General features: G+C 37.0%; 2 protein-coding genes across 2 annotated transcripts; one reads left to right on the top strand and one right to left on the bottom strand.

Annotated features, from left to right (window-relative positions):
* The first annotated feature begins 36,058 nt into the window (after positions 1-36,058).
* Positions 36,059-38,057, top strand: LOC141672663 (thaumatin-like protein 1). Its single transcript, XM_074479312.1, has 3 exons — positions 36,059-36,352; positions 36,459-37,128; positions 37,550-38,057. The coding sequence occupies exons 1-3, from the start codon at positions 36,307-36,309 to the stop codon at positions 37,869-37,871; spliced, it is 1,038 nt and encodes a 345-aa protein (XP_074335413.1). The 5' UTR covers positions 36,059-36,306; the 3' UTR covers positions 37,872-38,057.
* A 700-nt stretch (positions 38,058-38,757) lies between these two features.
* On the bottom strand, positions 38,758-40,083 carry LOC141670417 (CENP-B homolog protein 2-like). The gene has a single exon (XM_074476248.1). It carries the CDS (start codon positions 40,069-40,071, stop codon positions 38,758-38,760), a length of 1,314 nt encoding a protein of 437 aa, XP_074332349.1. The 5' UTR covers positions 40,072-40,083.
* Positions 40,084-72,089: the final 32,006 nt, after the last annotated feature.

Genomic DNA, 72,089 nt, shown 5'->3' with positions numbered 1-72,089 from the left:
CAGTATGTAGATTTTCAGCACTATCAGAACTTGGCTTATCAGAACTTGACGAATCAGAACTTGAAGAGCCAGATGCATGTTCTGATGTTTCTTGAGATGTGATAGGATCTTGAGTATGCTCCCCCTGCATAGGTGATCTTCCTTTGACGTAGTCACCACAGTTTCAATAACATCAGAGTTTAATCCATCAGAGTTTACAGTATCAGGACTTAGACTGTCAGGATTTTCAGTATCAGAATTTGAGTCTTCATTTTCAAATCTCAGCTGATCATGGTCAGTGAAATCTTCAAGACCAGTAATCTTCTTGTCATCAAAAGAGACATTGATAGATTCCATGACCACTTTTGTTCTCAAATTATATACTCTGAAGGCTTTTGTGGAAAGTGGATATCCAACAAAGATTCCTTCATCAGCTTTTAGATCAAACTTTGATAGCTGTTCAGGATGAGTCTTGAGAACAAAACACTTGCATCCAAATACATGAAAATATTTCAGATTTGGCTTCTTTTTCTTCACAATCTCATATGGTGTTTTTCCATGCTTGTTAATGAGTGTTACATTTTGAGTAAAACAAGCAGTCTGCACAGCTTCAGCCCAGAAATAGGTTGGAAGCTTTGCTTCTTCAAGCATTGTACGTGCAGCTTCAATGAGAGTTCTATTCTTCCTTTCAACAACTCCATTTTATTGTGGAGTTCCAGGAGCAGAAAATTCATGCTTTATTCCATGGTTTTTGCAGAACTCTTCCATTATCAAATTCTTGAACTCAGTGCCATTATCACTCCTTAAAATTTTCACAGAATCTTTGACCATTTTATCCAGCTGTTTGACATGATCAATCAAGATAGATGCAGTTTCACTTTTTATGTGCAAGAAATACACCCATGTGTATCTGGTGAACTCATCCACTATGACCAACGCATACTTCTTCTTTGCAATAGACATGACATTTACTGGACCAAATAGATGAACATGTAGTAGATGATAAGGCTCAAGAATTGATGATTCAGTCTTGCTCTTGAATGAAGATTTTCTTTGTTTGGCTTTCTGACAGGAATCACAAAGACCATCAGGAGCAAATACTGACTTTGGCAGTCCTTTCACAAGATTTTTCTTGACCAGTTCATTTATATTGTTGAAATTTAAATGAGAGAGTTTCTTATGCCAATTCCAGCTTTCTTCAATTGATGCTCTACTCATCAGACAGATTGCAGAACCATCAGTACTTGTTGAAAGCTTAGCTTCATAAATGTTACCATGCCTGTATCCTTTCAGAACAACTTTGCCTTTAGATTTACTCATAATTTCACAGTGTTCTTCAAAGAAATCAACATGATAACCTCTGTCACAGATTTGACTTATACTCAGTAGGTTGTGTTTAAGTCCTGAGACCAGAGCTACTTCTTTAATTATGACATTTCCAAGATTGATATTGCCATATCCCAATGTTTTTCCAATGTTGCCATCTCCATAAGAAACACTTGGGTCAGCTTTCTCCACAAAGTCTGATAGCAGGGCCTTATTTCCAGTCATATGTCCTGAACATCCACTGTCCAGAACTAGAATATTTTTCCTGTTGCCTGCAATCATAAAGACCACTAATTATTAGTTTTAAGGACCCAGACTTGCTTGGATCCTTTGGCCTTATTAAGTTTGTTAACATTTGCAGCGGATTTAGCATCAGAGTTTATGTTAACATTTTTCTTATCAGAACTTACACTATCAGACTTTGAATCAGAATTTATACTAGAAGGAACAATGGAAACTTTCTTCAAAGAAGGTTTTATTTGATAATAATTATAGTACAAACTATGATATTCCTTACAAGTATAAATGGAATGCCATAAACTACCACAATGAAAACAAGGATTTTGTAGTTTGTATCTAACAGACTGACTCTTAACTCCTGATTTTGAAGGTAAGGAGTTAATATTCTTATTCTTCCTGCAAAAAGAAGCCAGATGGTTAGAACTTCCACAGTTATGACATGTTTTCCTAGGAGCATCAGGAACAGGTTTATAATTATTGCTTTTATTCACACCTTCCTTTCCATTCCTATTTTTCCTAGGTGATTTTACCTTGTTTGCATTCTTAACATCTTTCAGTTTATGCTTAAGCTGCTTCTTTGTCATTAAGCATATGTTCACTTCAGCTGTCTTTTCCTGTTTTAGTTTGTCAGAAGTTAATTCCTTTGTAACTTCTGATTTCTCATTTTCAGACTTTACAGTTACAAACTTAACAGGTTTTAACTTTGGCTTTTCCTTATCAACAGGCTTAATTTCTTCAGTTCCTTTATCATTCTTATCTTCTCCATAACCTAAGCCCTCTTTCCAGTTTCTACTACTTTGCAAATTTTGAGTTGTTTTGCCAGAGTTAGTCCAAGTCCTGATAATCTCTCTTTCCTTTTCTAACTCAGTTTTTAGAGATTCATTCATTTTTAGCACTTCATCCCTAACATAAAAAACATCATCTCTATCCTTCTGAGTTTGATGGAACATGACTAACTCTTTTTCTAAGAAATCATTTCTTTTCTTAAATGCAAGATTTTCAGAAGTTAATCTTTCACATGTTAAAGTTTGATCTCTATAACTAACAAACATGGTTTTAAGATATCTTCTCAACTCATTAATATCATCAGTATGAAAAGCATAAGTAGTCTGAGGTACCTTTGTTTCAGCAGCTTCAGAACTGCTCTCAGCACTTTCTTTATCAGCATTTGTCATCAATGCATAGTTTTCCGCACTTTCAGAGTCTGAGGTGTCTGTCCAACTTTTCTGCTTTGTGACAAGAGCCTTGCCTTTGTCACCCTTTACCTTCTTGCAATCAGGAGATATGTGGCCTTTCTCACCACAGTTATAGCATTTAACATTGGTGTAATCTCCTCTGTCAGACTTTCCTCCTCTGCCTTCAGATCTTCTGAAATTCTTCTTATCAGAACTTATGCCTTTCCTGGAAAACTTCTTTCCCTTCCTGAACTTCCTGTATGCAATCTTTGTGATTCCTTTCACCATAAGAGCACACAGCTTCATCATCTCCTCATCAGCATCAGTCTCAGGCAAGCTTTCAGAATCTGAGTCATCATCACTTTCAGAACTTGATGACTCAGTTTCAGACTTTATGACAAGAGCTTTACCCTTGTCTTTCCTTGAGGAAGCTGCTTTGGGGAATTCTTCTTCAGCCTTAAGAGCAACTGTCCTTGAATTTCCTCCTTTCCTCTTGCTTCTTTGTTCCATCTCAAGCTCATGAGTCTTGAGCATACCATAGATTTCGTCAAGAGTTGTTTCATCAAGATTGTAGTTGTCTCTTATTGTCGTTGCCTTCAAATCCCGACATTCAGGAAGAGCTAACAGGAACTTAAGGTTTGAATCTTCAAGATCATACTCTTTATTAATCAATGACAAATCATTCAAAAGTTTGACAAATCTATCATATAAATCATTCAATGACTCATTAGTCTTTGAGTCAAAGTGTTCATACTCTTGAGTGAGTATTGTCTTCCTGTTCTTCTTAATTGTCTCCGTTCCCTGACACCTTGTTTCCAGAGCATCCCATATCTCCTTAGCAGTCTTGCAGTTGATTACCCTGTTTGACATTACATTATCAATGGCACTATGCAGTAAGTGTCGTACCTTGGCATCCTTAGCAATTGATGCTATATCTTCAGCAGTATAATCACTCTTCTCCTTTGGTACGGTCTTTGCTGCTTCACCTGCAACTGCAACAGCGAGCTTGGTTGGTTTGTGAGGGCCTTCCTTGATTCTATCAAGGTATTCTGGATCTGTTGCTTCCAGGAACATGGTCATCCTTACCTTCCATATGGGATATTCAGATGGTCTCAGTATGGGAACCCTGATAGTCTCATACCGACTTTGAATTTGTGGCTTTGGAGGTTCTTCAGTTTTGGTAGGCTTAGTTGGAGTTTCTGTGTCAGACATGATTGTGTATGGATCTTTAGTTGTATGTGTGTTAACAGATTGGCTCTGATACCACTTGTTAGGTCACACACACTGTAGAGGGGGTGAATACAGTGTATAATACAATCAAATCGAACTTTAATATATTAAGTAACAGAAAACAAACTTTATTGAAACAATAAACTCTGTTACAGTATGGAACTGTTACCTCTCAGTGATGAACAAATATCACGAGAGCTGCTAGGGTTACAATGAATAATCTTCTCGAATATATTAACACTTTTAGTGTAAACCCTATGTCTGTGTTTATATACTACACAGTTACAAGATAATTTCTAATTGATATGGAATATAATTCTGCTTCCTAAAATATATCAATCAGATATCTTTTCTTCCAAGTATTCCATTCTTCACGGAATTCCTTCTTCATGCATATCTCTTCTTATGTTTATCTCGATCTTCTTTCCTTTAATCAGCTACTGTCCTTCTCTGATCATCCTTCAGCACTTAAGTTCTGATATCTAACTTCTGATGATTATCTCCTGATAATATAAGTACTGATATCCTTAAGTCCTGACTTCCAGTATAAGTACTGATCAACAGTTAAGTACTGATTTGTCCTGTTAAGTAAGATCTGAAATCTAAACATAAATTATATTAGCCATGACATTATAAAATATATCTAACAAAGCTTATGGTGGAGGCTTCTTCTGGGGGAACTGAAACCCCAACTGCTCTCACTATTGTTGTGGCTCCTGCTTCTATTGCCACTGGTACCTTCCAGCCTCTTTGTGGATTCCGTCATGGGGCCACTGTGGTTGGATCCACAAAGCATGTGTGGGATTGGTCCTACCATGGTGTGACCCCCAAGGACTTCACTGATGTTGTGGTTGCCCTAGACTTGGAGAGGATGAAGCTCATGGGTGCTCAGTCCTTGGCCTCGGTATGACCCTTTCTTAAAATTTTACTCTCTTTTTACTTGTAGCATTCACTTGCCTTATATATTTATTTATTGTTTTGTTTCAGTCTAATGCTTATTTCCAAGCTGCTGTGAGGCAAGCTGAATCCAGGAAGAGGGCCTCGGACAAGGCTGATAATGCCCTTAAGAAGTAGCAGAGGAAGTACGCTTCTTTGGAGAGGAAGTTGAAGCGTAAGGAGAAGGAGCTTAGAGAATCTAATGCTGAGCTGGTTGTGCTGAGGGTTGAGAAGGATAGGGCGATCGATAATTATTTGGACTCGGAGGAGTTCACTCAGTCTATGAGGATGAAGGACGACTCGGTGTTCCCTGGGTTTTTTAGGACTGGATGGGACGCGGCCCTTGGAACCGTGAACGAGGCTTGTCCCGATATTAACCCAGCGGACTATATCTGCCCTGACGACGAGGCTTTAACAGAGGTTTCGCACCCGAGTGGTTGTCTCGGACCGTGTTCCTCAGGACCCGTTTCTTCCTCCTCCTGAGTCATCTTCTCGGCCTTCAGCAGATCATAGCTCTTCTTCTTCCGAGACCACTGAGACATCCAGTGAAAGTGGCGAAGATGATGATATGGATGCCGACGAGACCTCCGCTCCTTGGATCTTTTCTAGCCCTACGTGGCTTATTTATTTTACTTTGTCTTTGAAACTATCTTTGTTTATCGAACTTTGTATTGCACATTCGAATCTGGCTTATTTATCAAACCTTATGCTTTTATCTCATGCACTTAGTTTACTTGTTATGTCGTACGGATTTTATACATATTTTGGAAACTTTCTAAATTTCATAAACTTTTGGGACTCATCCCTTACACAAGTCTTAATAAACCTCAAACTTTAAAGAGTAGTCTTATAAAACTAAAACATGAAATCCTAAGCAAGCAAAGCTTCAAGGTGCTTTTCAACCTACTTGTCATCTTGACAAGTGAGAATCGTTCTCAATCATTTTACACATAGTAAATTTTCAGGTTTTGTGCATGCCAAGTTCTCGGGACTTCAAAACCATCCATAGTCTCAAGCTTGTAGGTTCCTCTTCCTTGAACACGTTTGACCTTGTATGGCCCTTCCCAATTTGGGGCAAGTTTTCCTTTATGCCCAACACCGGAAGCTTCCACCTTCCACAGTGTAATAACCCCAAAAATTTTGAACTTTTAGTAACCCTTATGAATAGTGTTTTGCTGATTATGCTGAATAAGAAAACTTTCCATGCCACACTATGTAGGGGTTCTTCTATTGTTATTCTGAGATCTTATTAGTACTTTATATGGGATATAAGTGTATGTAAAGATCGTCAGAATCCAAATTCGAACACTTTGATTTTTCCCGAAAATCCACCAAATACCGAAAGAATTGAGTATAAGGGAACAGGATAAAAAGGATTTAAATTCAAGGATTATAAGAAAGGATCATAAAAGGAATATAATGTATTGAGAAAGGTTAAGGGAACCCAAGTAATAAGATCCCGGGTATGATCCCTCAAACGATAAACGAAAACGAAGTTAAGCGAACCGTATAACAGATCAGCGGTCATTAGCCAAGTAATTAGGAGCTAATCAAAGAGGTTAGTGAGGATGATGTCATCAAACCAATAAGAAGAGAACAAGCATAGGAAGATGGCATAAGAATGATGACCTAAGCATGACCAAAAAGGAAGGAAGGTTGGTTGATTATAAACCACACAAAATTCACCATGGTTAAAAGGTAATAAATCAAAACAAAAGTGGATCAACCAAGCCAAATAAATCAAAAAACACAAAAACAAAGTTGACTCTCATTATTCAAGAGAAGCTCTCGGCTTTTCTTCTTTTTCAAAGAGGAAAATTTCAAAATCCAAGATCCAACCATTGTTAAATTGCAAGGTAATTATCCAAGGTTCCTTATGATTAGTTATGGCTATCCTAGGAGTTTAAGCTCCAAATTCCTTCACAATCTCTTTCAATAAATCATTTAAGAAGAGAGTGAATAGTGTTTTCAAGAAATTTAAATTGTTTGATCTTGTGTTTTTGGTTAGATTAAGCTTTGGTAAGGACTTTCAAGGGTGATTCCAAGCTCCTTAGTTACTCTTACTCACCAAGGAAGGTATAATCTCTTAACCTAGCATTGTTATTGAATATTAAGAGCTTATTATGAGTAGGATAGTTCATGAGAAGCATGGTGATTGAATATGTAGAGATTAGTTGGTTTTGTGATATTTTTGGAGTTGTAAATCTTGGTTATTAGTTAATGAACTTAAGAATAGTTTTAGTTCATGTTTGAGAATAATATAAATTGGAAAACTTGAGGTGTTGGGGCTGTTGTAGTGATGTATGGATGGAGTTTGGTTGTATGGTTGAATTGTGATTGATTTGTGGTTGATTTGGAGTAGGATAAAATTTGGTAATCGCGTAAACATAGCCGTCGTAATGCCCGATTTACTTTAGACTGTTTTTGTCCTTAACATCAGGACCCATGAACTCACTGTTAGTTTTGACCATTGCCATGATTAGATAGTTCATGTTACGAGCTTCGTTTTGATATGTGGTTCGCTTGAATCCGATGTACGGTTTAGGAGAAACGACTGTTTTAAGTAACGGCGTTTCCCGACCGAACCCTTACCCCTCGCCTTACTTTGAAACCTTGGTTAAGGACTTTAAATGACTAATTGGGGTATGAAACAATTATGTTAAGTGGATTAGGCAGTTGGTAGGGTACTCGCAAAAGAATCGCCTTAAAACCCTTAATGGTTAATTTATTAAAAATGGTGGAGCCGAGGGTACTCGAGTGACTTAAGTGAATCGTTAAGCACCAAAGCGAACGTTAGGGTCTAATTGGTTAAAGTATAGATTCATAAGCGACTTTGATTTAATTCCAACTTATATGTTGTTTATAGGTTACCAGACTCGTCCCAAGCCATTTATCACCCCCAATCACTCAGGCAAGTTTTCTACCCGTTATACTGTTGTTGTGATGTATACATATGTATATGCATTATCTTGTGATAGATGCATGATGGTTAATTAGCAAATCTTGCGATATATTGGAGCATGTGATATGGTATATATGCATGCCTGTTTCATAATCTTGATATATATCTGTTGATTCAAATGCTTATTAGTTGCATAATACCTATGCTAGAGATAAGCAGTAATTGCGTATACCCTTAGTATAGGGGACCCAAAGGTGAATATTTTCTAAAACCGGGAGTCGATATTCCCGAGTATAATATATATATATATATATATAGTTTTCAAAACTATGAATCGAATAAGGTTTATTCAATAACTTTATTTTTATTAATGAATATTATTTTGAATATTCATTCAAGGGCTTATGACTCCGTTTATTCATATTAATGAATATTATTTTGAATATTCATTCGAGGACATATGACTCCGTTTATTTTATTTAATGAATATTATTTTTGAATATTCATTCGAGGACTTATGACTCCGCTTATTTACTAAATAATATTCTTTATTTTATTAAAGAATAATGTTTCGATAATTAAACTTGTTTTCGATTATTCAAATAAAGATCATACTTTCGTATAAGTATATCTTTGGTTATTGTATTCATTTCAAGTATGAGTTTTAAAACTCCTACCTCGATTATTTTTATAAGGATCATCCTTATGGGAATATTAATTAAATAATAATATTCAGATATTTCTAACATATCGGGACTGATTTATTTTATTAAATCAGCATTACTCTAAACATTCTTTAAAATGTTTTCGAGTCTTCAAAATGATTTTAAAAGTTAGGACGGATCCCAAAACTCATTTTTATATTTAAGATCCTCCTTTCGAAGGGGATTTAAATACTCGCTCAAAACCTGAGGGATCCGGCTCTGTGGTGTGTTTTATATTCGCAACAAGGTTGCTATTTTGATAAAAGAGTTTTTGATTACTTACCCAACCCTCGGGAAGTAAAATTCTTGGAACAAGTTAATCCATTAACAGGCATCACCTGGGAAATATCGGTGAGTTTTCCTTTCCAACTAGATACGACTTCTTGGTGGAGCCGTATCAACAAGTTTCTACTTGGGGAAAGGGGGGACGAGCTTTACGTTTCAGAGTCATGGATTTCATCTGAACTAGGAGTGGCGTAAGTGGTCGAGTGGCGCCAGCCCGGCCTAATTATATTGGTCCAAATGGCCTGGAAGTTCCGCTAAGACGGTCCATTCCTTAGGAGTCCAGTGTTCGGTTGACAAGTAAATCCGACAGGTTCTCCTCTACATGTAGAAAATGGTGGGGTTGCACTACTACGACTGATCATCGTAAGTGGTCTTCCTGGCGCGGTAAACTCCCGTAATGAGTTCATCATCCAGTTGGATATTTCTGCAACACTACCCAGAGCACTTCGATAGAAAGGCTACGGCTGGGCGATTGTTGAGTGTTGGCAGGGTCGAGTTTTCAAAATGATGTTTCCATCAAATGAAGTATCTCGTAACTTTATTTCTTTTGAATGATATTTCAAAGATTGATTCTATACAAGTTATGCCTTGTAGCTCCATATATGTGATGAACTATTTATACCTTGAACGGTGGTAGTTCGAGTAGTATTCGGAAAGGATATAAGTATATTGGAGTATCTTGTAACTTCATCCTTTCAACTTATATCTAGTAAATGATTATCTTATGCATGACAAATATTTTCAGAAAAATGTTGAGACAAGGTTAGATATATGAGATCACCTTGCAACGATATTTTTATACAGTTATAAACTGGAACCATGTATATATTATATATGGCAGAGGATTTCAAAGATTTTGAAAAGTATATAAGTATATATACTGAATATTTTGCGACTTCGTCGCATTAAGAGGTCAAACTTGGTTCATTTCTTCTTGACCAAGACTTTCATGAGTACTATAAAAATGCTCATATATTGTTAATTATTATGTATATTATTTCGGTGGGCTTGTTGCTCACCCTTGCTTTCTTCTCTCATCACACAACATCAGATAGAAAAGATGAACAGGACCAAGCTTCCAATTCGCAAGCGGTTAGGAAACGTTCCGCAGTTTTCTGGAAGCATTGATGTTATCGTAGCTGAGGTAGGAACTACCAATAGGCTAGGCTTCAACTAATGATGAACCAGACTTATGTATATTATGAATTGTAATAATGGCAAAGAATATGTAAATTATTCAGAAACCCTTTTGAGGTGAAATGGTTTATAATTGTGGAATAAATGACTTGTTTTATTTTTGGTTTTCATCTCTAAGACTATAACTTGTGGTGTGTATGTATATTGTGGGGTCACAGTACGCAGTAGTTGGTTGATTGTTAAGGTTAAGTATTATTAAGGGAAATGGAACTCGTGACAACCCGGATCCCTGACCCCGGATCTGGGGGTGTTACACACAGAACCAAGTCACCTTGCTTGAAGAACCTTTTTTAACCCTTAGGTTGTAGTAGAATGAAGCATTTTTCTAATATTGCACTATCTTCGCATGTGCCTCATCTCATACTTCATCAATTAGATCCAGGGCTAATCTTTGCCCCTCCTCATTTTCCTCAACATTAAAAGCTTGGACCCTGGGAAACGAATATGATATCTCTACAGGAACAACCGCTTATGCCCCATATGCTAACATGAAGGGAGTTGTTCCAGTTGTGACTCTACAAGTAGTTCAATAGGCCCATAGTATTAGGAGTATTTCATCCACCTAGTTATTCCTCGACTTCTCGATCCTCTTCTTTAGTCCATCCAGGATTATTTGATTTGCCACTTCCGCTTGCCCATTCGCTTGCGGGTGAGCTGCGGAGGTAAATCGCAACTCAATCTCATTCTCCTCACAATACTTATTGAATTCCTCATTGTTGAACCGTGTTCCATTATCGGTAACTAGGATACGGGGAATTCCATATCGGCACATGATATTTTCCCACAGGAATTGTGCAACCAGCTTAGTTGTGATCTTGGCCAAAGGCTTGGCTTCAATCCACTTAGTAAAATAATCAATGGCTACAATCAGGAACTTCCTTTGTGTCGTGGTCATGGGGAAGGGTCCAAGTATATCCATTCCCCACATGGCAAAGGGGATGGGAGAGTTGATGGAGGTTAAAATCTCGGGGGTTGTCGAACAACAGGTGCATATTTCTGACAGCGATCACACTTCTTCACATACTCTTTGGCATCGTCCATCATCTCTGGAAATTAGAAGCCTAAACGGGTTATCTTATGAGTCAGTGCTCTGCCCCCCAAGTGTTGCCCACAGATTCCTTCGTGTACTTCTTCAAGAGCCAAGCGTGCCTCATCGGGCCTGAGACATCTTAAGTAAGGAACCGCATAAGATCTTTTGTACAAAATCCCATCGATTAAGGTGTATCTCAGTGCTCGAACAGCCAATTTTCGTGCTTCAGTCACATCATTTGGCAGCCAACCAGTTTGAATATGGGCCTTAATGGGATCTATCCATGACATCCCCAACCCTATAGGAGCTACAAGCTTAACATCAATGCTCTGTGTCTTCAAAACGTGGAAGTATATACTTCCTGAACTTTCCTCTATCTTTGATGAAGCAAACTTGGAAAATGCATCTACCTTAGCATTTTCCTCCCTTGGGATGTGCTCAACATGGCATTCATCGAACTGAGTCATCAGAGCCCTTACTAGGCAGACGTACTTAGCCATCGTATCATCCCTTGCCTCAAACTCTCCCTTGACCTGGGATATGACCAACTTCGAATCTCCACAAACTTTTAAGTTCTTGACTCTTAGTGTCCCTACTAGGCCGAGGCCAGCTATGAGAGCTTCATATTCTGCTTCATTATTTGTAGTTGGGAAGTCTAGCTTCATAGCATATTCAATCAAGAACCCATCGAGGCTTTGTAAAACTAGCCCTGCTCTGCTTGAATTTATCTTTGATGCTCCATCAAAATAGAGAACCCAATATTCCTTCTCTTTTATAGCCTTTTCTTTGCCTCATTTATCACCTTCTGTGTCTTGAGGTATAGTATCTTCCTGCCCCCCGACTTCTTGGTTGGGTATGGTACATTCCACCACGAAGCCAACCAATGTCTGGGCTTTTATTACCGTTCATGGCTTGTACTTGATGTCAAATTCTCCCAAATATATTGCCCACTTAATCAGCCTCCCACTAGCCTTGGGACTATGAATAATATTTCTCAAGGGATAATTTGTTAGTACCTCAATTTTATGAGCCTGAAAGTAGGGATACAACTTTCTTCAAGCCATTACCAAGGCTAAAGAAAACTTCTTGATAGTTGAATAATTCAACTCAGCCCCATGCAGAATTTTGCTAACATAGTATACGGGTTTCTGGACTTTAAATTCCTCCTTAACCAATACAGCGCTCAAGGCATTTTCTGAAACGGCCAAGTACAAGTATAAATTTTCTATCAAAGCTGTCTTGGCCAACAATGGGACATGGGCCATATATTTCTTTAATTCTTCGAATGCCTTCTAGCTTTCCTCTGTCCATACGAAATCCTTAACCTTCTTCAAGGACTTGAAGAATGACAAGCACTTGTCCCCAAATTTGATAGTCTTTGGTGGCTCCATGTCCAAGATTGCCTTTATTTTATCGGGATTGGCCTCGATTCCTCTTTTGGAGACCATCAGTCCAAAACTTTCCAGATCCCACTCCCAAAGCATACTTTGCAGGATTTAACATCATCTTGTGGTATCTCAGGACCTCAAAAACTTCCCTCAAATGGGTTATATGGTCAGTCTTTACTAGACTCTTGACTAACATGTCATCGACATAAACTTCCATGTTTTTGCCAATAAGATCCTTGAAAATCTTATTTACCAACCTTTGATAGGTGGCTCCTGCATTCTTGAAACCAAATGCCATAACAAGATAACAATAAACACCAAAGTCAGTGATGAATGATACATTTGGGATGTCATCCTTATGCATCTTGATCTGATTGTATCCACTGAATCCATCCATGAAGCTCAACATCTCATGTCCAACAATAGCATCTATTAATGTATCTATCATTTGCAATGAGAAACAGTCCTTGGGGCATGCGTCATTCAAATCGGTGAAATCCACACACATCCTCCATTTTCCATTAGCCTTCTTTACCATCACAGGGTTTCCTAACCATTCCAGAAATTGTATCTCCTCAATGAAACCAGCCTCTAAGAGTTTCTCTACTTCTTGTCCAATAGGTTATTGCCTCTCTGGAGCAAAGCTTTTTTTCTTCTGCTTCACAGTCTTTTGATTTGAATCCATATTCAGCTTGTGAGTGATCAGTTCTGGGTCTATGCCTGGCATATCAGCTGCCGACCATGCAAACATATCACTGTTTTCTTGCAAAAATTTTACCAACTTCCCTATAAGGGGTTCCTCTAGTGTTGCTCCAATGAAAGTCACTTTTTCAGGATCCTCGGGAGCCAAAGGAATCAAAACCAAGTCTTCTGCTGGCTTCCCTCTTTTCTCATCATTCTCACGGATATCCAGATCTTCAATAGGCAGAACCTGTCCCCCAACTCTGTATGCCCTAAGAAAGGCCACATAGCAACTCCTTGCCATCTTTTGATCTCCTCTCTCTTCTCCAATCCCATTCCGGGTGAGAAACTTCATCACTGAATGGTAGGAGGAAGGGACTGCCTTGAAGGCATGTATCCATGTTCTTCCTATGATCGCGTTGTAAGTTGAACTAGCCTTCACCACCACAAAGTCCAACATCTATGTTGCTTGCCTTGGTTCCTGACCTATGGTCGTTGGCAACTTAATTATCCCTTCCACAGGGCACTCCACTCCTGCGAATCCATATATCGGCATATTGGTCGGGGTTAATTAAGAATCATTGTAACCCATCCTTAAAAAGGTATCATGGAGTAAGATGTCCATCGAGGCACCGTTATCTACAAGGACCCTCTTCACCGGGCTGTTCCCTATTATTGGTGTTATGACCAGCAGGTCGTCATGAGGAAATTTCACACCCTCCAAGTCAGAATCATCAAATACCATTGTCACTCCTGTCCTGGCCCTCTTCGGGGCTTCCCCAACAATATACATAACCTCTCTAGTATACACTTTCTTGGAGTTCCTGGATAATCCAGCAGCAGTTGTTCCTCCAAAGATTGTATTTATCACAGGCCCTCGGGGTCGCGGTCCTCCAAATATTGCATTTATCACCGGTCCCCTAGGCTGGGGATTCTGCCCCTGATCGTCTCGGTCCCTCTTACGATCTTCAAAGTTCTTTCTCCCATTGTTATTCCTATCTCCCCCATCTCCAGTGTACTTGCTCAATCTTCTTTTTCGAATAAGGAACTCTATTTCATCTTTCAATTATCTACACTCATCGGTGTCATGACCAGCATCCTTGTGAAACCTGCATATTTCCTCTTATCTAGCTTAGTAGGATCAGCCTTCAGGGGTTTAGGCCAATGAATATCTCTATCTTTCTCGATTTCCATCAAGATCTGGCTACTAGGAGCATTCAACTTAGCATATTCAGTGAACTTTTTCCCTGGTCCTCCTTTCTTCGGGGTTGAATTAGGGTTTTGCTCAGTTCTAGGATACTTGTCCTTAGAAATATATTCCAGATCAGTCTTTCGCTTCTTGCCTCCAGCGGGCTCATTATTCACTATTGTCTTCCTCATAATCTCTTCCACTTTGATGTATTTCCCAGCCCTATCTTGGAGATGTAACATACTTTCAGGGGGCGCTTGGACAAGGACATCTTGAAGAACTCGTCCCTAGTTCCCTGTTGCAGTGCTATCATAGCTACCTTGTCATCAAGGTCTGGGACTTTTAAAGCTTCCTTTGTAAAACGATTCAGATAGTCTCTCAATGATTCCTTTGCACCCTGCATGATGCTCATGAGAGACGCTGAACTTTTCTCATGCACTCTCCCGCTGATGAATTGCTTAATAAAAACCTGACTTAGTTCTCTGAAGGACCCAATAGAATTCGGGGGCAAACGGCTATACCATCTTTGAGCCATCCCCGACAGGGTTTGAGGAAAGACCCGACACTTAATAGCGTCGTTCACGGGCTGCAACAACAGTGCATTAGAGAATGTCCTGCCATGATTAGCGGGATCTCTGGTGCCATCATAAGCTTTGATGGTGGGCATCTTGAACTTCCTTGAGATGTGGGCGCTCATTATTTCTTCAGTGAATGGTGGAGTAGGATCATCAGGATCTCCAAGGGGAAGATAATTGCTTGGATCAGCCCTTGGGATAACAGTCCTTCTCTGTAGCAGACCATCCAGATCTATGATTGGAAGAGGATTTCTCTCCCTTGGAGGTAGTGGGGGTCTGGGGGTCTGGTGCACCTCCAAGTCACACTTCAGCCTTTGAATCTCAGCCTCGTGAGCCCTGATTATCTCCTGCACTTCTTGGGGATTCGTCCCTCGGGTGCTCCTAGAACGTTGGTTACCATTAGGCATCGGCTCTTTACCAGCACGCCTTCTTCTTGGGGCCACATCATCATCCGAATATTCAGAGTCTCTCTCAGTGTAAGGACCGGAAAATTCTTGATCCTCCGGGATAGGAGCCAAACCATGTATATATTGGGGCGTCTGCCCTTGTGCTTCGCTCTGATTAGCGTGCCCACTTTCTCCAACATCGGGGTAAAGGGGCATCCCATAAGGGGGTTAGTGGTCACAACAGTTGAATACTCATACCCAATGGGTCGAGAATTCACAGGTGTATGTAGCTGTTGAAGTTGGGAATTCGTCCCTTGAGGAGCTGGGGGAATCGACCCTTAAGGCTGAGGTTCAGTTGCTCCTACTTGGGCTCCTCCTAGGTTGGTAGCATAGGTTGAATGCGGAGGTATCTACACCGTTGACGAAATCGTTTGGGTCGTCCCCGCTGGTGTTCCTTCAGGGACGTTGTTTCATCTCCGTGTTCTCGCCATGGTTGTTGTAAGCGCTTCCCACAGACGGCGCCAAATATTATGGATTAAAAACTAAGGTATATTAATTGTTGTACTTACTACTAGGGTTCGTGAGCTTCGAGGCTCTATTTGGCTGCTCTTATGTCTCGTGACTCGATCTGCCTTAACAAGATGCCTACGTACCTTGCTGATTGTCAAGGATCAAGTCAAAAAACGTAGTTCTGATCTGTGGGGTGAAGTCCCTTATATAGATATTGAAAGTCCTTGAATTGGACTAGAGTTAGGAGACTTGGTGGGCAAGTCTCTGAATTAGAATGGACTTTGGAGTCCTAAATGGTAAGAAACTGATTACTTATCCCCTGAGGTTCCTTGGAGGCCAATCTTCAAGGAATTATATTCCTAACTGGACTTCATTTATCAGATGATTTATCCCTTATTAATTAATTACAAAATTAATTAATATTCAGGGTTTTGGACCCTTTTAAATGGGCCTAGCTGTCAGCCCAATTCTGATATAATTAATGCGATATTAATTACGCAATCAGGGTTTATTATATTCCCTATCAGTTTTGACTTTGGTATCACCATACCTATGATCAATGAGATGCGATCATCAGTCAACAAACCCACTAGTCTTAATGTATTATTGTTGTTCCTTAATAATAATACTCGACTTGGGACCTTAAAGAATATGGATATTATTCTCATAATCTCATTTCTAAGTCACGTACTTAGAGATATAGAATTCATATCATATTCCAAGGAAATTTATTAATCTAATATTTATATTGTAGTAAATTAAGACATAATAAATTATAAAATGAATAATCGATAGAATATAAATTTTAATTATCCAAATGTCTTAAACTAAAATATTATAGTGTTGTCTAGGGCACAAACACTAACAGACGAGGCGTTCACGAGTCCGAGAATATTGAATCGTAATGGCACAGCTCGGCACGCGAATCGACACGAATACGGAACCGGCACGGCCCGGGGAACCGGCACGGCTCGTGGACTTGCCTAACTCGTTTGATTTGTCTTTTAGTGTTAATATTCCTTTTGTAAAATAACAGAAAGTATGTAATAATATAATAAGAAAATAACGGAAGCCTGACATAGTAAAGAACAAGGCCAATTTTAATAACCCAATGTACTAGCATACTAGCCATATAGGTTGATGTTTTATTTTATTAACAAAAATTACATGTTATTATACCGCATCTAAACCAATGAAAATTAAGAAATTAATTTAAATTTAAGTCTAAACTACGGCAGATGAAGTAACTGACTTAAATAATAATAATAAAATAATGCACACATTCGTGAGTAAACCTGGCCACTTATGTGGTCCGTGCGTGCCGTGCCGGGCGGGCCGCACACGGGTTGGGCACTCGAAATGGTAACACTGAACTGTCCTGTTAATGAATGAATCGGGCTCGGGTCGGGCTCGAATCGAAGAAACTGAAGTCATAACCGTACAGGCGAATAACCGCATACGAGTTGTGCGGGCTCGTGCGGTTAACCCGCAGGCCATGCGTGCCTTCTCCATTCTGCCAATTAATTGATATAATATATTATAAGTATTATTATATTTTTAGTACAAGAGATAGGAGTAGTGTAGTGTAGGATATAGGCACATATTCATATGTAGTAGACAGTAGACAGTAGTACATAGAAAATAATTACTGCCTTCTGTTCGACTAGTGCGGGTTAGTGCGGGTTAATGCGGGTCGGGCCCGGTTTTCCAGTATTGTATTCGTAACCGGCTCGACTAATTTAACGAATTGTGCGGGCTTGAATCAGCCCGGTTCGGGCCGAATAATTACGGGTTTTCGTACGAACCGATCCCGAATGTGCAGTTCAAACCCGCACATTTGGCCAACTCTATTTGTGAGACGTGATGCGCATGGTTGTGCACTTGTACTATAAGCCTATAAAACTATAATTGAAATAATCAAAGAGATTAGCTCATCAGACAAGTCCCAAACATGAATACATAATACGCACATGAATAAAAAAATTATAATAGGGACAACTCGCCTCGGTTCGCCCGACACAGCTAGGGCTTGCCACGTCCGCTACGCTCAGCTGTTGCAAGCCTGCCACCTTCACATGTCTATGCTGCAATGTAACCCGCGTAACTCGTGTAACTCGCGAGCCGTTTACGAGCTCACCTTCCTTATATCGGCCCAAACCCTAATTCGATTAGATGTGCCCCGTTCACGAGTTTAGAGATAGTCAAATCGGTCCGTCAGAAAACCGGCACGGCTCGCCTGTATAACGACTCGCATATTTTTATTTTAATTATATTTTATTTGGAAGTGTAATAAAGGTTTAAGTAAATAAATAAAATGTGTATAATGGTTTTTGGCAGCGGTTATTGATTATTATTTAATTAATTATGATTTGTTGATAAGTGGGATTGAATTGTGAGATTTATTAGTGAGTTACATGATTTATTTTGCTTGTAAAAGTGATTTTATGGTAATTTTAATTCCATAAATATTTGGGTTGTCTTTAAAATTGGTTTTCTAATTTTATAATTTCAATAATTATTTTTAGGACTTTATAAAATTGAGAAAGCAATATTTCGTTAATTATTCATTTTTAAATGATTTTCTGAGTGTGTTAAATTCTAAAATCCATATTTAATTATGGGAATCTTTAAAAATTATGAAATTTATATTTTATTAAATTCGTATTATACGAAGAATTTTAAAATTATTTTGAAAATTTTTGGGATTTGTTTCACCGCGTGTCATTTCATTATTTGTTAAAAACTGGGTACCAAAAGTACCTTAAGAATTTGTTTAAAAAAATTTTGAAATTATGTTTTTGTAAACTTCGGGAAATTTCTGAAATTTTAAGAGTATTTCGAGATTTTTCTGATACATTTAAATCGTATTCTGTTTCGTAAAAAATAAGAATTCGGTTTAAAAATCGAGCCCCTGAGTATTCAAGGATACGTGTTAACAACTTATATTAAGAAGTTAACACGTATCCAATTTTGCAGGACACGTGTTCACAGCATCTTACACTCCCTCAACCTTATTCTTTTATCTCGGTTGTTTTTTTTTCTTTGCCCTGTGCTCTCGGCTTCTTCTTCTCCGATTCACTTCGTTTCCTTTCCATTTTTCTTCTTTCTTTTTCCCGGTGATTCTCCGGTCTCCAGTTCCGGTAATTACTTCCGGTTCTTCTGTTCGATTTCCAGTCGATTCATTCCTTTATATATATATTTATGTGTGCGTGATTGTGTATGTATGTGTGAATATGTGTGTGTGTGTGTGTGAATATGTGTGTGTGTGAATGTGTGTGTGTGTGTTGGTGTGTGTGGGCGGCCGTGTGTTGCCGTGTTCCGGCCGCGGGTGTGGCGCTCCGTTTTGTTCTCTGTTGCTTGGTTTCTTTGTTGGGCCTTGCAGTTGGGTTGACTGTTGGGCTGGGCTTTGAAAGCAGTGGGCTAACTGTTATAATTTTAATTACTATTTTCTTTTCGGCAGGAAAATAAATGATTAGTATTCGTGAAATTAAAACTTTCGTTGCGGGAAATAATATTAATCGGTATAATTTATTTGGGAACCCGTATCATATCGGGCGCCAATAAATTGTGCCGCCGTTGATGATGAACTTCGGTGAGTCGACGGTGGACGGTGATGACGATGTTCTGAGTCCTAAATTTTATAAATAAATAAAATGATTTTTCGTAAAATATTTTCGGACTTAAATAATTAATTGTGATTGGTATTGGAGTGTAAGTTGTATAAAAGGATAAAATAATATTATGGATGGTTGAGAATTGTTGATGTCGATTGCAATCGACGGGTAGTCTTATAAATAAAGAAGATGCTGCCAAAATTTCCTAAAAATATGTTCGAAAACATATATTTATGTGTCACCCTAACAATATTTCTGACTATATGACTATGTGATTACGGGTTTGTGTGTATAATAATAATACGAGTCGGGTTGTCGGATTTGGGTTATTAGGATTTGAGGATATCAAGCATGTCGGCATAACTAATTAGGGTATTCTGTAATTGTAGATCCCAATCGAGTCGTTCCAGGATCGAAGTCAACGTGAAAGCTATTAGGGTTTGTAAAGCGTTGCAAGGCAAGTACCCCTGACCATTCTTTTATGGTTCAGTGTATATGGATAGCTAAATGTTTTATTCTCGTAATGGAACAGAAATGTTTTAAGTTACGTATCCCCTGTAGTTATAAAATTTCTGTTTTCGAATTGTTTTGGGGAAAAGTAACTTCGAAAGGTACCTGTCTCAAATGAAATGATTTGCGAAACGGATTTTATATGTGTGCTGGCTAGATAAATGATTTTGAAAATGAGATAGGTACAAGTGTTTTTGAAAACTGGATAAAACGGTCAGATATGGGATACATTGGGGCCAGAGTAGGCCTATTGAGGTGGCGTAAGAGGCTAATTCGGTTGCGCGTAATATAAAACCGATTAGTCCAGCAGGTCAGAGACCTAGCTAGTCTCTGAGTTCCGGAACAGGTAAATGGGATGGCAGTTAGAGCCGTCTGGTGTTGATAGCCTGATCAGCTGTCTTCACATATCCGCTATGTATCTGATTGGGATTTGTGAATTATATGAAAGCATGATTGATTGATACCGCGGTTTTATAAAATGGTTAGCATGCTAAAATTGGACTCTGGTATTACGCAACACACTATAATGTTGATTTCACAAAGCATGCTAATTAGTGATATCCAGTTACTTTGATTATCATTATGAAATTTTGATATCGTGATTACAGCTCTGTTCCCATTATTGTTACTTTACTCTTTTAATCTGTTATTCATATTTGGTACTGCTGAGTGATTATGCTCACCCTTGCAAACTGTTATATATATTTCGCAGATGCCTAGAAGATCAGTCAGACTGACCCGTGTTCCCGCCCCTATTGGACATGGCTCCTCTGAGGTAGTTTGTATCAGACCATGAGGTCTGAAGGGTTGCTGAATAAAGTTGGTGTGTCTTAGATAGTGAATAAGGAGTTTGTATTATTGAGAACCTGAATTATACTTGAACCCGGATCGGATCTTGGTTTGGGGTCAAATTAATATATTCTAATAATAATTCTGTTGTTTATATTTTTGGAAATTGTGTTTAGTGACGTCAACTCCTGACCCCGGGGTTGAGGCCGTCACAGTTGGTATCAGAGCTACAGGTTCAAGTCCCTGATTCAGGTTAGGGATTGTGTCAAGTAGGTGATAACGTGAGTCTTTAAGTGTGAGTCAGCAACTCATATAGAGCAGCAAACCTTTAGAGTCAGTCTAGGGTTCCGACGGCGTTACCCTGGCATCTATTAAATGTTTTGATAGAATTGCCTTGACCTGGTTGTGTCTTGCCTGTATATTTGTTATGTTGGCAGTGGCCTATTACGATTTCGAGTTCTCCATCTCGGGCTTCTGAGTCGGATAGCTCAGATACGGAGAAACCCCTTGATGTTGTTGCCGAGGAGATCCCTATGCCTCCTCCACCAGTTCCTTCTTATGTACCTCAAGACATTCCTGGATCTGGTCCTCGTCCCCGTTGGGTACGTAGGTCTGTGTCTGCTGTCAGGGGTTTCCCTCCTGGCTGCGGTCCCAGTTCTTCCATGATGAGACCTCCGGCACCTCCTGTGGCCCCTAGTGGTATTTCTTCACCGATCCCTTATCATGTGCATAGGGCGGCGAATACTTCCTTTATCAGAGACCAGAGTCCATAGTTTGCTGCCCAGTTGGACCAGGTACCTATTGCACCATTTCAGGGTATTTCTGCCCCTTCCCCTGAGGTGCGAGCCCGTGTGAGAGCACTGACCCAGATGGCTGTAGAGAGGGCTAGATCTGTTGACTGTTTCATTAGTTCAGAGTTCAGAGTTGTGCAGTATCAAGATCTAGTGAACTGGCTAGTGTTTGAGCTAGGTTCCATTGGCGGCAGTGGTAGAGACTAGACAGAGTTGCAGTAGAGGGATGCAGAGCTCAGAGTTGACTTTTAGGAGTTCTGTGGTTATTTACTTTGTATATGTACATTATGTTGCGATAGTTTGTAGTAGGCGAGGCTGTTATGACAGCCAATTTTGGTGTGTATTCGAATGGTTCTTTGTAGTTGGATTTTCAGTTGTACCGGTTGGATTCTGTTGGTTATTGTATTTTAGCTGCTTTATCTTGTTTTTCAGTTTTTATATATTGTGCGTTGCTATTATTGTTGTTATTGTTATTGTTGATTCTGTTGCTGGCATTTTTAGATTATAATCATTCACTCAGGATGGATCCAATTATAATGGGGGATGAGAATATTGTCTTAGTGGCAACGCTCTCCTGATGCATGAATATAAACTGCTGGAGCAATCTATTTTCTTATATATATGACTATTATGTTTCAGGAGATGCCACTAAAGAGAAATTCTCAACCCAATAACGGATCTATTGGGGATCCTTCCATGAGTGATTTGATGAACTTGTTGCGTCAGCAGACTGTACAGCTGGCCCAACAGCAACAACAATTCCAGCAGCAGCAGCAACAATTGCAACAACAACAACAACAGCAACAGCAGCTCATACAGCAACAACAACAACAAATCCAACAGTAGCAACTACAAATCCAACAGCAGCATGAGATGAGAGGGGCAAATCAAGGTGTTAGTTTTAAGTCTTTTCAAGCAGTGAAGCCCCCGGAATTTAAAGGAGAAGTAGATCCTGTTGTTGCCAGGATATGGTTAAAGGAAATGGAAAAGGCGTTTGCGCTCACTAAGGTGAGTGGGGATTTAAAGACTGATTATGCTAGTTATTTTCTGAGGAATGATTCGAATTATTGGTGGGAATCTACGCGAGCCCTAGAAGGAGAAGGTCCAGTTCCCTGGGCCAGATTCACAGAATTGTTTTTGGAAAAATACTTTCTAGTAGGGCTGTACAAATAAACCGCTCAACCGCTCGCAACCGAACCGTATTTGCGGATAATCGCGAAACGCGGGTTGGTTGTGGATTTAAATTTTAAAAACCGCTCATTCGCGGTTTGGATGCGGTTTTAAATTCTTAAAAATTGCAAAATCGCAACCGCAACTCGCAACATATCTTTATAATAAAATATATTTCCAAAAATATAGTTGATATCATATAAATTAATAAGTAAACACATTTATCAACTAATCTTAGGTTAATGTTAAGACTTCATTCATCAAATTCACAATCATTATAAGATATATAACCAAATAAATGAAAAATATAATCAACATGTAATTTTTTTATCATTTTCTTTTTTTTTCTCTCGCCTCCACATTTTTGTATGTTTTTCATATCCTTAATCCACACGGAGCATTAGTTTATATTATATTTTTGAATGTAATTTATCACGTAACTTAAACTTCAATTTATTAATATTCTAAATTTATTTTTTGGCAAATTATTAATTATTTTAAAATAAGTGGTTGAACCACAAACCGATCCGCAATAACCGTAAATTCGCAACCGCAAATGACGCGGTTAACCGCAACCGAAATGCGGTTGCGGATGACAATTTTTCAAAACCGCTCTTCACGGTTTGGTTCGATTTTTACCCCAAAACCGATCTGATCCGAACCGCGTACACCCCTACTTTCCAGCCTGTCTCCAAAGTCAAATGGAGATGGAATTTTTGGAGTTGAAACAAGGAAATAGGAGTGTTACGGAATACGAAGCGAAGTTTACGGAGTTGGCCCGTATAGCACCGGAATATGTAAGTTCAGAAGCCCAACAAGCGAAGCGGTTTCAACAAGGGTTGAAGCCAGAAATAAGAAGTGGAGTTGTAGCCTTACAACTCAAGACATATACTTCGGTAGTTCAGGCTGCCCTGGTGATAGAGAGTGATCAGAAGTTAGCTGCAAAGGAGCAGAGTGAGAAGAAGAGAAAATTTGAAAGTGGACCCGCTAGATCAGAATCAGGAATAGCGAGTCGGAAGTTTCAGCATTGGTTCGGTAGAAATAAGAATAAAAAGTTTAAAGGGCAAAACTTTCCCCAAGTTAAGCCCGGTACAACATCAGTTAACTCTGCCCCGACGAGGATGAGTAAGCCAATGGTTGATTGTAAGACGTGTGGGAAAAAGCACAGTGGACAGTGCTGAGAGAATGTTAATTATTTTAAGTGTGGATAGAAAGGTCACTATTCCACGGAGTGTAAGTCTGAGATTCAAGGAGTTACTTGTTTTAGTTACGGCAAAGTGGGACACATAGCTAGGAATTGCAAGTCAGTGACTCAAGGTAATGCGGGAAGGAGTGTGTCTCAAGGACCAGCAACCAGTACTGCGAGAGCTAGGACTTTTAAGATGACCTAGAAGTCTCCAGTTCATGATTCTGATGTGGTTGCAGGTACGCTTATTCTTAATTCTGTACCTGTTAACGTTTTGTTTGATTCGGGAGCGTCCAAATCTTTTATATCTGTCAATTGTGCGAATAAGATGCAATTGATGCTAGAAGACTTAGATGAACCCTTAACTATAGAAGTGGCTAATAAAGATAAAATACCTGTAAAACAATTTTGTCCTAGTTGTTCCCTAGAGATTTCGGGGTATATGTTCCCTGTTGACTTAATACCTTTCGAGTTGGGAGACTTTGATGTTATTTTAGGTATGGATTGGTTATCTCGATATAGGACAAATATTGATTGTAAGAAAAAGAGAGTTGTTCTGTACACCTCAAATAATAGAAGGATCAGTTACCAAGGGCAGAGGCAAGATAGGAAGTTTCTCTCAGTGATGCAAGCAAGAAAATTGTTGAGACAAGGATGTGAAGCGTACTTAGCTCATGTAGTGGATACGAAGAAAGAGACCCCTATTTTGGATGACATCCCTGTAGTAAGAAAATTCCCTGATGTTTTTCCAGAAGAATTACCAGGATTGCCACCTGATCGTGAGATAGAGTTTTCCACAGATTTGATACCTGGAGCTGAACCAGTTTCTAAGGCTCCATACAGAATGGCCCCGATTGAAATGAAAGAATTGGCTAAGCAACTTCAGGAGTTATTGGATAAAGGAGTTATTCGACCCAGTGTTTCCCCGTGGGGTGCCCCAGTGTTATTTGTGAAGAAAAAGGATGGAAGTATGAGGTTGTGTATTGATTACAGAGAGCTGAATAAGTTGACGATAAAGAATAAATATCCCTTGCCGCGGATCGATGATTTGTTTGACCAGCTTAAGGGAGCATGTTACTTTTCAAAGATTCATTTAAGGTCCGGCTACCACCAATTGAAGATAAAGCCCGAGGATATCCCCAACACTGCATTTCGAACAAGGTATGGCCATTACGAGTTTCTAGTATTGTGGTTTGGATTGACGAATGCGCCAGCAGCTTTCATGGATTTGATGAATAGGGTATACAAGGAGTATCTGGATAAGTTTATTATTGTATTTATTGATGACATCCTCATATACTCAAAGAATCCAGAAGATCACGCGGTGCATCTGCAGATTGCCCTTCAAAAGTTAAGAGAAAAGCAATTGTATGCTAAGTTTTCTAAGTGTGAGTTTTGGCTGACGGAGGTACAGTTTCTTGGACATGTGGTGAGTAAGGAAGGTATCAAAGTAGATCCGGTAAAGATTGAAGTCGTATCAAAATGGGAGCAACCGAAGACACCCACGGAAATAAGAAGTTTTCTTGGATTAGCAGGATATTATCGAAGCTTTGTGAAGGATTTCTCAAAGATTGCATCCCCATTAACTAAGTTGACCAGGAAGAATGAGAAGTTCGTTTGGACGAAAAAGTGTGAAAAGAGTTTCCAGGAGTTAAAGCGAAGATTAGTGACGACACCAGTGTTAGCATTGCCAGATGAGACGGGAAACTTTGTAATTTATAGTGATGCTTCTCTGAAAGGATTGGGATGTGTGTTAATGCAGCATGACAAAGTGATTGCGTATGCCTTCAGACAACTAAAACCTCACGAACAAAAATATCCAGTTCATGACCTTGAATTGGCGGCTATAGTATTTGCTTTAAAGTTATGGCATCACTACTTGTATGGAGAGAAATGCGATATTTACACCGATCATAAGAGCCTGAAGTACATATTCACGCAGAAAGATCTGAACATGAGACAGAGAAGATGGTTGGAGTTGATTAAGGACTATGATTGTTCAATTAATTATCACCCAGGTAAAGCCAATGTAGTGGCTGATGCCTTGAGTAGAAAGGAAAGGCTGAATATGATTAAGATTGCGGAAGAGTTGGCGCAAGATTTAGAAAGAATGGAAATTAAAGTTCGAGTACCAAATGAAAGTCAGGAGCAGCTATATGAAGTTACTTTCCAGCCAGCATTGATGGAAAAGATCAAAAGGTGACAAGAAGGAGTTATGGAACAAGAATTGGATACTTTGACAGGAGAAGAGCTGTGTACTCAAAAAGATAGTCAAGGTTTGTATAGATTTTCGTCCAGAGTTTGGATTCCTAATATAACAGAGTTGAAGAACGAGGTATTGCAGGAAGCACACAACTCTAGGTTTTCTATCCACCTTGGTAGTACCAAGATGTACCAGGATTTGAAGAGAAATTTTTGGTGGCCAGGAATGAAGAAAGATATTGCCAATTGGGTAAGTAAATGTCACGTGTGTCAGACGGTGAAAGCAGAGCATCAACGACCGAGTGGATTGTTACAACCTTTGGAGATTCCCCAATGGAAATGGGAAGACATTGCTATGGATTTTGTAGTAGGATTTCCAAAGACGAAAGCGAATCATGATGCTATTTGGGTAATCATTGATAGATTGACTAAGTCGGCGCATTTTCTTCCGATTAATGAAAGGTATTCATTGGAAAAGTTAGTTAAGTTATACTTGGATGAGATAGTTACCAAACATGGAGTTCCTGTTTCTATAGTGTCGGATCGAGACCCGAGATTTAATTCCAGGTTCTGGACTAAATTCCAAGAGTGCCTAGGAACGAAATTGAATATGAGCACTGCTTATCATCCTCAGATGGATGGCCAAAGTGAGAGGACAATTCAGACTATAGAGGATATGTTGAGAGTCTGTGTTCTAGATTTTAAGGGTAATTGGGATGAGCACCTACCTTTGATTGAGTTCTCATATAATAACAGCTACCATGCCAGTATAGGGATGCCACCTTATGAAGCTTTGTATGGACGAAAGTGTAGGTCACCATTGTACTGGGATGAGGTAGGAGAAAAGAAAGTGTTAGGCCCTGAGTTGGTTCAGCAGACTAGAGATGTTATAGTGTTGATTCGGAAAAGATTGGAAGTAGCTCAAGATAGATAAAGAAAATACGCAGATTTGCATAGGAAAGACATGGACTTTGAGATAGGAGCTTTGGTGTTACTAAAAGTATCGCCTTGGAAAGGGTTAGTATGATTTGGTCAGAAGGGTAAACTTAGCCCTACATTCATAGGACCCTTTGAGGTTTTGAAGAAAGTAGGAAAGGTCGCTTATGAGGTAGCGTTACCACCGCAGTGGCAGCACATTCATAATGTGTTCCACGTGTCTATGTTGAAGCCCTATGTCCCTAATTCGAATCAAGTCATAGAATATGAACCGATTGAACTTCAATCAGATTTATCCTATGTAGAACAACCAGTTCAAATCCTAGACCGTAAGGAACGAGTCCTTAGGAATAAATCAATTCCTATAGTAAAAGTTTTGTGGAAAAATCCTCGAGTAGAAGAGTCTACTTGGGAATTGGAGTCAGACATACTTGATAAATATCCTCATTTGTTTAGTTAAATTAGATTCTGGGGACAGAATCTTTTTAAGGGGGAAGGAATATAACGACTCGTGTATTTTTATTTTAATTCTATTTTATTTGGAAGTTTAATAAAGGTTTAAGTAAATAAATAAAATGTGTATAATGGTTTTTGGCAGCGGTTATTGATTATTATTTAATTAATTATGATTTGTTGATAAGTGGGATTGAATTGTGAGATTTATTAGTGAGTTACATGATTTATTTTGCTTGTAAAAGTGATTTTATGGTAATTTTAATTCCATAAATATTTGGGTTGTCTTTAAAATTGGTTTTCTAATTTTATAATTTCAATAATTATTTTTAGGATTTTATAAAATTGAGAAAGCAATATCTCATTAATTATTCATTTTTAAATGATTTTCTGAGTGTGTTAAATGCTAAAATCCATATTTAATTATGGGAATCTTTAAAAATTATGAAATTTATATTTTATTAAATTCGTATTATACGAAGAATTTTAAAATTATTTTGAAAATTTTTGGGATTTGTTTCATCGCGTGTCATTTCATTATTTGTTAAAAACTGGGTACCAAGAGTACCTTAAGAATTGTTTTAAAAAAATTTGAAATTATGTTTTTGTAAACTTCGGAAAATTTCTGAAATTTTAAGAGTATTTCGAGATTTTTCTGATATATTTAAATCGTATTCTGCTTCGTAAAAAATAAGAATTCGGGTTAAAAATCGAGTCCCTGAGTATTCAGGGATACGTGTTAACAACTTATATTAAGAAGTTAACATGTATCCAATTTTGCAGGACACGTGTTCACAGCATCTTACACTCGCTCAACCTTATTCTTTTATCTGGGTTGTTTTTTTTCTTTGCCCTGTGCTCTCGGCTTCTTCTTCTCCGATTCACTTCGTTTCCTTTCCGTTTTTCTTCTTCCTTTTTCCCGGTGATTCTCCGGCCTCCAGTTCCGGTAATTACTTCTGGTTCTTCTGTTCGATTTCCAGTCGATTCATTCCTTTATATATATATATTTATGTGTGCGTGATTGTGTATGTATTTGTGAATATGTGTGTGTGTGTGTGTGTGTGTGTGTGAATGTGTGTGTGTGTTGGTGTGTTGGTGTGTGTGGGCGGCCGTGTGTTGCCGTGTTCCGGCCGCGGGTGTGGCGCTCCGTTTTGTTCTCTGTTGCTTGGTTTCTTTGTTGGGCCTTGCAGTTGGGTTGACTGTTGGGCTGGGCTTTGAAAGCAGTGGGCTAACTGTTATAATTTTAATTACTATTTTCTTTTCTGCAGGAAAATAAATGATTAGTATTCGTGAAATTAAAACTTTCGTTGCGGGAAATAATATTAATCGGTATAATTTATTTGGGAACCCGTATCATATCGGGCGCCAATAAATTGTGCCGCCGTTGACGATGAACTTCGGTGAGTCGACGGTGGACGGTGATGACGATGTTCTGAGTCCTAAATTTTATAAATAAATAAAATGATTTTTCGTAAAATATTTTCGGACTTAAATAATTAATTGTGATTGGTATTGGAGTGTAAGTTGTATAAAAGGATAAAATAATATTATGGATGGTTGAGAATTGTTGACGTCGATTACAATCGACGGGTAGTCTTATAAATAAAGAAGATGCTGCCAAAATTTCCTAAATATATGTTCAAAAACATATATTTATGTGTCACCCTAACAATATTTCCGACTATGTGACTATGTGATTACGGGTTTGTGTGTATAATAATAATACGAGTTGGGTTGTCGGATTTGGGTTATTAGGATTTGAGGATATCAAGCATGTCGGCATAACTAATTAGAGTATTCTGTAATTGTAGATCCCAATCGAGTCGTTCCAGGATCGAAGTCAACGTGAAAGCTATTAGGGTTTGTAAAGCGTTGCAAGGCAAGTACCCCTGACCATTCTTTTATGGTTCAGTGTATATGGATAGCTAAATGTTTTATTCTCGTAATGGAACAGAAATGTTTTAAGTTACGGATCCCATGTAGTTATAAAATTTCTGTTTTCGAATTGTTTTGGGGAAAAGTAACTTCGAAAGGTACCTGTCTCAAATGAAATGATTTGCGAAACGGATTTTATATGTGTGCTCGCTAGATAAATGATTTTGAAAATGAGATAGGTACAAGTGTTTTTGAAAACTGGATAGAACGGTCAGATATGGGATACATTGGGGCCAGAGTAGGCCTATTGAGGTGGCGTAAGAGGCTAATTCGGTTGCGCGCAATATAAAACCGATTAGTCCAGCAGGTCAGAGACCTAGCTAGTCTCTGAGTTCCGGAACAGGTAAATGGGATGGCAGTTAGAGCCGTCTGGTGTTGATAGCCTGATCAGCTGTCTTCACATATCCGCTATGTATCTGATTGGGATTTGTGAATTATATGAAAGCATGATTGATTGATACAGCGGTTTTATAAAATGGTTAGCATGCTAAAATTGGACTCTGGTATTACGCAACACATTATAATGTTGATTTCACAAAGCATGCTAATTAGTGATATTCAGTTACTTTGATTATCATTATGAAATGTTGATATCGTGATTACAGTTATGTTCTCATTATTGTTACTTTACTGTTTTAATCTGTTATTCATATTTGGTACTGCTGAGCGATTATGCTCACTCTTGCAAACTGTTATGTATATTTCGCAGATGCCTAGAAGATCAGTCAGACCGACCCGTGTTCCCGCCCCTATTGGACCTGGCTCCTCTGAGATAGTTTGTATCAGACCATGAGGTCTGAAGAGTTGCTGAATAAAGTTGGTGTGTCTTAGATAGTGAATAAAGAGTTTGTATTATTGAGAACCTGAATTATACTTGAACCTGGATCGGATCTTGGTTTGGGGTCAAGTTAATATATTCTAATAATAATTCTATTGTTTATATTTTTGGAAATTGTGTTTAGTGACGTCAACTCCTGACCCCGGGGTTGAGGCCGTCACAGCCTGACCCGTTTGTTTCGTCACCTCTATTTGCAACTACCAACTGGATTGTAGTTGTTGTAAATTAGTTGTAACATGGCTGCCGATGGGCTAGGGAATTCTCCTTTCTTACCAGGCTGGGTTTTGGCCTCTTAGGCTCGGCTTCATTAATTGCCCTTCTAAATTAAGACCACGTGTTTCTATTTGGACATGTATAGAATATTTCATCCGTCCATTGAGTATATATGTTTGATTTGAACAAGAGGTTTAAGAAAAAATGAAATGTTAAGAGGAAAAGTAAGGAAAATGAGTAAAATGATGGCGTTAATCAATATTTAATATATAATATTAATGTAATGGAAGAAATCAGTGAATATAAGCGAATGTAGTTAATTTTAATATTATAAAATTTTACTATTTTTGATATGTTCTGAAATATATAAAATGGAATGAAACATATCAAAAAGTAAAGTGTATAAAAATAAATGGGATCGAGGGAATAAAAACCTAAATTGAGGAACAAATAAATAAATTTCATAAACTAATATTTAAACCTCAATGAACTTCTGAATGATTGAACTGTTAATATTTAGTTTAATATCTAAAAATTAAAGTTGAAGTCTAAATATTAAAAAATACGAGTTTTTTTAGCTGTTTTTATTATATTACGGAGAGAAGAAATTACTAAAAACTCGGGGATAAAATTTTACAGGTTTGCAATAAACCCTTCGTAACCAAAATTTGTGCAGCGAGTTGGGGCCCGAGCAACAAGGCCATGGCCATGGGCATCAAAAGAAGAGACGAGAAAAACGTAAAAATGGGAAAGGTATCCTAGGCTATGTAACGTTCATATTTGAGTTTATTTAACTAAACTAGTCCACACTCTAATGCTGCTGTTCCCGTAAATATCTCCGCTCCTCGCAACCAGGAACCTAAAACTTGTGAAAATTTTAGAATACGGTCGATAAATATGGATTTTCATCATTTTTAAATGAGTAATATTAGAGGTATTAAATTTGATATTAAAATTTGATCATAAATTATATCATAATTTTAATAAATTAAAATAATATTATTGATGAAATTAATGTGAATAATTGAGATAACTATTATTAATTATTCTATAGCTTATTATTATATGACAAGTTTCATTTGGATAAAATCCGGTTAATTAATATTATATTTAATTAAAATTCTCTTTTATTAATTTTTTTAAAAACTTTAAAAATACTTCGTTATATAATATAAGTTTTAAAAAGAAGTCCTCATAAATTTTATTTGTAAAAAATATTGTTAATTGTAAACATATATGAGTCTCAATTGCTATTAAATGTATACAAAATTTATTTATTAAATTGAAACATTGGTCCGCATTATATCAGAAACTTACATAACCAAAATAATAATAATTAAACCGATCGATACAGGTCTCGTCCCGGTCTAATCGAGAGTTTTTTTTATCTGATCCAATCTATGATCGGATATAACCAATTTGATCCTTGATTCGTAATTTTAATAACCCTGGTAGACATTCATAACAAACCCGTCTTGCAAGGATTTGACGGGTCCCGAAAAATACTGTTTTTTTGTTACAAGTGAGATTAGGCTTGTACCGGATCGTGCTAGACTTCCGAGAAATATCAAGACCTTTTTAAGTAGGGGTGATCGTGATCCGGTTTGATTCGATTTATATGTTAAACTAGAACCAAACTGCATAATTACGCTTTTGAAAAAATTCAAACCAAATCACACCTCATAACCCAATAAAACCCAACCACTCGGTTCGGTTTTATTCGGTTTGATTTAGCGGATTTTGGCAGTTTAAGATATTTCTTATTAGTGAACTCGGTAAATAAAGTAACATTTTTTAATTTCTTTTTTTCTAAGTAACATTTCTTATATTTAAACTTTCTTTCTTACAATTTAAATAAGTAATAATATATTTATTTATTCAATCGTAGTAAACTATATCATTCGTATTAGTTGCAAATGACTAACGTCTAATAACATGTTGATTAATTAGTTGTAATAATAAATGTTCAATGTAAAAGTAATAAAAAATTCATCAACATTATTTTTAAAGGAAAGAAATACACAATACACAATTTTAGTTACTGATTATAAAATATAATTGTTTTATATTATATAATCACAAATATAAAATTATATATATATATTAATGCGGTTCGGATCGGAATCGGGTTGGTTTAAGGTCAAACCAAAACCAACCCATAACCCGCGGATTTTTAAAATAGTTGAACCGTACCCGCAAACCATATCTCGGTTTCGGTTTGGGTCAGTTTAATATCAGTTTATGCGGATTATGCAGTTTAACCCGAATCGTGATCACCCCTATTTTTAGGCATTCGAAACCGCGTCATGCTTTTTTCGCCTCAGATCAGCGAATCGGAGCAACCCGGCTCATTTGGAATTTAATAAATTTTTATTTATTATCATTATTATAATTAAAAATAAAATAAATTATTATTAAAATTTATGATCCACCAATTTGAATATTGATAATAGTTCCTTGATTTATTGATTCAATAATAAATTAATCGACTAGTCATGTACTTCGTAAATATTTTATCATGTACAATAAATTCAAATAAATAAATTTATATTTTAAATGATGAACTTATATATATACGTGAGTTTTAAGTATGTATTAAATATAAATATATACACATATATATAAATATATAATAAAAAACAGCATTTTATCAAGATAAAATTGGACATTAGTCGGGCTTTTATTTTTAAAATTAATAAAAATTAAATTAAATTAAAAATCCAGAAACATTTGTCAGAAACATCATATGCTGGTTTTTAACGGGACGAGCCCAATTTTTTATGCATTTTTAAGATCTATTAACAATAATGACATATATCAAATTAGAATATTGCCATTCTTCGTTTCTTTAAATCTATACTACTCATTTTGAATTTAGTTCAATAGTTCTTAATTAGTTTAAGAGCAACTCTAACAATCCGAACTTCGGTTCAAATTTGGATCGAGTTTCTCTTCAACTCCAACAGTTTGGTTCAAATTTCTGTCCAAATTATAAAATAATTTTGTTTAATATTTTAAATTTTTATAATAAAAAATATTTCATTCTTGTATGATATTAAATTTTATCTTAATGTTTGATTATTATTATTATTATTAATTAAATGTATTAGTTTAAATATAAAATTAATAACATTTAATTCTAATTAAACTTTAAATATATATTAAAAACAGTAAACACATTTATTTCTATTTTTATAATAAATACATCAATAATAAACATTACATTCAAATAAGAAATGTATAAATATTAATTAAATATTAAAACATTGTTAATTAATACTAATTCTCATTATTAGTATATTTTTCCCACAAATGCTCAATTAGTACATCTCCAAGTGCATTATGAGTCTCCTTATTTCTAATTTAAGATATACAAATATTTTTAATTTATTTATATTTTAGTATTTTTATTAATATAAAATTATAAATAAAAAATAAAAATTCAAATATTACTTAATTATATTTATAAATATCCAAATTCAAAATTATATGTAATATACTAAATAAAAAAGTTAAAAAATAATATTTTAATCTTGGTTAAAATTTGGACCGATGAATAGTGTTAGTCCAAATTTAGGCCGATACTATTCATCGGTCCAAATTTGGACCGAAATTTAGGTCACTGTTGGGTGAATTTGGATTGAAATCGGTTTAAATTTGGACTTTTAGGCCAGAGTTAGAGTTGCTCTCAGAACATCTCCAAAAGTGACCTATTGGCCTAAATTTTGACCGATGGTATCGGCCTAAATTTAGGTCGGCATTATTCACCGGCCTAAATTTAGACCGACACTATTTACCGGCCTAAATCTTTTTAATAATAAAATTTTATCTATTTTTGTTTTTATATATTTATTAATTTGTTGATTGAATGTTATTATATATATATATATATATATATATATATATATATATATTAAGTAGTTTTTAATTATATTTTTTTTTTAATTTTCACTTATAAACAATAGTTATTTAACAAAAATATATTAAACACCATGAATTGTTTTAATTCAAGTTAATAATACATTAAAATTAAAATAAAGATTACACTTGATAAAAATTAATTACAAATACAACTTATACAAAATTATAATATGAACTTAAACATTGATTTAATCAAATAAATTATTTTTTGATCCTTCAAGATAATCATAATATTGATTATAATTATGATCATTTTGTGATCCTTAACCTTCATCTTCCGAGCCTCGACCTTGAGAAGTTAATCTTTGTTGTTGAACCTTTTTTCCATAATTCGGGTCTATTCAGTAAGAATTAATTCACGTAAAGATGTTGAACGTGCATTTGGAGTACTAAAATCACGTTTTGCAATTGTAGCAGGCCAACACGATTTTGGAATAAAAATGTATTACAAGATATATAGACGATGTGTATTTGCATAATATGATAATTGAAGATGAACGTGATTTGAGTGTTCCAATTTAAGAGCTGGTCGAAATTCCAGATCTAGAAGTTGAGACAGTTGAAAATGATGAAAATACTCGATTTCAACAATTTATTAGACGATATCGAAAAATAAAAAACAAAGAAGCTTATATTGTTCTTCGAGATACATTAATCGAGCATTTGTGTGAATAATATACTAATTCGGAGTAGTTTAATTTTTGTTATTTTTTTTAGTTAATTAAATATAATATTGTTTTTTCTTCATTTTTCTTGTTTAAGTGTAATGTTTTTCTAATTTAATAAATTTATTAAGTTTAAAAATTAAGATGATCTTATTCATTTCGCTTCCAATTGAATTAATAGTTATGTGAATTAATATCAATACATTAAAAAAATAATATATCAATACTTGAAAGAATAAAATATTGATATATGAATTTTGACCAAAATTTAGAATAGTGAGTTGTCTCGGCCAAATTGAGGCCAAGATTTAGGTTAAAAATCATGGCCACTCTTGGAGTTGCCGTGATATTTCACAATTAAAATGAGTCTATATATATAACAACTATACAAATATAAAATAATATGAAATTCCTTTTGTACAAATTCTAAATTACCACTAAATTTGTAGAATAATAAGGTTAGAATATTTTATTTTACTAAAGGAGAGTGATGAATGGAGAACTACTTTAGGTATAAGATAAGAAAGATTCTATATTTATCATATACTAATATTATTATTCCAGGGCTGTGCTTATATCATGCAAAATAAATTTATGTAGATTTCACTCTATCTATTCTGCCTTGACCACATCACTTAAAACTATGGACATGTTTGACAAATTTTATAAGCCAGCTTATTGGCTTATAAGCCCGTAACAGCTTATTGACGAGTGTTTATTGGTCCAATTTATAAGTTGAATTTACAACTTATAAGCTGATAAGTTGAATGTTAGTAACGACGTACTTTTTCTCAACATATTTTTTATTTTTCGTTTTTCTATCAATTTTAATTTTAGAATATATTTTTTTAAATGTTAATCTAACTTAAAATATAAGAACTAAGATAATTTTATATAAAAATTATTTATTTTAGTTCATTTAAATAAAAACAATTCTGAGTTATAAGTTAAATTATCCAAACACTTGTATAACTTATAAGCATTTTTCAACTTATTTAAAATTATAAGTTACTTATTTTAAAATTTCCGCAAACATGATGTTCCTTTCATTAAAATATCCACTTTTTGATTTGTTTTCTTCTGTTTGTTCATTAAACCCTAGTCCTTAACCTCTTTCGCATCCTCTCTTTCACACTCTCTCTACTGCTGCACCCAACTAAGAACCTCCTCTTTACATCATTTCCATTTATTCGGCCACTCTATCAATAATATTACTACTTCCATCACTTTCTTGTTTGGATCTTTAAGAAAATCTTACACCCTTCTCACACTATAAACACACTTTAAACACCCCTCTCTCTCTCTCTCGTCAAACTACAAAAGAAAAAAAACAAAAGAGAAAAAAAACTCATGGATCTGTTTAAGCTCTTTCTTGCTGTTCTTCTGCTCTCTAGAGGTAAAATCATTATATATTTTGTGCGCCACATTTTTATAGATTTATTTATGAACCTTGTCATTTATATTAGTAAATTTGTTACAACTTTTGATAAATGTGTATATAGGTACAAATGGAGCTACATTTACATTTGTAAACAAATGTGAATACACAGTATGGCCTGGTATTCTTGCAAATGCAGGCACTCCCCCTCTCGAAAGCACTGGTTTTGAGCTAACCCAAGATAGTTCCCGGTCCTTCCAAGCTCCTACCGGCTGGTCCGGTCGGTTCTGGGGTCGAACCGGCTGCAAATTCGACGGATCCGGTTCAGGTACATGCTCAACCGGAGACTGTGGTTCAGGTCAAGTAGAATGCAACGGCGCCGGAGCTTCACCGCCGGCAACACTAGCTGAGTTCACACTCGGGTCCGGAAGTCAAGACTTTTATGACGTCAGCTTGGTTGACGGGTACAACGTAGCAATGATAATTGAAGGGAGTGGCGGGTCGGGTATGTGTGCTTCGACCGGGTGTGTAACGGATCTGAACCGGCAATGCCCGGTTGAGTTGAGAGTGAGTGAAGGGGACGCGTGTAAGAGTGCGTGTGAAGCGTTTGGGAGTCCAGAGTATTGTTGTAGTGGCGCGTATAATACACCGGATACTTGTAAGCCGTCGGTTTACGCGGAGATGTTTAAGATGGCTTGTCCGAGATCTTACAGTTATGCTTATGATGATCCAACTAGTACGTTTACTTGCACGGGTGCTGACTATACTGTCACATTTTGCCCCTCCATGCCTAGGTATCATCTCCTTAGACCTTTTCAGACAAATTTTTATGGTTTTATGTTGTGTTATATAGTATATGTTTAGATTTTTTGTCCTGCCGAAAATATCGAAACTTGTTTTTATGTCTATCTGGCATCTGCACATAAAACTTTGATATTTTCCGCACCTAATATGCTTAAAAATTGTATTCAACATAGAATTATGCGTAGTCTTAATTCTTTCCATACATAATAAGCACGAATAATAGGAGGTGATACTCAAAATTTGGGAGGAGCACGAATCGAACCCTCTAGATAAGATAGAAGGCATCCCTACTCATATGGCTGATACCTTCCTCCTCAAACATGGTCTAAATGTATATTTAAAGTGTTCATAGTTAACAGGTATAAAGTTGTATAGATATGTAATGTGTTTGACATAATTGGTTGTGTACAGCCAAAAATCATCAAGAGAATCAGCACCAACAACTACAGTTCCAACACCAACAACAACAATAGGTGATGCTACTCCAACAACAATAACAAATGGTGAAGGCTCATCATCAGTCACGGGAGGTGATGCAGGGTCAGAGTCAGGTACAATGAGTGGTTCGAGTGGGGGTACAATAGGGTCTGAATCAGGGTCAGGATCTGAAGCTGCAGTGATGGAAGATGGGTCATGGCTAGCTGGTTTGGCCATGGGAGACTCAACAACACATCATTTGCATTCTGCTTTACATTTTCTCTTTATTTCATTGTGTTTCAGCTTTTTCTTGTAGTCCCTTTTGCTTTTGTGTTTAGGAAAATTAAGCTCTAGCAGTAGATTCATCTAAAACATTGTAAACAAATCACTGTTGTCGCCTGCATTATTATTTATTTAATGTCGTGTATGTAACCATAAACGAACTCTTGTGATTATTATGGTTTTTTGCCCGATGTATATATTGGTGAGTAGTTTATGTGAAGATGGGGGCTCAATTATTCATTTATTCCAGATTCTTGGTCAAAATGTTCAATGACATCTTTCACGTGAAGTCTAATAAAGCCAAACCCCTGGAGTAAAGATGGAGAAAATATGAGGTCATCATCATCTACAAGACCAATGGTTAGAGGTGGCCAGTTGTGCGGGTCGTGCAGTCCGGGCCGGGTTTGAGTCGGGTTAGTGCTCGGAAGATCAAACTCGTAACCGGCTCGGAGATAGGACGGGCTGTGCCGGGCTGGGTTTGAACCGTGAAAATTGAATTCGTAATCGGCATTTCGGGTTGTGCGTGCGTGTCGGGTTGTGTTGTGTTTGTGCGGGCTTGCGGGCTTTCCTTTCTTTTTTATATAAGTTTAATTCGTTAACATGCATGTAGTCAATATATACTCAAAAATAATTGATCTTGCCTTCCAAAAATTTTCTATTAAACAAATAAATCAATCTTATTCTCAATTACTCAACTTTTTATATTGTATATACAGTAAAACCTCTGTAAATTAATACTCGATTAATTAATAATCTCTCTAAATTAATAATTTTGTCCGGTCCCGACTTGGGTCAGTTCAAAAAATGATCAATTTCGATAAGATAATAAGATAATAATTTTTTTGAAAACCCTGTATAAAAATATGGTCCCAATAAAACTATAAATTAATAATTCCCTTATATTCATAAAAATATAGCTATTACATCTTTGTAAAATATGATTCAATTGTAGTTTGTTTTTTCATATAATTTAAATCAACATGAAGCTCATCCCTAATCTTCCTTATTGCATCAAAAAGCTCGGGTGTGGTGCTTTCATGTTGCATCAAAAAGTTATTAAGCATTTTTGATGCCTTGAGTGCTTCTTTACGTGTAACCGGCTCCAACGGTGTTGTATCGTCTTCAAGATCATCTTCAACACTATTTTCAAGGATGGTGTTTGCAATCTCTTCTATACTCTGGACCTCGGAACATGATTCATTTTCACCCGGATAATCTAAGAAGTTATTAACATCCATTTTATTACGATAACCTAGATCCTTAATCATCACCTCAAGTTCATGAATGTATTCTTCCGGAGTTGTATGTTCATTTAAATTGCTCGAAACTTCATCTATGGAATGAATTTTGCAATGTTGAAAGCACCTTGCTATTGACTCTTGTTTTACATTTGTCGTCCACGTCGCGACTGCATAATTGATAGCATCCAAAACATTAATCTTTCCTGGATCAGATTGTCCCAACTCATAACCTTCTAATAACCCACGATAAAATCTCCTGCGATAGTGCATCTTGAAAGCTCTTATAATTCCTGCATCACAAGGTTGGATTTTTGATGTCATGTTAGGTGGCAAGAAGTACAACTCAACATTTTGTAGTCCTTCAATATTTTTTGGATGTGCTGGACAGTTATCTACCACAAACAAAATTCTTCTGCCTTGCATTTGGCTATCAAACCAACGAATGTATTCATCAAAAAGTACACTAGTCATCCAAGCTCTTTTGTTTGCACGATAATGACAATTCAAGCTGCCCATGTTAACATTCTTGAAGCACCGTGACTTTGCATACTTTCCAATAATCCATAAAGGAATTTTTTCAGAGCCATCTTCATTGCAACATATAACAACCGTGAGCCTTTCTTTGTCTTGTTTTCTTCCTTCAAGTTGTTTCGTAGCAAGAGAGTGATCAGCTTGTAACCTGTAAAATAAACCAGTTTCGTCCATGTTAAAAACATCTTTCATAGGGAACTGGTTTATTTTTTCCCTTATGGACTCCAGTTTCTTCTCCATGTCCTGTACATCAACAGAACCACTTTCTCCAAAGCGACGAAATGACTTAATACCATTTCTTAACTTGAATTTCTCAAGCCAACCTTGAGAAAAAGTGTGCTCCTGATCTTGTTGAGGGTATAAAATTTTCATGGTCTCTTTTGCCTTCTCTAAAATTAGTTCTCCTGTCATATTAACACGATCTTGGTACTGGAGAAACCATTCATAGAGAACCTTCTCCATATCTGGATATTTTGCTGGTTTATGTCGCTTAATATCTTTTCTTTTCTCCAAGTAATTAGTTGCAAGATAGTCTGCTGACCTTTTCAGTGTATTTGATATTGTACCTTGACTAACTTATAGGTGAAACTTATTCTCGAGCCACAACTAGAGATCTTTTTGAGTGCATGATGAATTTTCTCTTTTATATTCACATAATGCTTTTCTTGCTTCATCCGTCATTGTTGATTTTGTGACACCTTTTAGATGAGAAGCCATTGTTTTGTTTGTATAATTTTTCCCCCAATCTAGTATATACAGTATATATAATATATTTTATGACTACACATACATTGAATACTTTCTATGTAAAATACAATGAATTAAATTAATTCATGTACTTTGAATTTTCCTAATATACATTGAATATTTTCTATGTAAAATACAATGAATTTAACTTATACACTACATGGACTTTGAATCTAATATATTGTACATTACATTGACTTTCTAAATTCATATACATTGAATTAATTGAATTAAGTATAAAATATAAATTGTACAATTCATTTTATTTAAATTTATGTGAATAAAAATTTAATCAAAAGTTAATTTTGTTTGCTACCGAAAATTCTCCATAAATTAATAATTATTAATTTATCGATTAATTAATACCTCTCTAAATTAATAGAATTCTCCGGTCCCAACTATATTAATTTATAGAGGTTTTACTGTATAAACTTGCATGCACATGCCTATGGAAAACTTCCTAGATACAATATTAAATTAATAAAAAGGAAAGAAAGAGATGACAGAGCAATTCATAATCTCAATCTAATTTTAACCAGTGTTCTAAAAAGCGCAAATCAGTCCTAAGCGGCGGGATGACCTTCTAGCGCTTAAGCGGTTAAGCGGACGCTTAAGCAGAATTTTAAGCGGGTCTATAAGCGGATAAATAATATTTATTTAAAATTTTATATATAATAATAATAATGTGTAACACTAAAATAATGAAAATAAATAAAGTATCAAGAATATAAACATAATTTTTTCTTAAAAACTTATATATTTTTATTTTTTAATCAAGATCATTGTTTTATTAAAATAAATATTAATATTAAAAATTAAAAATTAAAAATTTAACAAGTCAAAATCGGTTTGACCGCTTAAAGACCGTTTAATCCGCTTAATAAGCGCTTAATCCGTTTATAAGGCCGCTTAATCTTTAAAAACGCTTAATTATCCGATTAGTATAAAATCGAAGCGCTTAATGGTCCGATTCCGCTTAAACGGCCGCTTAGGCGGCCGCTTAATGCGCTTTTCAGAACACTGATTTTAACTTGTGTGCGGGCTTGTGCGGGCCGGCTCGTGCGGTTCGTGACTCGTGCGGGCCGGTCCGGTTCCGGATTTCCATTTCTATATTCGTAACCGGCACATCAATTTTAACGAGCTGTGCGGGTTTGAACCGGCCCGAACCGGACCGAATAAAATCGAATTTTCAAGCGAATCGGTCCCGAGCGGGCGGTTCAAACCCGCACAAGTGGCCACCTCTACCAATGGTAAACCTGTATTGTAAAAATAGGTCAAATTAGGGAAGTCCGGGTATTCCAAAATCAATTAAATATTTTATCAAGTAATTAAATATTCAATCTACTATTCGAATTTGAAGATAAAATTGAGAATTATCGGTTTTCGATTGTTACAAACTCTTATAAAATATTTCAGCGAAATACAATTCCGTAAATCTACTAAGGGTCTTTAAGTGCGTGAATGTGAGAAGCTATCTTCAAGAGTGGCCTATTGGCCTAAATTTGGACCGATTTGGTCGGCCTAAATTTAGGCGGTACTATTCACCGGCCTAAATCTTTTTAATAATAAAATAGTATCTTTTTATATTTTATATATTTGTTAGTTTGTTGATTGAATGTTATTATATATATTAAATAGTTTTTAATTATATTTTTTTTAATTTTCAGTTATATATATAATAGTTACTTAATAAAAATATATTAAACACATTTTTTTTATTTTTCTTGTTTAAGTGTAATGTTTTTCTAGTTTAATAAATTTGAAATTAATATGGTATTATTCATTCTGCGTCCAATTGAATTAATAGGTATGCAAATTACTATTCAATGCATTAAAATAATAATATATTAATAATCGAAAGAATAAAATATTAATATGTAAATTTGGACCAAAATTTAGACCGAACCGTTGGAATGGAGAGTTGTCTCGGTCTAAATTTAGACCGAGATTTAGGCCAAAAAAACCCTGCCACTCTTGGAGTTGCCCTAAGTATCTCGAATGTTTATGGGTTAAAATAATTGGATAAATGGTGTTAAATGCCGATTATCTAACATTGAATGAATATATAAGAATTTTCTTTAATGAAGTTGATCATAATAATTAGCTATATTTTAAAAATACTATATTATTATTTTAAATTATTATAAATAAAATATTTAATTTTAATATAATAATATGCGATATTTGACCAGAGGTCTGTATAAATACAACAAATATGGTCACAATCAGGAAATTGACTAATATTATTAATTTCAAAATTACTTTGCAAAACGAAAATGGTTCAGATATATTATTTTACAAATTTTAAAAGAAAATAATTTGTTTGTACATGTAATATTATACAGTTAGAGCGACTAAAATATAATATATGAAATTTGAATAATTTAGGAAAATAAAGTCTTTTTAAAATGTATAAATAATAATTGTTATTTTTAATTATATCAAATACAATTCAAAAATATTATTAATTTAAAAATTAATTTGCAAAATAAAATGGTTCAGATATATTATTTTACAAATTTTAAAAGAAAATGAGTTTTTTACATGTAATACTATATAGTTAAAGTAACTAAAATAGAATATATGAAATTTGAAGATTTTTCAATTTAGAAAATATAAAATTTCATGAAAATATCAAAAAAATAATATTAATTTTTTTACTAGAAATTGTTTTTTATAAATAATTTGTATAACACTAGTAAATAATATTAGAAATTTGTATAAATAATTTGAATATACAAAAAATTATAAATAATATGAATGTTCTCCATGCATCGCACGGTACAACACTAGTAAAATTTTAATTCAAATAACTTTACTCATCAAAATATGTGATTTGACAGATTCAGAATTTCAAATAAAATATGGAATCCCAAATTAATCATTATGAGTTTTAGGTCCCTAAAATGTTGAGTCTTTTGATTTTGTTTATAAAAGGAAGTAGGAAACGTACAACAAAGAGTAAAAAACACTACGAGTTTTCTAATGTGTGCCCAAATACACAGAATAAGCACTAACTCCCATGAGTTTGGTGCATTTTGATTGGTCCTCTAATCATAAATATTGATGGACCCCGGCATTCACAACAATTCTACCAATAAAAATGCACCAAACTCATAAAATTTATTACTTGTTGTGTGCCCTTGGGTACACATTAGAAAGACCGAAAACACTATATGTATATACACTTTAGGATTCAGACCACTTAAGATATTACTGTTCATAAACTAGCACTTGTTATCCTGCAGTTCTTGTTTATTATAAAATGTGGCTAGCAGTCTATTGTGTCCAGCTCCGTTACTTTTTGCAGGGATAAAATTTTCTTTTTCACTTCATCTTTTTCATTTTTTCTTCCTCAACCTCAGTTTAACCATTAACACATTCTGCACTAATTAAAATTTGAATATCTCATTTGTTTCTTAACAAAATCGTGCGAACGAATAATCAAATGCAATCGTAGATAATCCCCTATCCAATTCTTTGATCAAATTAATGAAAATACTGTTTTAAATTTCTCGATATTAAATGTAAAAATACCAACAATTTATTTAAGTATACATTATAAATTAATAATTTCTGCAAAAAAGATTCAATGTACACCAATAAAGTGAAAGGAAAAGTTGTTCATCACGGATTACTGGGGGTGTTGATTGTGTTGTCAAAGCCCTAGGAAGGAACCGGGACAATCATGATTCATGTACATTCATTTTTTATTTGTTAATTACGCAACTCGAAATCATGGACTAATAACCACCGAGGAGAATCATGCACCTATCCTTTTTAATATGAAATGACCATGGAACGGTATGCTTAACTCCTTTTATCGCCTCTTTTTTGTTTCTTTTTTGTCTAGGGGTCCGAATCCTGGAGCTTAGAGGCGGAGAAATGTAACACCTCCGACTAAGAATCAAAAATCCGACAAACTACACCATATTCCCATAAACCCGCAAAATTACAACCAAACGACTCCAAATTCAAGGATCTATACACCTTTAACAAGATCGCATTCAAACGAAACACGAACATAAAACCCAAATTATAAACCCTAATTTGAAATTTGAATAAAATATAAATTACTTACAAAATTTGAATAAAATATAAATTACTTACAATTTTGTAGATATATATGCTTGGGAGAGATTTTGGGGGTGGATGTTGAAGGCCTAGAGGTGGTGGGGTGACGAGATTTGATCGGAAAAGAGGGAATTGACAGTGGAGCTGCGGAGGAGAGGTATCAGAGAATTTGCTACGGAGTACAACAGTAGATGTCATAAAATTATATTTAATTTTAAAAAACATATATACCGTTAGAAAAGTTGATGGCGTTAGACGAAATTAACGGCTGACGATACATTTTAAGTAAAGGCAACTTGCAGTATAGCGTATCGCGTATTCGTGGTCAAGGTTTTGACGGGGCTAGTAATATGAGCAGACATATTAGTGGGCTGAAAAGTTTAATACTAGCAGAAAATGTATCTTCCTTTTATGTGCATTGCTTTGCTCATCAATTGCAGTTCACACTTATTGCAATTTCAAAACAGTATGATAGAATTTGCTCATTTTTTGACCATTTAGCTAGCATTTTTGGTGAATTTTGTTGGGGTTTATTGCAAGAGAAAAGAATTAGTCAGGGTAAAATAAATAAAAAAGCAAGCTGAAGAAATATCTCAAGGCAATCGAATGACTGGTAAAGGCTTGAATCAGGAGGCAGTTCTTAAACGTCCAGGAGATACAAGATGAGGTTCACATTATCATACAATTCTAAGTGTGATTTTTTAATTTCACTGGCACTTGATGTGCTTGAAAAAATAAAAGATCTGCCTTCATTTCATGAAAATAAAGGAGAGATTTATAGACTTATTGATGTAATGAATGATTAGAGCTTATTTTTCTATTGCATTTGATGAGAAAAGATTTAGGAATCACGAATGACTTATCACAAGCACTACAAAGAAAAGACCAGGATCTTGCTAATACTTTAATTTTGGTAAATGTATCGAAGAAAATGTTACAAACATTCAGAGATGATGGATGGAATAAGTTACTTGCTGATGCTTCCAAATTATGTCAAAAGTTTGAGATCGATATCCCAGATATGGATGCTATCTTTATGCCTCGTGGAATATTAAGACTTAAACTACAAAAAGTTTCTAATAAACACCATTTCAAGGTTAGTTTGTTGAATACTATAATTGATTATCAATTTTAGAGATGAACGAGCATTTTGATAGAGATAATATGAAGTTACTATCCTACATATCATGCCTAAATCCGTAGAATTCTTTCTTAGCTTTTGATAAGCAAAAATTAGTTCAACTTGCAAGATTTTATCCTTCAGAATTTGATCAAATTCGCCTTCTATCACTTGAAGACCAGTTTTTTAACTATATAGTTGACATGAGAAGTAAAGCTGATCTTCAAAATTTGAAGGATATCCATGATCTTGCTCAAAAAATGGTTCAAAAATACAAAGATATTGGATTTCCTTGGGTTTAAATGTTGATAAAATTATCACTGATTCAACCGGTTGCAGCTGCAACAGTTGAGAGAGGATTTTCAGCCATGAAACTTGTTAAAACTACGCTTCAGAATAAGTTAAGAGATATTTGGTTGAATGATTGTTTGATAACATATATTGAGAGAGATTTTTTTCAAATGATTGAAAATGAAAAAAATTATGAAATGATTTCAAAATATGAAAGATAGGCTGTTGATCTTGTAAATATTGATAACTCCTGGTGGCGGGGCCGCTCCTTCGACGCGGTGCCTGGATCCTTCGCCTCTGCGGAGGTGTAGCTGCGGTGGAGTTCCTACAAAATAACACCGGAAGGGGGTTTTGAGTCCCGCGGTGCCTCCGACGTGAGAGTAAGAACTCGCTTTTGGGGAAGATGAAGATATATATGAATGCAGGGTGGCTATGTGTATATATGAGTGTGAGAGAGTGATTAACCCCAAAATCTTACCTTTTGGGGTATTTATAGCCCAAGGATAGAGTTTTGGGGTTGGTACCTTTAAATCATAGCCCTTTGTTCTGGGAGCGGAGGACACCTGGCTGGAGTGGATGCTTTACACGTGTTAGTACGGGACTGGCTGAGGAATATTCTAAGGATCCTCTGACACGTACCCTGATTATTCCCATGATTGATGTGTGACATTTGTCCCCATCATGTGCTTGGGTTAGTGTCTCACGTGCTGGAATTCATTAAGGTTGGGCTTGCGGGACTGAGCCAGTCAGGACTGGTAGCATGCAGGACTGGTCCTTTCAGGAGCTGTCTGGAGTTAGGAGTTCCGGACTAGTCCTTCCAAGAGCTGTATGGAGTTTGGAGTTAGGAGTGTGGGACTAGTCCTTTCAGGAGCTATATGGAGTTTGGAGTCCGGGGTTAGGCCCTGTAAGAGCTATATGTCCTATCATGTGCCCCCACTCCCTTATACAGATTTTCTGGATGGGGGAGTAAATTTGGGCATGTTTGTGTTTAGAAGAATTTGAGCTTGTCTTGCCCCCCAGTCCGGATTGCATCGAGTTCGGAGAATCAGGACTAAAGTGGTTGCCTTTAGAAGAATTTGAGCTTATTTTGCCCCCCAGTCCTGATTGCGTCGAGTTCGGCGAATCAGGACTAAAGTGGTTGCCTTTAGAAGAATTTGAGCTTGTCTTGCCTCCCAGTCTGGATTGCGTTGAGTTTGGCAAATCAGGACTAAAGTGGTTGCCTTTAGAAGAATTTGAGCGTGTCTTGCCCCCAGTCCGGATTGCGTCGAGTTCGGTGGATCAGGACTAAAGTGGTTGCCTTTAGAAGAATTTGATCCTGTCTTGCCCCCCAGTCCGGATTGCGTCGAGTTCGGCGAATCAGGACTAAAGTGGCTGCCTTTAGAAGAATTTGAGCTTGTCTTGCCCCTCAATCCGGATTGCGTCGAGTTCGGCAGATCAGGACTAAAGTGGTTGCCTTTAGAAGAATTTGAGCTTGTCTTGCCCCCCGGTCCGGATTGTGTCGAGTTCGGCGAATCAGGATTAAAGTGGTTGCCTTTAGAAGAATTTGAGCTAGTCTTGCCCCTCTGTCCGGAGTGCTTTAAGCTCAGGAGTCCGGACTTGGAAGTTGAAACAGTTTTGGGGATTTTCCCCCCAATGATTTGAATTTTAATAGTTGTAAGAAATGTGATGAGACGTGTCTAATCATTACTTGTATTAATTATGGTTTTGATGGGCCGTCCAGATCTTGCCACGTGGCGGGGGATTTTTGGATTTACCGTGCCTATAAAAGGTAGTCCTCCCATATCTTTCTCTTTTTATCTTCTTTTCTTTTATTTTCTCGCTTTCTCTGAGGCTTCTTCTCCGTTGCTCTTGCCGCCGCCGCCATTTGTTACAGGAGAGTTCTTGGAGGTTCTTCTTTGTTGCTTGGTCGTCCCTAACCGCTCCTTAATCTTTATACCCGTAAGTCTCTTTTTTGCTCTTTATTCCATTGTTTGATTTTGCTGTCGTATTGAACTCTTTATTTGTTCTATATTGTGTTTTGTTCTTGTTGAATTGTGTTGTATATATGTATATGTATATGGTTTTTAGGCATTATTTGGTTTTTTGATTCTGGTTGATAGTGTTTCTGGATTTAGGGTTTTGTGTGTGGGTCCGGACTTGGTTACATAGTCCGGACTGATGTTTTTGGTTTTGTTTTTGTTGTTGTTGTTGTTGTGGGGTTTATGTCCGGAGTGATAGGCTAATTTTAGGAGTTTGCAGTCCGGAGTGGGTGTTATGTTCTGGGATTTGTTTTGGCTTTGAACTTGGTCTCCAAACTGTTTGCTTTTGACTTAAAATAAAATTGAACATAGGGTAGTCCGGACCATGTAGCTTTCAAGATGAATAAACTGTAGGGATTTAGACTAACCTTTATCACTTGTTTTAGGTTTATGGTCGGGACTAAAGCTCATGCCAAGACCTACATAACTTGCTATCCGGGGCCATCTGGTTCAGATCTTGAGTCTTCTAGTGATTCTGAGCAAATTGAGATGGGGAAGAAGGCGTCTACCTCAGATTCTGAAGCTATAACCAAGCTATCTGTAGCTCGGATTTCCTCTAGGAAGGTGCCTTGCACTCTGGAGGGCTTATGGGTTTAGACCCCGGGCTATTTCATCACGAAGAGCGATGAAATAGATAATAGCTTCTACTACAGGAGTATTAGATTAGGGTACGCTAGACAGGCAAACGTGGGTCCGGGGCCTTACAATAAGGAAGAATTCGACAGGAAATTTGCTGATAGTGTAGTTGCCAAGGAACATTATGAGCTGAAGGACGAGTACGCTGCTTTAGATCATGCGGCGCAGGACTCCGCCGTCCGGGCTGCTTTTCAGTTGGATTCCCGGATTGAGTGGAGGTGGCCGGAGCCGGACGAGCGAATTTATCACAGGCCGGCTGATGGGTTCATTCCGGTTTGGTTGGAGCATCTCCGGTCCGGGTGGAATCCGCACTGACATTTGTTCCTCAAACACTTGTGTAAGTATGAGTATAAGCTATCTCCGATGCAAATAACTCTAAATGGTATTAAATAGATGACCTGGTTTATTACCTCCTGCAACCAGTTCAAAGTGCAGCCCGCCTTTAAGTTGTGGCATCATATTTTCCACCTGGTCCGGTCCAGCCAGATGCCTCTGTATGAGATTCGGTTTCGTGCTCCGGAGTGTGGTTATGGGGGATAGTACAGGCCTGTTATCCAGCAGTCTTCATTGAAGTATTGGAATGGGGAGTTGATCATGCTGAGGGGGTTGAACTTGCATTATCTCCCTCACATCGCTGCTGAGGGAGTCCGGACTCGGTTCCATCGGGATATTCTCTGGGGAGATGCTATCCGGATGGTTTTTGCATTTTGCAAATGTCTGGATTTCCAAATGACTCGAGACACTTTCATGATTCATAGGACTATGCATAGGCTAGGCTATAAGTGGTTTGCTTTGTGTCCGGACTGCTTATATGTTTTCTTGTCTGGACTTGTCGTCTGTTTTCTTCTGTTATGGTTCTTTATTATTTTTAACTTGTGCCTTTGCTTTGCTTTTTGGCAGGTTTGCCGCACTATAATCCGGATATGTCATCTTCTGCATACAGTGATGCACTAAAGGGTTTGGGCAAGGCCTTTAAGCTGCCAAAGAAAGTTGATGCTGTTGGGTCCGGATCCAATGCTTCTGTGGAGGAAGGGTCCCAGAACAATGCTGTATCGAAGCCTGAGGTTGAAGTGAATGAGTCTGCTCCGGAGCAGAATGCTGAGATGGACATGGGTGATGAGTTTGCTAACTTGGAGGATTTGGAGCCTCTTGGAGAGATTCTCGAGGTTGAGGGTTCCCGGAGGAAGAAAAGGCTGCGGAATTCAGGGACGAAACCTCCCCGGGCTCAGAATATTGAAGTAGGCTCTGGGTCCGGAGCTGGTAAGGGAAAAGATTTAGATGATGAGAGTCCGGATGCTGGTAGTCCGGAGCTTGAAGTTAAAGTTGCTCGTTTTATGGCCGAGATCCCCTCGGAGTGTGATTGGAAAAAGATGAACCTGGCCGGATTTGATGCGACTATTAATGAATGCTCCTGGCTATGGGGTCAGGTACGTTGTTTTTGCGTTCTTGTTTTTCTTCTATCACTTTGCCTTGGAATAGTTTACTAAGTATCTCTTTTTTTTGCAGCTTGGTGGCTATATGGCCGGATCTGCTTCTCTGGATTACAATGATCTGAAGAATGCTCAGACCTTCATTGCTGATAAGGACTCCGAGATTGGTCGGCTCCGGGATGAGATCATCGTTAAGGATACTTCTCTGTCAGGACTGAACAAACATCTTACTGATGTCACTACCCGGGCTGAAAACGCTGAGAATGAGGTTTCTAATCTTAAGTCCGATCTAGCTGAGCTCCGGAGGCAGATGTCCGCTGTGAGGCCGGAAGCTGACGTCATTGCTGAATTCAAAAAGTCTGAGGAGTATGATAAGGCTATGGCCAATGCCGGTGCTCCGGAGATCGCTCGTTGTTGGCTGGTTACGGAGAGACATATCAAAACTAATATGGAGGCCGACTGGGACAGCTTTGTTAATAAGTTCATCGAAGTGAAAGAAGATATTGAGCTTGGACTAGGGGAGCCGGAGCCGTTCGATGGCCCTTGCCTCAGTTTCCTTCCTCATAATGCTCCGGAGCCTTCATTTTTTTGATTTATAACTTTGATATTGCTTTAAGACTTTTGATAACTTTGCTCTTTATAATATTTGTATTTGCCTCCGGACTCGTCTTGTCCGGTTAATATTTTAATATTTGCTTTTATTGCTGCTATTTTGCTTTGCTTTTGCAGTTTGTTTTTGACTTAGAAAAATGTTTCTAAGCTGTAGTTTCGCTCTGGTCCTGGACTAATAGCTTGTCCGGACTAGTGGTTAGGTTTTTACTTAGAGGATTAGTTCTAAGTCATTGTTGTACTAGTCCTGGCTAATAGCTTGTCCGGACTAGTGGTGGCTTTTTTGTTAGAAAATTAATTCTAAGTAAAAAGGTTGCTCTAGTCCTAACTAATAATTTTTCCGGACTAGTGGTTGCTTTTTAGTTAGAAAATTAATTCTAAGTACGAATGTTTGCTCTAGTCCTGACTAATTGCTTGTCCGGACTAGTGGTTGCTTTTTAGAAAATTAATTCTAAGTAAGAATGTTTGCTCTAGTCCTGACTAATAGCTTGTCCGGACTAGTGGTTGCTTTTTAGTTAGAAAATTAATTCTAAGTATAAATGTTTGCTCTAGTCCTGACTAATAGCTTATCCGGACTAGTGGTTGCTATTTAGAAAATTAATTCTGAGTAAGAATGTTTGCTCTAGTCCTGACTAATAGCTTGTGCAGACTAGTTGTTGCTTTTTAGTTAGAAAATTAAGTCTAAGTACAAATGTTTGCTCTAGTCCTGACTAATAGCTTGTCTGGACTAGTGGTTGCTTTTTAGAAAATTAATTCTAAGTAAGAATGTTTGCTCCAGTCCTGACTAATAGCTTGTCCGGACTAGTGGTTGCTTTTTAGTTAGAAAATTAATTCTAAGTACAAATGTTTGCTCTAGTCCTGACTAATAGCTTGTCTGGACTACTGGTTGCTTTTTAGAAAATTAATTCTAAGTAAGAATGTTTGCTCTAGTCCTGACTTGTTAGGTCCCAATGTGTTTGTAGAAGGGGGGGTTGAATACAAACAGTACCGAATAATCGAATTAAATGCGAAATAAAAAATGTGAAACAAAATTCAAGTTAAATAAAAATATTATTAAACTTGAAAGGTGTTACAACAACTGTATCGATTACAAGGAATTAATCTCAAATTAATTATCACAAATCTAGAATAAATTCGACATGAACTTTTTCTATTTTTGTAATAAAAAGATTCAAATGCTAAACGCAATTTGAGATTAAGTTCTAGGGATTTTGATCCGCTAGATTGTTACACAAGAACAAGAGAATGATTTCTAGTTGATTGGATTTAACATTACAAACTAGAAATTGTGATCTTGAATTAGCAGATAAGATGAAATATTTGGCTGCTTTTTCTCTCTGTATGTTCTTGACTTCTTTTCTGTTGAATTGTTAATTCTTGAATGGCTGCTTCTGTCTTTTTAATCAATCGACAGAATGGAATGAACTGGAATGACAATCCCATAGCTGGTAGGACTTTCGGTGAGACTATCCTTTAAACTAGCAAGACAATCTCAATATCTAGCAAGACTTTCGGTATGACAATCAAATGAACTAGCAAGACTATCAGAATGAACTAGCAAGACAATCTCCTCCCAGTGTAACTTTCGGTGAGACTATTGAAAATGGCCTGGCATGACAATCGGTATGACAATCCTGATTGTCATGCTAGTTCATTTTCAATTGTCTTGCTGATTTAATGCAGATTTTAATCCAATTAAAATTCTGAAAAACCTTAATATTAATTCAGAATTAATTAATCAATTAATTCAATTAATCAAGAAATTAATCTTTGCAGATATAATTTATTTTTTTAATTAAATTATATGACTTAATTAATTAATAGAGAATTAATACTAATCTTGAGCAGCAACCATTCTTCTGAAAATCTTCTGAAAATCACTATCAATTATGAATCAATTCCACCACTTCAATGTTGACACTCGATGTACTGTCTGGTTCATGAGTGACTAACTTCCGTGACGTTTCTTCATGTCTTGACTTTGACACTTTGATTTTCTTCAGATTAAATCCTTGTAATTATCTGATACCCTGACGAGATCTCTGTCACTTGATTAAATCCACAATCTTGATTTGCATCACTGAGGCTTGATCAATTTCTTGAACTTCTTCCAGTGAATTAATTCCTCAAGTCTGTAGATGAACCTTGTCTCTGAATCCTTTGACAGATATTACTTTGCGAGATCTCTTTGACGGTAGATCCACTATTTACTTATTACATTCTTATTTGAGTTGAGTTAAATCCTCGAATATACAAATAGGCTATGACATATGACTTACAATCTCCCCCTATTTGTTTGTTAGACAATAACACACAAATACCTAGAGAATAACTCAACTAACAAATAAGAAAAAGATATAAAAAGAAATACAAAGTAAATAGCAGAAAAGTTCTGGATAACATTTAACCTTTTCCAGATTCCAAATAGATGTTCCTCTAGACTGAACATATCTTCAAGTAGTTTCATCTTCTTTTGTACAACCACATTTCTTGTTGAGAAACACATATCTCTCTTGCTTCTCCCCTATGAGAATCAACTGATTAAAGAAGATCACCTTCGTTTACCACCTCTCCCGTACAATAGGATCCGCAGATAAAAACCAATGGTACTCCCCTTTTGAAAACAGATTCTTCCCTTACTAGAAAATCACCTTGTGTTTACCACCTCTCCCGTACAATAGGATCCGTAGTTAGAAAATCACCTTGTGTTTACCACCTCTCCCGTACAATAGGATCCGTAGTTAGAAACAACAATGGTGTGGTGTAGTGTACATATGTAGGATCTTTTTCTTCCTCCCTGCTATTTCTCCCCCTTAGTTGAAGAATCCTCCAAACTATTACTTAAGCTTTTATCTCCCCCTTAAAGAAGGAATGTATGCCATCGTCTGAAGGAGTTCTCATATTTCACTTGGTTGGAAAAGAAATAACAAGTAGTTTCTCTTTCTTCCTCACTATGAGTGTGTGATTCTGTTTAGTGTACCTCACATGTGTTTCACTCTTCTCTCCACTCGTGTTTACACTCATTCTCACAAGTGTATCACTCTTCTCTCATAGCTCCAACATTCAGCTGTACCTGCAAGGAAAATCACCTTAGCCATCCTTAAGGAGGTCACAGGTGGTGCAATGGGAGTTCACAAATCCCCATCCTTGTTAAACTCGTCAGATGAATCTGAGTCATAATTTACAAGTTGCTAGTTTCCCTTTTAGGGTTCCAGATTTGAATTCTGGGAAGGTAAACAATGATCCAAAGAATTTAGCATAAAGATCAAGGTTCCCTTCTAATGTCTGTGAAGACATTTCCTTGTGACTCATTAGGTAATATCTGAATCATTGTCAACAAGTTGCCGATCTGCACCTATGTCAGATCCACTATCCGCAGATGCATCCAGGGGATTTAAGCCTGGGGAGGTAGACACTGACCACTGACATATGGCTTTTGGATCAGTATCCTCTCCTAACACCTGTAAAGGCAATTGGTCCATTAACGAACCTTAAACAATCGAACCTGACCTTAAAATGGTCGAAACTCTTGTTTCCGTCAACTCATCCTTTATGTGTGTAACCTCTCCTTGTGCATCAAGAATTGTTTATGTTTGAAGTGGTGACACTACATCGGATGCCTTGGCTGACAGGCAAAATTCAATAGACGCACCCTGTTGAGAGAATGAATCTAGTAACTGTTTTTGTGCCTTTTCAGCCATTAAATCTTTTTGAGAAGATGTATGGGGGCTAGCAGTTGTCTCGGTTTAAATACTACTCATCTATGTAGGAGACAGAGCTACTGGGTTGACTACAGAACCTTCCTTATTTGGTGCACTAAGGCACTATCTCCCTCACGCTCATTCATACTACATTTAGTGGTAAGAGAGTGTTGGTTGGTTCTATTTCTGTGTTTGTCTTTTACAGTCTGGAATAGATGTTGTGGGTTTTCAACCTCATGACTGTCAATGAAAGAAAGTCATTGGAGACTGAACCTGTATCACAGAACATATGGTAATAGAGAGAAAATGATTTACAATAGTGATTTCAAAAGATTTTACATGACATAAGAAATCACTAATGTATAAAGAAGTTTGAGTTCAATGATAGCATTATCAATATATCACTGCACATATAAAACAATATGATTGTGCCTAGTGATAAGAGAGTTATAAATATGACGACTCTACTAGTTCATATAAAATTATAACTTCTGTTAGAGTGCCATACCATGTCCTTGACGATTGCTTGAGTAGTACACTAGTTCATACCAACCTGAAGTGAGACTGTGAAGAAGAGATTGCATAGTCCAATAGATCTGCAGCTGCAAAGTCCATGAACTGTGGTGCACTGACTTCCTCTTTTGACTCACCAACCAGGAGTACACTTGTACACATCTTACTAGAGTCCAATTCCAAGTGTAATGTGCAGCAGGTGCCTGATATGTCATAATATTCTCAAGTCTCGTCACTGGTGCTATATGTTAGATACTGCTTCCTGATAATAACCTAGCACAATATACAAAATTTCACTGATAACATATCCAGCTTGCAAACAGCCATATCCCTCAGATAAACCTTTGCTGTTATCTCCAAAGGTAACCATAGGGCCAGCTTTCTCAACCACATTTGATAGCAGGGCTCTATCTCCGGTCATATGTCTTGATGATCCACTGTCAAGAATCCACACTACCGGTTATACCTGTTTAATGCCCTGCACTACAAATGGATTAGACCTTCTTTGGAACCCAAACTTGGTTGGGCCCGACATACTTGTAGAATTGTCCTTTGTCAGGCAAAACAACATTTTTAATTTTAATTGTCTCAACTTTCTCAATGACTGAACATTTGACCTTGTAAACATCCTTAACAAATTTCTGTTTAAGCTTAGGCAAAAATGTCTCCTTTCTAGCCTTAGAAGGACTGGCAGTCTTAGACCTATCATGCTTCTTGTTATTCACATGCTGACGAGGAGTAGTCTTATCATTAGAAACATGCTTACCATTAAAATAAGCATACATCATATTAAAAGCACAAGACATACAATTAGAAACACCACATGCTTTATGAGAGTGATTAACAGCAGGCAATTTATGCATGGTAGACATGGCATTTTTGTTATCCAACTCATGTGTGTCTGAGTTAGTCTCAGTTGCTTTCACAACTTTGACTGGAACTTTCGACACACTTGACTTGGAAACAACCTTCTCATTAGCAAGATCTTCAGCACGTATTTCTTCTTGAATAACAGAAGAGGTCGCATCAAATGGTTCAGCAATTGATGGTTTATAGAGGGGTTCATCAACACCCTTAAGCACATATGGTACTTCCCTCCCTTTAGCACAGACACAAGGAGGGGAGTTTATGCCTAATTCTCCAATAGCAACATTGTAATCATAACCTATTCCAGATGTTTGATTAACAGATTGCTTACTGTAGAACTCTTTAGCCTTCGAACAAGAATTGAAGTAGGCTCTAACCTTAGTCTCAAGACCGGTGATCTTGTCTTTGAGAATAGTTTCGAGTTTTCTATAACAGTCAACTCTATTCTCTAGAAAAGATACTTGTTCTTTTAATTTGTCTTGATTAATGTGCACAAGTCTTAATTCATTGACCTCTTTCTCAAGGTCTGTGATCTGTAAACTTAACAGTTCACTATCACGACGTGCACAATCTAAGTTACCTCTTAGATGATAAACCATTTCAGCATCAGAAAGTTTTACCTCTATTCTTGACGATGAAGCTTTTCCATCAATAGCCATAAGAGCAAGATTTCCTTCATCTTCATCTTCACTGTCAGTATCATCCCAGCTTCTTCCCTTTGCCAGATAAGCCCTTTCTGAGTTCTTTCTTACTTGATTTGGCTTCCTACATTCTGTGGCAAAGTGTCCCAACTCATTGCAGTTATAGCATCTAATGGTGCTCCGATCAACCATCCCTATTTTGTATCCACCACTGCTGGTGTTAGAGGATGAAGATCCACCTTTCTGGAATTTGTTGTAGTTGGACTTGTACTTAAGCTTGGGATTCCTCTTGAATCTGACATAGGAGAATCTCTTGACAATTTGGGCCATTGACTCGTCTTCCAATTGCTCCAGCTCTTCCAAGGAATAAAAATCATCACTTGATTGATTTGTAGTAGGAGGATCATATTCTGCTACTAACATATTTTCCTCAGCCTTGGAACACTGTACCATTCTCTCCAATTGTTGAGATTGCTGTTGTTGTTGACCTTCAGCTACAAGTGCAGTAGATGTGCTGACCATTCTATCCTTCCCGTATACTTCCTTCTGTTGAATCTGCTCCAACTCATAGGTTTTTAACACTCCATAGAGCCTGTCCAAAGAAATCTCACTCAGATCTCTAGCTTCTCTAATGGCAGTGATTCTATGTTCAAGATGAGTTGGCAGTGTTAAAAGGAACTTTTTGTTGACCTCCCTGATTGAATAATATTTCCCATTTATGTTCAGGTTGTGATCAACGCATTGTACCTCTCAAACACTTCAGTAATTCCTTCTCCTGATTTGATTTAAAATATTCATACTCAGAGGTTAGGATCTCCAACTTGTTCTCCCTAACTTCCTCTGTGCCTTCATTGATCACCTCAATAGTTTCCCACATGTGTTTGGAATTTTTACAGTTCATCACATGTCTGTTCATCAAGGGATCAAGGGAATCAATTAAAATTAATTGAGGGCTGGCATCCAATGAGGCTTCTTCCTTTTCATCATGAGTAAAATCTTCAGGATCTTTAGGATAGGTTCTGGCTTTGGTGATCACAACATCATCTACTATCACCTCCGGTTCAATAACCATCGGAGTTTTTATCCCCTTCTTTAACAAGTTTGAATATTTGGGATTTGCCACTTGTAAAAACAAGAGCATCTTCTTCTTCCACATAATATAATTCTCTTTATCAAATTGTGGAATTTTAACGGTTCCAACTTTTTGTGAAGTCATTATGAATTTTTGAATGAATAAAAATTCAAGGAGTTGAAAAATCACAAAAGTCTAGGATCTTGATTTGTTCGTTAATCAGAAGGCTCTGATACCAATTGTTAGGTCCCAATGTGTTTGTAGAAGGGGGGTTGAATACAAACAGTACCGAATAATCGAATTAAATGCGGAATAAAAATATGAAACAAAATTCAAGTTAAATAAAAATATTATTAAACTTGAAAGGTGTTACAAAAACTGTATCGATTACAAGGAATTAATCTCAAATTAATTATCACAAATCTAGAATAAATTCGACATGAACTTTTTCTATTTTTGTAATAAAAAGATTCAAATGCTAAACGCAATTTGAGATTAAGTTCTAGGGATTTTGATCCGCTAGATTGTTACACAAGAACAAGAGAATGATTTCTAGTTGATAGGATTTAACATTATAAACTAGAAATTGTGATCTTGAATTAGCAGATAAGATGAAATATTTGGCTGCTTTTTATCTCTGTATGTTCTTGACTTCTTTTCTGTTGAATTGTTAATTCTTGAATGGCTGCTTCTGTCTTTTTAATCAATCGACAGAATGGAATGAACTGGAATGACAATCCCATAGCTGGTAGGACTTTCGGTGAGACTATCCTTTGAACTAGCAAGACAATCTCAACAGCTAGCAAGACTTTCGGTATGACAATCAAATGAACTAGCAAGACTATCAGAATGAACTAGCAAGACAATCTCCTCCCAGTGTAACTTTCGGTGAGACTATTGAAAATGGCCTGGCATGACAATCGGTATGACAATCCTGATTGTCATGCTAGTTCATTTTAAATTGTCTTGCTGATTTAATGCAGATTTTAATCCAATTAAAATTCTGAAAAACCTTAATATTAATTCAGAATTAATCAATTAATTCAATTAATCAATAAATTAATCTTTGCAGATATAATTTATTTTCTTAATTAAATTATATGACTTAATTAATTAATAGAGAATTAATACTAATCTTGAGCAGCAACCATTCTTCTGAAAATCTTCTGAAAATCACTATCAATTATGAATCAATTCCACCACTTCAATGTTGACACTCGATGTACTGTCTGGTTCATGAGTGACTAACTTCCGTGATGTTTCTTCATGTCTTGACTTTGACACTTTGATTTTCTTCAGATTAAATCCTTGTAATTATCTGATACCCTGACGAGATCTCTGTCACTTGATTAAATCCACAATCTTGATTTGCATCACTGAGGCTTGATCAATTTCTTGAACTTCTTTCAGTAAATTAATTCCTCAAGTCTGTAGATAAACCTTGTCTCTGAATCCTTTGACAAATATTACTTTGCGAGATCTCTTTAACGGTAGATCCACTATTTACTTATTACATTCTTATTTGAGTTGAGTTAAATCCTCGAATATACAAATAGGCTATGACATATGACTTACATGACTAATAGCTTGTCCGGACTACTGGTTGGTTTTTAGTTAGAAAATTAATTCTAAGTACACATGTTTGCTCTAGTCCTGACTAATAGCTTGTCCGGACTAGTGGTTGCTTTTTAGAAAATTAATTCTAAGTAAGAATGTTTGCTCTAATCCTGACTAATAGTTTGTCCGGACTAGTGATTGCTTTTTAGTTAGAAAATTAATTTTAAGTACAAATGCTTGCTCTAGTCCTGACTAATAGCTTGTCCGGACTAGTGGTTGCTTTTTAGAAAATTAATTCTAAGTAAGAATGTTTGCTCTAGTCCTCACTAATAGCTTGTCCGGACTAGTGGTTGCTTTTTAGTTAGAAAATTAATTCTAAGTACAAATGTTTGCTCTAGTCCTGACTAATAGCTTGTCCGGACTAGTGGTTGCTTTTTAGAAAATTAATTCTAAGTAAGAATGTTTGCTCTAGTCCTGACTAATAGCTTGTCCGGACTAGTGGTTGCTTTTTAGTTAGAAAATTAATTCTAAGTACAAATGTTTGCTCTAGTCCTGACTAATAGCTTATCCGGACTAGTGGTTGCTATTTAGAAAATTAATTCTGAGTAAGAATGTTTGCTCTAGTCCTGACTAATAGCTTGTTCAGACTAGTTGTTGCTTTTTAGTTAGAAAATTAAGTCTAAGTACAAATGTTTGCTCTAGTCCTGACTAATAGCTTGTCCGGACTAGTGGTTGCTTTTTAGAAAATTAATTCTAAGTAAACATGGTTGCACTAGTCCTGAATAATAGCTTGTCCGGACTAGTGGTTAGCTTTGACAAACATAAAGAGGAAATGCTTTTCATTAATCATTCATATAAATTATAAGGAGAAACAAATTGGCTGCTTGCCATATTGGCTACAAGATTTTTGGCTGCTTTGTTTGTTCTCCTACAGGTAGAATTTTCTTAGCCTTAGTCCATGCCAAGTATTTGGGAATTCTGAGCCATCCATGTTCAGGAGCTTGTAGGTTCCTGGCCTCAGGACCTCTTTGACCTTGTATGGTCCTTCCCATTTGGGCATTAGCTTTACAGTGTTTGTGGGATCTGATGCTTCTGTGTCCCGAAGGACTAAGTCTCCAACTTGGAAGTTTTTGACTCTAGACTTCTTACTGAAGTGCTCTCTTATTTTCTCCTTGTATTTTTCCATCCTTTCTACAGCTTGGTCTCGGACCTCGTCAATTAGCTCCATGTTTGTTCTGAGTCCTTCTTCATTTGCTTCTTCTTCAAAGTTTATTGCTCTGTCAGAAGGAGATCCCACTTCAATAGAAAGCATTGCTTCTGTTCCATATGCTAGTTTGAATGGAGTTTCTCCGGTGCTTTTCTTGGGGCTTGTCCTGTAGGACCAAAGCACACTTGGTAGTTCATCTGGCCATTTGCTTTTGCTTTCTTTGAGTCTTTTTTCAATTCCTCGGAGCAGGATTATGTTGGTTACTTCTACTTGGCCATTTCCTTGGGGATATGCCACTGATAATTTTTTGTGCTTGATCCCGCGCTCCTGGAGGTAGGACTCGAATTCTGATCCGATGAAATCGGGGTCCATTGTCTGATACTAGGACTCGTGATATCCCGAACCTCATCAAAATATTGTCCATAAACTTTATGTAGTCTTGTTGATTGATTGTCTACTTTCGCCTCAACCCATGTGGTCATGTAATCAATAGAGACTAACAAGTACCCCAGACAGCAAAGGGGATAGGTGACAGGACTGAGGATGGTAGGACATGGCTGATCCGGGACACATTGCTGAAGAGCTGGCATTTCTTGCACTTCTTAACGAACTCTATTGCGTCATGGTGGATAGTTGGCCAGTAGTAGCCTTGTCTTATGATCTTATGAGCTAGGGCCTTTGCAGACATGTGATTTCCGCATATCCCTTCATGCACTTCCGCCAAATAGTACTTTGCTTCTTCTGGGCCAATACACTTCAGGATAGGAGATGAGAAAGTCCTGCGGTAGAGTAATCCTTCTTCGAGGAAGAACTTGGCTGCTTTTGCTTTCAGTCTTTGAGATTTTCCTTTATCTTCTGGGAGCTCTCCTTTCTCCAAGTAGTTGATGAAGGGAGTCATCCAGTTCTGGTTGCTTTCGATCTCCAAGACCTGTCCTAATTCAATAGATGGTTTGTGAAGTTCTTTGAAGTAAACTGAGCAGTCCAGATCTGATGAGTTCCGGACTAATTTGGATAGAGTATCCGCTTCTTCATTTTCTTCTCGACATATCTGAAGGACTTGATGGTTTGGTATTGAGGCTAAGTAACTTTGAACCAGTGCTTGGTACTTCGCCAGAGTAGGGTCCTTTGCTATGTATTCTCCATTTGTTTTCTTGACCACTATCTGGGAGTTACTGTAGATTTTTAGGTCCTGGACTCACAAAGTCCTGGAGAGTTTTAGTCCTGCAATCAACGCCTCATATTCTGCCTGATTGTTTGTTGCGGGGAAGCCGAAAGATATAGCTATTTGAGCTGTGAATCCTTCAGGACTTTTTAGTATGAGTCCGACTCCTGACTTTTCACTTGTTGAAGAACCATCTACTTTCAAGGTCCAGGCTCCCGTGCTTGTATCTTTTTCTGGCTCCGGATCCATGTCCATTAGTTTCGTCTCTTTTTCTGGGAAGTTGCATTCGATTATGAAATCTGCAAGTGCTTGAGCTTTGATGGCAGTCCAGGGAATGAAGCTTAAATTGAACTGGATCAACTCCACAGCCCAATTGACAAGTCTTCCCGAGACATCCGGCTTGTGAATTATTTTCCTTAAGGGCTGATTTGTCACCACTCTGATTTCTCTTCGTTGGAAGTAGTGCATGAGTTTTCTTGAAGTTGTGACTAAGGCAAAGGCAAACTTCTCCAATCTTGGGTATCTTGTTTCTGCGTCTTTGAGTACTTGGCTTACATAGTAAACAGGTTTCTGTTTTCCATTTTCTTCCCTGATTAGGGCAGCTCCTACGACTTGTGCTCCAACTGACAAGTATAAGTAGAGAGGCTCTCCTGGTTGAGCTTTAGTTAGGACTGGTGGCTGGGAGAGGTAGGACTTGATTTCCTCAAATGCCTTTTGGCACTCTGGGCTCCAGTTCACCTCTTTCTTGTTAATTGGTCCTTTGAGTAAATCAAATAATGGTAGGCACCTCTCTGCTAGCTTTGAGACAAATCTCCTGAGTGCTGCTAGTGATCCTGCTATCTTCTGAACATCTTTTTGGGTCCTGGGAGCCTTCATCTCCTGGATTGCGTTTATTTTCTCCGGATTGGCTTCTATGCATCTGTTGCTGATCATGAATCCTAGGAAATTTCCTGCTCCTACTCCGAAGGTGCATTTCTCCGGATTCAGCTTGAGTTGGTTCTTCCTTAGGTTGTCAAAGCATTCCTTCAGATCTTCCACGTATAGTTATTGATTTGGAAATCATGTCATCGACATAGCACTCTAAGTTCCTCCCAATCTGGGACTTGAATATCTTGTTCATGGCTCTTTGGTAAGTGGATCCTGCGCTTGTCAGTCCGAAGGGTAGCATCACATAAGCATAGACTGATCTGTGAGTTATGAATGTTGTCTTAGGTATGTCCTTCGGGTTCATTTTAATCTGGTTGTATCCGGAGAAGGCGTCCATGAAACTAAGCATGATGTGTTCGGAGGTGGCATCTATCAACTGATCAATATTTTGGAGAGGGTATGGGTCCTTCGGACATGCATCATTCAGATCAATGTAGTCCACACACATTCTCCATTTGCCGTTGGACTTCTTTACCATAACAACATTGGCTAGCCACTCCGGGTATTTGATTTCTTTGATGATTCCTGCTTTGAGCAACTTCTCCACTTCTTCGTCAATGGCTTTTTGCCTCTCCGGGGCAAAATTTCTTCTCTTCTGTTTGACCGGTTTTCTGTTGGGGTTGACATCCAAACTGTGCATTGCTATGGACTCGTGTAGTCCTGGCATGTCTCTTGGGCTCCAGGCAAAAACATCTTTGTACTCCCGGAGCAGGGACGCTAATCTTTCCTTGAAGGACTCCTCGAGTCCTGACCCGACTTTCACTTTTTTGTTAGGATTGCTCTCATTAAGCTGGACTTTTTCTGTTTCTACTGCAGCTTCAATTTTTGCTTGTTCTTTGTTTGAAACCATTTGATGAATTCGGGCTTCAGAGTTCTTCTTCAGATAGAAGTTCACTTGTTTAGATTCTTTGGTTGCTTGTATGATAGGACTAGCTTGGTCTGGGACCTGATATGCTTTGTCGACTACCATGACTTGGTTGCTTGCCGGTCATTCCAGACTTATTACATTTCCCTCTTGCTACGGACTTGATTCAACGAGTTGTACTTATTTTGTTATTTCTTCCCTTGTCCGGGATCGGTGCTTCTTCATGCTTTGTTGCTTGCGAAGGACCATTGCCTTCCTTTTGTTGTCCTGGTGGGTTTTTGCCATCATTAACCCCTGAGTGTAGCATATTTCAGCAACTCCATAATCTCCTTTAATCTCCCAAAATCCTGTCGGGGTTGGGAACTTGATCTTGAGATGGGAGATTGAAGTTATCGCTTGCATCATGGTTAAGGCTGATCTGCCAATGATTCCGTTGTATGACGAAGGAGCATTTATCACATAAAACTTGATCACATGAGTCACCTGGTTAGGAGCGGTTCCAAAAATAACTGGAAGATATAAAGTTCCTTATATCGGGAATAAGTTGTGGCCGAACCCATAAAGTGGGTCCTCCCGGAACTCGTTTGAGCGGACGCTTCCTAACTGCATTCGATCCACTATGTGCTTGAAGAGAATATTTACTGAGGAAGCATTGTCTATGAGCATTCTTCTTACTTCATTATCAAAGATGTCCAAAGTGACAACCAAAGCTACATTGTGACGAGGGTTGATTCCTTCGTAGTCCTTACTGCTGAAGGATATCACCAGGTCTGGGAGTGACTGGATTGAGAGCACTTCTTCGCCGAAGTCCGGGCTCCGAGGTGGGGAGTGGGAGCCTCCTAGGACTACATTGACTACATTCTTTCATCTCTTCTGCGCTCCCCCCTATTGTTGTTGTCCCAAACTAAGTACTTGTTCATATTCCCTTTCTTCACTTGGTCCTCAATGAAGTACTTGAGTGATAAGGAGTTCTCAGTCTTGTGGTCATGGGTCTCATGATAATCACACTGCCTATTGTAAGGCTTGCTCTCCGGAGGAGTTTGCATTGGTTTTGGAGGATAGTAGAAAGGCTTGTCTTTTACCTCTTTCAAGATTTCCTCCCGGGTCATGTTGAGAGAAGTCCAGTCCGGCTCCCGGGGTTGCTTTGCATGTCCTGGATCGCTGTTTGACTCCTTCTTAGGACCAAGTCTCTGGAAAACCGGAGTAATTTGTCTTTCTTGGCTTTGGTTGCTTTGCTTGAACTTCTTATCCTGATGGTAACCCCCTTTCGGTCGGTCATCAGTGTTTTTACTCTTGGACCCCCCATTCCGGGTCATCCTCATTGCCTGGAGCACATCTGTTTCCTTTATGAATCTGACAGCCATGGAGTAAGCTGCTGCCAGACTTTGCGGCTCCTTATTGATTAACTCCACTATATCTCTCTCATTGTGCTCTGGGTCCAAGTTTCTCCTGAAAATGCTCAAAGCTTTCATTTCATCCAAGTTCGAAACTTTGTTGATTGCTTCCTGGAACCGGTGCATGTATGCAGAGAGGGACTCATTGTCATGCTGCCGGATTTTCTCCAAGTGACATGTAACGCCCCCAAATCTGGGGTCAGGAATCTAGGTCGTCACGCCATCCTTCAATCATGTGTAACATGTATTAACTCAATAATCCAATAATTCCATATCACAGACCCCCAATCTCACACACTCACAAGTTATAGCCTTAGAAATGACGTACAACAAGTATCATCTGTTATTAAAACTCAAATGTACTTTACAGGATCTCAAACAATTATTCATAACCTCTACATGAAGTTACAATAATTATGACTTCCAATTGGAATTGTGATGCAATACTGTAACCCAAGCCTAGGTGCTGGGTTTACTATTAAGGTATTCACAGGATAATGAAATCCACTAAAAGATTATTTTCATAAGAAGGTGTGTATCACCAAGGAAAACTATTTTCGAATAAAATGTAATTATCATATATGATGTTTTACATGGGTTTATCATACAGTCATTTCATATTGTACATTATTATGCTGGGCATTATAGCTCACTCTTGTTTTCTTTTAAATGACACAACACAACAGATTACCAGTATGCCGGTGTGGGACTTAGTCGCTTGCAGTCATGGGGAGAATCCCTGACAGATTTGTCTCATGTGTGCCAGAGTATCAGATAGGTATAAGATATCAGTCGTAATTATTGTAACTTCATATAGAGGTTATGAATAATTGTTTGAGATCCTGTAAAGTATATTTGAGTTTTAATAAGAGATGATACTTGTTGTACGTCATTTCTAAGGCTATTACTTGTGAGTGTGTGAGATTGGGGGTCCGTGATATGGAATTATTGGATTATTGAGTTAATGCAGGTTACACATGATTGAAGGATGGCGTGACGACCCATATTTCTGACCCCGGATTTGGGGGCATTACAGAAATGGTATCAGAGCAATAAGTTATAATACTTAGGGACGAGAGTGTTAGGAATTTGTCTAGATGCGAGATTGCGTAAGAGCTCATATAGAGTTCATCATTGGACTACCGGATGTAGCCCCAATGTGTAGGTTATGATAAGTGTATATTTGAGGTATTAAAGCATGACTAATAGGACCATTGGAGATTATCAGAATGATGAGAAGAAAAATTAGAATCATATATGATTTGGAAAGTATGTGGATGTCGAACTCGGAGTTGAGTCTCTAGGGCATTTAGGGTAAAGACGGTATTACCAACACCATATGATGATTGGATAACACAAGCCTGGTTACTCGTAGTTCCCCATAAGTTTCCCATGAGGGGGCATCACAGGTGAAAACCATGAAGTCTAATTATTAGTATACAGTTGAGGTTATTGACCCAAACTAGTTGAAGGTGTCATTTTACCAATGAGGATTTGAATATCGTATTAATAACGAATTCAGCAGAGATAGTGTCCGATATACCCTTGAGGATTTTTATTTCCATTAAGGAAGATTTGAATATAATATATGAATGTCAAAAAAAAATAAGTACACCACATGATATTATTAGTGCGCTTAACATGTAAGGTTATGATGGTTTAGCTCAGAGATCGAGAGCATCGAGAATTGATGGCATGACTATAATTGAATGGCATAAGATTACAATAAGCGATAGTTCGATCTTAGAACCTTTTAAAAAAGGATAGACCAGTGAGTCTAGAGCGGAATTCTTCGGTTGATATGATGTCAGAGGCTACGTATATATACTCGTAGACCTCTAATATATTCGATAATGTATGTTCAATTACACACACATGCCACTGAACTTATGGACTGCATTGAGATCCCTATGAGATCTCTTTGATCTGTTCCCAGGGGGAACTGGCCACTTGTAGTTAGTAACGGATGCGTGTAGCATGCCCCTATCAGCTTAATAGATGCTTTTGGAATATTCCTGAGTAAGGTCTTCGAGGTAAAACACCGGAATGACAGATATACGTGCGAAAGTCAAGATTAGTAAGCGATTTTAAAATGATGTGAAGGAGACACTAACTGAAATATGAAATTACAAAGACGAAGAGGTGGTATCATCCTCAGATGGATAATGCCGAGAGTTAGGATAATCAGTGAAATATTTTGGCACCTACTCACTATCACGTTACTCCCTCCAAACTGTTAATCATTCATATTGTCTTGACAAGTCATATCAGGCAATCCTTTTCGTTCCCTACTTTAAACTTCTGATGTGACCATCTTGAATAGTCTTTCTCCGCATCAGGGCTTGTTCAATTCTTTTAGTTGATCAATGAACTTTCATTCATAGATTATGATCTTCTTGTTCGGCTCAGAGCTATTTATACTTTATTTCAATTATCCAAGGAATTTCTTTTTCCTCAATTCATTGATGAATATTCATAATGAATATCTTCATTTGATTCTTCTTTCATACTTACTCTTCTCAGTCGAGATTGTAAATATTTAACAAATTAATAAAGACATGGATGATCTAATACCCCTAGATTCCCCGGGAATCCTTTTCTTCTAATCGGGATGAAATTGTATATTGAACTTTGAAATCATAGTAAGGGTATCAATTTGATATTGGTATTCCGAATTCAATTCTAGTTGAGAATCTAATAAAGTATGTGAACGAAAACACCTTTGAGTGTACCCTTTTATTGGCAATAAATATTTGATAAGAGGCTATCGATTGTTCCGATGCCAAGACCACTTAATTCAGAGTTATAATTGTCTTTCTCGGCCCAAATTGGAAAACTCTTTATTTTGAAATCGTCATCCAGGTAGCCACAAATTCTTTAGTGGTTACGATATTGAGATTTTCTTTTTCAAACAAACTGAAATATGCTTAGTTGTATATGTTCTCAGGAACGAGTAGTTAATGTCCTAACTAGTCGAAATTTAAATTACAATGATGAAAGTCTAGATAATCGTTCTAGCTAGTTGCCATGGGCCAAACCAATTGTGCTGGCCATTTTCTTAGCCGGTTGATAATATTGCTTGATATGGACTAGTTATTATTTTGCTAGTTCCACTTCCAATCAAATTTCTATTATTCCATAGTGCATTATATATGCCAGATTTAATTGTTGATGAAATTTTCGAAGAATGATTTAATTGAGACCTAACTAGGTCGCCCAATCAAACAAGAATTTATATTCAGTTTTATGAAATATTTGTTCATGAAACATTCTATTCTTTTGTTTATATCCAATTAAATCATAAAGTGATTGAGGAACAATATACTTCCTTATTTGTTAATCATTGAATAAAATTTCCTTCCTTCAAAATAATATCATTTTGAAACCTCAATGGTTAACCTTTTGAATGAGAATGTTATTTCAAATTTCCTTCATTATTCGAAAAGAAAAGTATTCTTTCAATGGGAAAATCTTACAAGTATCATTCATATGATGTTATTATTCAGCAATCATTGCTTTCAATGGATATTCTCTATAATATCACAATATAAAATTTTAAGGACATGGAAGGATAACCCTTGTTGTATTCTTCCTTCCAAGTTATAAATCTTCTGAGTATTGCGACTCTTTTATTCAGAGCTAATTATTTGTTCAGATGTTAGATTTGGAAATCTTGTTAAGATTATCTAAATTTCATCGATATCGTGAAAATCATTTTTCCAAAGCTAACTGCCTTCCGAACAAAGAGATGTATAGTTGAGAACCGATTGTTGTAATATGAGACTGAAAGCTCAGTGCTATGATGGTGCAATCGGAGCATCGTGATGAGTTAACATGGTTATAGAAGAACGATAATAGAGATACAATGTGATTAGTGAGGTACGCTCCTGTGAAACACTATCGGGATAAGAACTAATGAATTCGGGAAAGACCAATCATGTATGAATTCGAGGAATAAGAATTTAAAAAAAAAGTGAAGGTAAGATTAGTAATAGACTCTTGTTAGAAATACTCGGCGATAAAAAAAATAGGATTTTGTATGAAATGTAATGATACATCTACGCAGCTTAGGGACCGTGATATAAGGCGTTCTAATAATGATCTAGAATAATTGCGATAAGGTTCGCACTGAAAGGGCAGGGAGTTTACTTATGAGAAAATTTTGGAATTTTTTTTTACACTGGACACGAGATAAATGTTATAGTCAAATTGATCAAAGGCTATGATTGAGAAATCTGTTATCATCAAGGAAGGGCCAATGTGGTGGCCAACACTTTAAGTAGGAAAAGATATATTGAGGATGACAAATCTCAGAATAACTAATGAGAAGGATCGCATGAAAAGAACCCTTTATTACTTAACAGGAAGACTTAAAGATGCCTAAAAACGTAAAAGGATATTAGTCATGATAGAATATGAAAAGGGATGTCATTGATTAGGAAAGTAAGTACTCGACATGGTTGAAATTGAAAATGGAAAGGCGAGGTTTAAAATTTGGGCGATTGCGGCCTGTAAATGACCCGAATGGGAGTAGGAGTTAATTAAAATAAATTTTGAAGGTGGATTATCAAGAACCAAGTTAGCCGTCGTGCGACTTGAGGATTTTGAGTGATAGATTAAATAAGACCGCTTATTTTATTATGCAAATGATTGATCTCCGCTCTATAAAATTTTTATGAACGCGGAAGAGATAATTGGTGATAAAGGGACCCCGTGATATCGCTCCACGCAAGGACCCAAGATATTTCGCGAGAAGGGATGAACAGAGGCACGACTTAGAGTTCTCAAATCGACAAGTAGAATGAGAGGACTGTCCTGGCCATTGAAGATACGTCTAACGACTTACCTTTTATTTGGAACGGTTAAGGGAATCGCCTATCATTGACAGAAAATTCGTGTAGATGTACTTACCACGCGAGCATACTAAAAATAGTCGCCGATATCCCTTATGAAGGACAACATGAAAGAATAAAGGATGTCATTGTCAGAGCTGATAGAAGACAAAGAAGATCGTACACGCCCTATAAAGGCCACTGGTAGCAGGTACCAATAAATGTGAATATGTCTAAGGCGCTAGCGAGAATGACAAGTATGACCCAGAAGGTAACGTAGTACTATAGATATTATACGGGGAATGATTAAAGAAGTCCGACCGATGACGGAAGCTGAATGTTCCACGATCCTAAAACGTGTCAATCAATTGCGTATGAAATGGTGCTTCCTTCAAGCTGGAAACAGGACGATGACGTACCTTACGTTACTACGGGAAGAAATGTTAAATCTAGTGCTAAGCGTGTAGCAGGAGACGAACGTGTAGAAATGCAACGAGAACTTCTTACATGACTTAATCGACAGAGAGGATGCGCGAAAAATGGGAAAACGTTAAGGACTGAAACTCTAGCACTAGTAGGAGCGATGTAGGGGAAATAAATAAGTTGAAGGATGATTCCAAACACTAGAAGATGTGCTAATCGTCCATATTATCAATTTTAAGGGAAATGAAGTGACCAGCTGACGTTAATTGAATTACCGGCAATAACGAGTTATCATACGGGCATTGGAACGACTACCAAGTTTTGTATGGAAGAAAGAAGTGTTCTCCCTTAGATTGGGAAGAAATTGGTAAGCGGAGGATACTCGGACCATAGTTAAGTCAACAGACCAAAGGAATTCCTAGAACTTATCAGAACCCGGCTAGTGGCAGCCTAGAATGAACAACAGAGATACGCAGACTAGAACTATAAAGACAGAAAGTACGAAGTAACTGACCAGGTATTGTTGAAAGTACCTCCCGAGGAGGGAGTGATGAGATTCGAAAGGGAAAGAAATGTTGAACCCAAGATTTATTGGACCAGTTGAAGAATTAAAGGACCAACAAAGTTGACTTATAAATTAGCACCATCGTCGAACGGTCGCCAAGTTATAACCAATACCACGAATCAAGGTTAGGAAATTTAACTGTCAAAGCCAGACATATGATTGAAAATGAGCTAATAAACTCGTAGCCAGACTTAGCATATGTCGAGTAACGTGTAGAGGTCATAAGACTACAAGGACGAGTACCCGGAAATATATTGGATGGATGAGTGGAAATTTTATGAAGAGATCAAATACTACCAGGTCAACGTGAGAACTCGAGGTTGTCATGCAAAAAGCATATTCCTACCTACTTTTGAACTGATTCCGGGACGGAATCCTTTTAAGGGGGGAAGACTGTAAGGACCCAAATTTTTGACATCAGTAAAAGACCTTTAGGAATAGTAATCTTACGGTTTATTAAAAACTTTTGCGACCACACTATAATAACTCGAATTTTTGAAACCTCGTAAAACGCTAAATGAATAGTAACCCTAACAGACGGGAAAAAAACTTTTTAGCCCACACTATGTTGTGCATAAGAATATGAGATTCGAAGTTGATATTATGATTATACGTATCAAATAAGTGTATGTAAACGCTATTAGTTTTTGAAAAAAATGAACTTTGAAAAAGCGACCATATTTACGAATCATCGAGGATTACGGGAATCACAATATAATTACGAACTTAAAACCCTACGGATTTATATCCAAGTATGATAATTTAAAACATAAGGAATAAATACGAAAGGATTTACGTCACGAACCATTTACGAGAAAGTATTACGAAAACATTTAAGCGACCGAGCAAACGCGTAAACGATTAAATAAACATAACGCACTAACTAACCATGGTAGGAAAATAACCATGGTTACTTTATCAAATAGTGAGCTAAGGTGTAGGATGATCAACCAAGGCTACCAAATAGTGAGCTAGAGAGCTAAACAAGTGGCTTAGCTTGTAATTTACCAAAGGCTAGCTAGTTTTGTCTAAGATTTGCTAACAAGAATAAATCCTAGGATATATACTAGAGAATAAAGATCAATTAAAAGATACCACTTGCATTATTTACAAGAAGCCACCAAGAAGCAACCAAGAAGCAAATACAAATTTCTCTCCCTCTCTTCCAATAAGCTTCATTCGGCCCTTTTCTTTAAAACAAGGAAACCAATTTCAAATCTTCAAGCTCTAGCCATGGATAAATCCTCCCATTAATTCTCAAGCTTCCTAACAACCAAACTAAGGTAAGATAAATCTTTGATCTCTTTTTATCAAGGTTTGATGGGTGAAATAAAATCAAGAAAGTTGCTAATGAATAGTATGAATAGTAACTCTTCTTTGGTTTTTTGATTTCAATGGTGGTTTTAGGTTCCAAAAACTATATTAATCACTCCCAAGACTTCACCATAATCAAGAACACATCTCAAGCTCTCAATAAAGGTAAAAATCTTTGAACCAACTTTATTTAAGATTCACTTTCAAGATCCTTTTAGTATGTAGTTGTAAACCTAGTTTTAGTGATGATATTGTTGAGATCTTGATGTTTAGTTAAGTAGATTTAAGGTTGATTGTTGTTGCCTCAAGAACATGATGCTATTGAGAGGAGTTAGTGTGTTGATGATGATATGATGATTTTTGGTGGTAGTATAAAGATTTAAGGCGTAAACGAAACTCCGATCGTAAACGTAATCTCGTTAAAACGAACAAAATGTAACTTTAAGTTTCTGCAGAAAGTCCCGAAGATGTAAACTGTAGTTTATTGAAAAATAACCCTTGATGTGATAGAAAAT

This window comes from Apium graveolens, chromosome 7 (genome assembly GCF_009905375.1).
Source record: "Apium graveolens cultivar Ventura chromosome 7, ASM990537v1, whole genome shotgun sequence".
NCBI lineage: Eukaryota > Viridiplantae > Streptophyta > Magnoliopsida > Apiales > Apiaceae > Apium > Apium graveolens.
Note: the sequence above shows the minus strand (reverse complement) of the source record. Positions and strands in the feature narration are given on the sequence as shown.

Coding starts and splice junctions, on each gene's coding strand:
- LOC141672663 (XM_074479312.1), top strand. CDS start 36,307: ATGGATCTGTTTAAGCTCTTTCTTGCTGTTCTTCTGCTCTCTAGAG. Junction 36,353..36,458: donor TGTTCTTCTGCTCTCTAGAG/GTAAAATCATTA, acceptor ATGTGTATATAG/GTACAAATGGAGCTACATTT. Junction 37,129..37,549: donor TTTTGCCCCTCCATGCCTAG/GTATCATCTCCT, acceptor GGTTGTGTACAG/CCAAAAATCATCAAGAGAAT.
- LOC141670417 (XM_074476248.1), bottom strand. CDS start 40,071: ATGGAGAAGGTTCTCTATGAATGGTTTCTCCAGTACCAAGATCGTGTT.